The sequence below is a fragment of the Hibiscus syriacus genome, unplaced genomic scaffold (assembly GCF_006381635.1).
Source record: "Hibiscus syriacus cultivar Baekdansim isolate YM2019G1 unplaced genomic scaffold, ASM638163v2 tig00111754_pilon, whole genome shotgun sequence".
NCBI classification, from domain to species: Eukaryota; Viridiplantae; Streptophyta; class Magnoliopsida; order Malvales; family Malvaceae; genus Hibiscus; species Hibiscus syriacus.
Window position 1 is genome coordinate 577,528 of NW_024063169.1, and position 72,089 is coordinate 649,616.

General features: G+C 34.0%; 4 protein-coding genes and 3 pseudogenes across 4 annotated transcripts; 3 read left to right on the top strand and 4 right to left on the bottom strand.

Annotated features, from left to right (window-relative positions):
- Positions 1-21,722: 21,722 nt before the first annotated feature.
- On the bottom strand, positions 21,723-27,472 carry LOC120169188 (disease susceptibility protein LOV1-like). The gene is made up of 3 exons (XM_039177400.1): positions 26,264-27,472; positions 22,423-24,479; positions 21,723-21,861 (listed from the first exon to the last, which is right to left on the bottom strand). Exons 1-3 carry the CDS (start codon positions 27,297-27,299, stop codon positions 21,790-21,792), a joined length of 3,165 nt encoding a protein of 1,054 aa, XP_039033331.1. The 5' UTR covers positions 27,300-27,472; the 3' UTR covers positions 21,723-21,789.
- Positions 27,473-40,409: 12,937 nt separating this feature from the next.
- LOC120169162 lies at positions 40,410-45,955 on the top strand (annotated as a pseudogene).
- A 9,404-nt stretch (positions 45,956-55,359) lies between these two features.
- Positions 55,360-56,101, top strand: LOC120169164 (protein SPA1-RELATED 3-like; the record flags this gene model as incomplete). The annotated part of the gene is made up of 2 exons (XM_039177377.1): positions 55,360-55,830; positions 56,062-56,101. Coding segments are annotated over exons 1-2 (447 nt in total), but the record flags the coding sequence as incomplete, so codon positions are not given.
- Positions 56,083-58,995, top strand: LOC120169214 (annotated as a pseudogene).
- Positions 58,996-66,558: 7,563 nt separating this feature from the next.
- LOC120169165 (putative disease resistance protein At1g63350) lies at positions 66,559-67,906 on the bottom strand. Its single transcript, XM_039177378.1, has 3 exons — positions 67,493-67,906; positions 67,194-67,400; positions 66,559-67,089 (listed from the first exon to the last, which is right to left on the bottom strand). Exons 1-3 carry the CDS (start codon positions 67,904-67,906, stop codon positions 66,559-66,561), a joined length of 1,152 nt encoding a protein of 383 aa, XP_039033309.1.
- A 306-nt stretch (positions 67,907-68,212) lies between these two features.
- Positions 68,213-69,115, bottom strand: LOC120169187 (putative disease resistance protein At1g63350). The gene has a single exon (XM_039177399.1). The coding sequence runs from the start codon at positions 69,112-69,114 to the stop codon at positions 68,239-68,241; it is 876 nt and encodes a 291-aa protein (XP_039033330.1). The 5' UTR covers position 69,115; the 3' UTR covers positions 68,213-68,238.
- Positions 69,116-70,647: 1,532 nt separating this feature from the next.
- Positions 70,648-72,089, bottom strand: part of LOC120169166 — a 3,832-nt pseudogene continuing 2,390 nt past the window's right edge.

Below are 72,089 nucleotides of genomic sequence, written 5' to 3' on the forward strand. Positions count from 1 at the left end.
TGTGCTTCAAATTAGAATCATATTTGGTATTAAAATATTCATAAAAATATGATATGCCATATGAAAATAATAATAAAATAGTCCATGCCATCGTTAAGTGACCTAAAAAATTCTATCTATAAAGTTCAGTAAGGAAATTAAAAAAATTAAAAGTACAATAAGTGAAATATGATAGATAGTGAAGTTCAATGATGAATGGTGTAGTTTACCCAAATAAAAATCACAACATGTAAATTCAATTTGCTCTTCTAACTCATTAGAATGATATCACATTAATTATTTGTGATAACATGAAACTCTTCACAAAATTTGAATTCATTCACATGATCTTATTTATTAATATAATTTAAATTTAGTAATATTTTTAAAAAAAATAAAGATATAATGAAATTTTATTTAGTTTTAAACGCATGTATTCGGAATTATCTTTTTCAAATATTGTAAATGATATGCATTTGATTTCGAATATAAAATATGTTGATCCAATTTCTTTTAAGAAGATAATATTAAATTTTGCCACTGCCACAAAGAGAAATTATTATTAATAGGATGCAACAGGATACAATATCATATCACCATTCAACCAAATCATCACTCTAGATAAGCCAGCATCTTCTCTTGGATTACAATTCAAACAATCAAACCTAAAGCTTAAAGGAATTGAAAATAACGTACCACACCATACAACACAATCTTACAATATATTAATCTTACATCAATTATTAAACAAATGACACAACAATTTACCATATAATGCCTTCTTTCCCTGTAGAAGAAGAAGAAAATATCAAAAGGAACAAAAGTCAATTTTTAAAAAAAAAATCAATTGTGAAGAAAACATTAAAGATTTAGAATACAAAAAGATAAAGATTTGTTTTGGAAAGGAAAAACTCAAATATTGAGAAGAAAAATTGAAGTTGCAGCAGCTATGAATCATGTTTAATTAAGACAACTTGTTGGAAAACAGACGATTACCTTTTCCATGGATCAAATCCAAATACACAACCCGTCTCCTCCCTGAAATTTTTTTAAGATTTTTGATTTCAGACTTACAAAATTTAGTGATCTTAAGATTTATGTGCAATGCATTTATCTAGAATGAGAATTTGTCTAAGCCCATTGGTGTGAACTATAACTGCTTAATTGGAGTTAAAACAGAGAATAAGAAAAGAAGGTAGATCTTGCCGGAATAATTATGTGCTTCAAATTAGGATCTAAATGTGCAAAGCAAATAGCTGTGAATAAATATAAAAGGATTGAGCATTTCCTATAACAGAGATTTAGAAATTACCTCTGAGTTAGTGGTATATCGCCGTTTGTATGTCCTTGAATATAATTCAACATTTTTTATTTTGTGTAAATCTTGTCCTCCTTGCACCACTTTATCATGGAATTTCTTTGGCATTGATTCAATCTCCAGTTCTTGGAGGGTTTTACTGAACCTCAATTCATCTGGAAGCATCTCTAACGTTTCACAGTAGTCAATCGCCAATCGTTGAAGACAAGGCATGGCTCCTTTATCCACCTTCCACTGCACCAGCTTCTGAAGACCACAAAGTCTCAAAGACTCCAGTTTAGGAAAACCTTGTGCAGAGCAACACATTTCCTTTTCAATGAAAGAATGAACGAACTCAAGAAACCTTAAGTTAGTCAGCTTCTCTAGTTTTGGCATTGGATCTTCCTGAAGCTTGCAACCTTCCAAGTATATGAAAGCGAGATTTGAAGACAAGTAGTGGTGCTCTGGCAACTTACTTATCCCCGCATATATTTTCAACTTACAAATGCTACCGCAGCTTGAGAGGAGGTGTGCCAAATGTCTTGGATCTATATTCGGAGCCCTAATAGTCAAGGTGTGAAGATATTTACTTCGGATTATGGGTGGATTCTTGTCCAACTCCTCGTTAAAATCTTCAATCTTGAAAGGCCCACTAATCTCCAACTCTCTAAGCTTTGTCATGTTGCTAAGATCCTTCATATAACAATTCTCGGTGTTGAAGTTCACTAATGTGAAGAGGTTTCTCAAAGTATCCAACCTCAACTTTGTTTTGCCATCACATTTGTCAGGGAGATATAGATGTCTCAGTTCCTCCATCCTCCATATCACGTCAGGTACGTGGATACGATATATTTCAATTCGTAAATCCAAGGTTTGCAAGCATCTTAAGTTTCCCAGAGATGATGGTAATTTTGTACTTGTGAATCTGAGACTATTTAGACTCAAGAATCTTAAATGAATGAGATTCCCAATATCACCGATTAACTTGCATCCCGTAGTTCCCCACTCTCCTTCATAGTTTAGAACTCTGAGCAATTTCAAATTGATGAATATATGTACCCAAAATCCCCGAGCTTTTAGAAAACTAATATATGCAGCCCAAATATCCCAAAAACAACGCAGCGGACTGAATGGACCTTCTAAACAGGCCGAAGGTGTTGTTAACCAAAATAACTCTCCTAGATACCTTGTATTAAAGAAGGAAAGTGATCGAAGATTTGGACATCTAATGTACTTTGTCTCAAAGATCTCGTGCATAGAAACTCTGCGAACCTTTCGAATTGTGGACAACGAGAATGCATTTGACTCATCTACAATGAAGACGAAGTTCTCTTCTTTTGCCTTTGACAGGCAAAGGTCTCTTATTAGGTTATGCATCTGAATTTTTTCGACCTTTGAGGTTACAAAGTCTCTGCTTCGTACTTGAATCATGCACCTTTCCGCAAGCTCCGCTAAGTAATGCTCTGCCACATCTTCTGCGACTCCCCACTCCCCGTCTCCTTCCTCCGTTGATGAAACTATACCTTCAGCAACCCATAACTGAATTAGTCTATCCACATATATCACATAATTCTCTGGGAAATGGCTTAAATAAAGAAAACAAGATCTTAAATAGGCAGGCAAATCATCGAAACTTAATGCTAACACTTCCATAATTCCTTGGCCTTGGACTTTGCTTCTGTTCAAGTATGATTTAACATTTTCACTCACTCTATCCCATTCATTCAATGAGCTTTTTGTAGCCAAAATTCCTCCCAACACAACTATGGCTAATGGCAACCCTCCACATTGTTCAACGATTACTTTTCCCAACTCCTTTTTCTTTTCATCATCTGTATCAACAGCACATTGTTTACCCTTATCTTGTCCCAACTCCTTTATCTCACCATCAACCGTATCATCTGCACATCGTTTGCCCTTGTCATGTCTCAACTCTTTTATCTCACCACCAACCGTATCATCTGTGCGTCGTTTACCCTTGTCTTGTCCCAACTCCTTTATCTCACCATCAACCGTATCATCTGCACGTCGTTTACCCTTGTCTTGTCCCAACTCCTTTATCTCACCATCAACCGTTTTATCTACACAATACGAAGGGCTCAATGATTAATACTCAAAATCAGGAATGAAAAGATTTTCATAGGTAAAAATTTCTATAAATACATTTGGAATGAACATTGTTTTGAACACCTAGAATAATAGTGGTCCACCTATAGTTTTATTTTCTTAAAATAATAGGAGGAATTAGAAAGTAGATGATCCAGAGATATTAAGAAGTTCCTACACTATGTCCAAGTACAATTATTTAATGATAAATAAAATATATAAATTTTTTAAATGGCAGCTAAGTTGATTAGCTGCCAGGAGAATCTCTTAGAAAATAATACTTATCTTTGTCTTTATATTATATACGTTAAGCATGTAAACAGTCAAATTTGTTTTTTCGTTACAACAAAACCCAAGGCATAGTTTATTACCTCAACCAAACAATTAATTATATATTTGTTATCATTGTTAAATATCTTCAAAGCTAGAAAAATATGTTCAAATTATTGCAAATGTCAAAAAAAGAATTTTCAAGCATAGTTTATGTCTTATCATCATCCGTTTTATCTTCATAATATGAATGGCTCAATCACTACTACTAAAAGTCAGGAATATCTTTTTTATATTGATTTCCATAGATAAAAATTTCTATAAATACATTTGGAATGAACACTGTTAGTCTTTTTTTTTATTTAATTAATAGGAAGAATTAGAAAGCAGATGATCCAAAGATATTAAAAAGTGTTGGAAAAATTCGTTATAATTCTAACAAAAAGTTCCTACACCATGGCCGAGTACAATTATTTAATGAAAAGGGCTAGGAGAGCTTTAGAGAAAATGTGATACATTTTTAGATAGATATTACCTTCTATTCACATTAAATTTATTAAAAAAACAAAAGGTCATCAAGAACCCGAAAAAAATACTTATCTAATTATTATTATGATTAAGTTTGTCTTTATATTGAATAAGTTAAGCATGCAGAAACAGCCAAATTTCTATTTTTTTTATTTACAAGCCAAGGAATATTAAAATTGGAGAAGGGAAGTTTGCAAATGTTGGATAAAAAATGAGGTAGGTGAACCATTTTGACTAAGTTTTATGTCTATATTAATCAAAATTATTATCCCAATCAAAAAATTAATTATACGTATTTGTTATCATTGTTAAATATCTTTGATGCTACAAAATATGTCCAAATTATTGCAAAATATGTCCAAATCAAGCTATAATTTATATGTTTGTCTTGCTTGAACAAATAGTATCATAAACTACTTAAGAAACTAAGCATAATATATATATATCAAGGATTAATGATATAATTTTTTTATTTACGTGAGCAAGTATATTTAGTCGGTTGATCAAATTGTTTATCTTTGTTCCCTCATATTCTCTTAGTTTATGGGTTCTAGAACCACTAGGAGTATTTCCCTTCCTTCTCCCTTCTCTTTAGGTAGGGTTGGGATTAAATATAAAATTTGTCAAAAAAATTGAACTATGTATAATTATCTATGTAAAATATTTTAATTTATTATTACTACTTAGTTCTAACAGTATTACTTATATTATTTTTTTGTTACAATTACTTATATTATTTAAAAAAAATATATATAATATAAAAGATATTAAATTTATAAGGTCTTGTTTATTTAATCTACACTAATGATATGTTTGGACGTCACAATATATTTATAAGAAAGTATCATTAATTGCACTTTCAATTAATTACACTTAATTTTAATTATCAAGATATATTTAATTAATAAAATATAGTTAGACACAATTAAGTGATATTTATTAATTAAAAATGAATAAAATGTTTAGAAATTATCATTATTAAAATATATTTCCTTCAATTCTCACTCTATAAGAATAGGAGAATATAATTTGAAAGATTCAATTACAGCCAATTTGGGACTCACTAATTACAATGATTAGCTAGCATGCCACTCATGTGTAATTATACTCAAATCCAAGTATAATATAGTTTTCAAATCTAATGCATATATGATGGTAAATAACTTTGCAATGTAGACATACGTACCTGTAGAATCTGAAGGAAACGCAATTTTTTGAAACAATTCCCAACTTTCTTCATCGTTCAAAATTGGCAACTCATACAAATAAACGCTTGCATCTGTTTGGGAAACTATCTCCTTGTTTCGAGAGGTGAGCAATATCTTACTATTGCTATGGATGCCCCTTGCAACTGGAAACGCAGGTTTGAGGCGATCCCAAGCCTCGCTGCTCCAAACATCATCCAATGTTACCAAACATTTTTCATCTTTCAACAAGTTAAACAACTTGCTTGCTAATGCCACGTCGGTCAGCTTCCCGTCATTTTCACCCAATTTTCCCAAATCAGATAGAATGTCTTTCCAAACTTTTCTAGTTTGGAATTGTTGAGAGACAAATACAAAAGCTCTGTGCTCGAAACGGCTTTTAACTCGGCTGTGATGATATAGTTCCTTGGCAAGAGTGGTCTTCCCCAGACCACCCATTCCCCATATGGAAACAATCCTGCATTGAGTTCCCTCGACAAGTTCTGAAACCAATTTCTCTATGTCACCATCATTTCGCTCAACATAATTTTGATCTATAATATGAGGATAAGGCCGCCTTAACTCCTGCTTTGCAATGAAAGAACTCGACCCATCTCCATCCCTCAATCCCTTCACACCATTCACTTGTAATCGTCCGAGCAAGTCTTGTATTTTCTCAACGATTTCCTCGATCTTTGAACGTGTTTCGTGGAGCGTCCATCCATCTTTCAAGAGGCAGTCGGATCTTTTGATGCAACCGGAAAGACCAACCTTCTTTTTGGACCCAATCCTGAATGCGAAATCCTCGATAACATCCTCGGCATCATAGGCAAGCTCTCTGATTTCAGCGACCAAAAGACGAATCCTCTCGTCATCATGCTGTTTAACATCGGCCTCCAGCAATAAGCTTTGCATCCACTTGAGCTTAGTTTGCAAACGATCGACTTGCTTTTCCACGCCCCATAGGTAGACTGCTTCGTCGGTTAGCAGCTTGCCGATTGTCGTCACTGCAGATGCCACAGCTGACCAAGCCATGATAGTGAACTCTTTTCCTGTGCTCAGAAATTTCTTCAAAATGTTTATGGTAATGAAGCAATTCTCGTAAAACAATTGGAAATCAGAGCTCAAATGGTTTAGACTCTTAGCGGCAATAAGGTCAATTAATATACACAAAGTATTCACTAGTGAGGAAGGGATGCAATATTTAATGTTAAGAGACCGACTTTTTAAAATTTTAGGAAAGAATAAATTTATTTAATTCAAATATTTGGACTACCCTTTTAAAGTTAGGATTAAAATAATACATAGTGACGAGGTAATATTAGAAAATATTGATCTATACTATTATTTAAGGATATAGTTGTTGTCACTGCAGACGCCACGTATGACCAAGCCATGATAGTGAACTCTTTACCTACGCTCAGAAAAACCTTTAAAATGTTTATGGAAAGAAAACAATTTTCGTAAAACAATTGGAACTCCGAGCTCAAATGTTTCAGACTCCTGGCGGCAATAATTCAATAATATGCACATAAAATAGCATTAATCACATAGACGGACACAAGATTTTATGTTAAAGAGCGAACTTTTAAAATTTTAGGAATGAATAAAGTTATAAAATTTTAAGAAGCAAAAATATATTTTTCAATAGAAAATACGTAAGAGAATCTAAAATATATAGTACTTTTAAATTTTCAGATATAACATTTATTCCTTTAATCACCAATGTAATTTGATTCGTGCGAAAAATAGTTATTTTTAATATATTTTTAAAAAATAAAGAATAGTGCTTCGGGTGTGAAAACTAGGAAGACGAACAACCAATCTTATTTAATTGGGAAAAGGAAGACTTATTGAGATGGAATTTCATATAGTTAAATAGATGGATTTTCTTTAAATAATTGAAATTAAACTTGAGTGATTTATTTGCAAAAATCTAGAAGTGACGGTAATTCCAAATATCACTTTAAAAAATGAAAAGATTTTTTAAGTAATTATTTTTATGAGATGAATAAACAAGTAATAAAGATGGTATTTTTTTGAATTAATTACTGATATCTGATCTATTGACCAATTAATTTAGATAAGGTATTGGCAGAGACAAGGGCAACTCTCCCAACCCAGTTTGCTCCATTTTCAAATGTCAGTGTTCGAACCTCTGACATTGCTTAAGGAATCTAGAGCCTCATCCAACTACACCAATTGGTTGTTGGCAAGAAAGATGAGATTTTAATTGAGGGGAATCTAGTGCTTCATCCGACTAGATCAACTGGTTGTTGGTAATAAAGATTAATAAAAATGATGATGAGGTGATGAAGCATATTTGGATTATCCTTTTTAAAGTGAATATTAAAATCATACTTAAAAAGAAATGATAATATTGAAAAATATATGTTTAGTGTTGACACAAGTGGATGTGATTCAAGAATTTGAGTTTGTAAGGTCAAGTTCGAATCCTATCACCGTCACTCTTGGTGAATAATATGTAAATTCCTATGCAAATCTCAATTGGGATTCAAGAATTTTAGCTTGTAAGATCTCTTTTTATTCGCACTTATTTAATAAAGAATTATTATTTTTATATTACGAAGAATGATCAATACATAATGAAATGGTAATATTATAAATATGAATCTATACCGTTAATCATCAATACATAATGAAATGCTAATATTATAATGTAGCAATAATCATCAATACGAGGAGACAAACAATAGAGGCACGTCCAATAAAACGAAAGGGTTTCTTTTAATATATATTTTTAAAATAAAATATATTATTTTGGGTGTGAAAAGTAGGAAGATAAACAGCTAATCTTATTTAATTGGGAAAATGGACGACTTCAGATGATAATTTTAAATATCATTTTAGAAAATGAAACAATTTTTTTTAAAGAGTCTTTGTCTTCGGTCTTATTTAACTGAAAAATTAGACAAAGACTAAAATATTAATCATCAATACATAATGAAATAGAGGTAGGTACTGTCACAATCCGATTTTGAGATTATTTTGAATCTTACTAATTTTGAGGACTAAGTTGAATTTTCAAAGGGATTTATGATATTTTTCTTAAACTATGAGAAGTGCAACGACTGTTTAGGTTTTTAATCCATTTTGAAAACCTAAACCTAGGTATGCATAGTGAATACCATATTATAACATTTTGGTTTTTCCCCCTCTTTTGTCTTTTAGCCACAAGCCTCTCCCCCCATCTCTCCCTTTTTTCATTTTTTCCCATCACCGATGAGCAACCGCCCCGACATGGTTGTCACTGTTGCCTCCATTGTGGTCCCCTCATTGACCCGAGAAAACCCTCCCCTCACAGTGCCTTCTTCGGTCACCGTTAGTGAAGCAACAAAGAAGCCTTCGAATCTCCTCATGTTGTTGCCGTCGATCACTACCATCGTGGTGTTCATAGCCCACGTCAACGTACTCCCTACGTCGTCTCGATCTAGTCGAGCCCTGCACCGCAGCTTGAATCTTCGTCATTTATAAGTTGTGGAGGAGAAAACGTTCGGCAGAAGTTAAACTCTTTTCCGATACATTTATATCGTTCACCGTCGCGAACCAACATCGGTAATGGACCCATCACATCTTAAATTCAGTTTGACCGGTTAAATTGTAGAACTGAACTGCCTAAACCATTGAACCAAGCTGACCCGTTTGATCCGACCCAACTGTTGACCCATCGTTCGTTGACTTTGGCCATTTGATAATTGGTCATTGACTTTGACCATTGACTTTGGTTTTGACCGTTGATCCGTTGACTTTTTGCGAAGATCTCTATCTTAATATTTTTCGACGTACTGAGTTTGATTTGCATTTTGTTTTGCCAAATTTTAACCTAAACGCTTATGTTCATCATTCTATTTAATTATTTAGATTTTTTTATTATAATTTCTTATTGCAATATGACTTATATGTGATTATCTGTTTTTGAAGGTGACTCAACTTTGCCCGAGCGATCATTAGTGGACCCAAAATTGTCTCATCCTAGTGGTACGGATCGTAAGGAGCGTATAACTTAGATTGGGTTCATAGTTTGCTAAAGGTGTGTTCCTCGACTAGTGCTATTGATGTTGTGTGTGAATGTTTCATGTGTTTTATATGTTGGGTATCGATGATAAGTTATGCATGTGTATATGTTGGCATGAGTAATGATAATAGATGTATGCGCTTATTGTTTATTTGTTATTGTAACTATAATGTTTATATGTATAATTTACCGATGCATATCGATATGACTCTTATCATGTATGTTGCATTGGGTTGAGTTTGTGAAGAGGAAGAATAATCGAACAACCGAAATACAAGTTAGTGCATCCTTACGGGATGATAAATCCAATTACTAAAATACAGGCTAATGCATCCTTACCAGATGATAAATCCAATTACCGATTTGCAGGCTGGTGCATCTTTAGCAGATGGTAATCCCAATTACCTTATTATAGTCTGGTGCATCCTTATAGGATGATAATGTCCAAAGGCTGAGTAACTGTATGGTGATGTAGATGGGTCAATGGTCTGCATTGCATGCATATTGTGTTCGATGTTGTATGAACATGTTATTTATAAAGTATTGTTTACCGTATATTGACTGTATGTTGTATATTGTGTTTAGTTCTCTTACTTTTAGATTCACTTGACCGTTAAGATCGTTTTGATACTTGGAGGATCGTTTAGCGACATATCTTATCGATTACGGTATGGTTTTATCAAACTTTTATTATACTTTAAAACTATTATTAGATTATGAAATTTTTGTATACAAACTCTTGGCATACTATTTTTGAGACTTTGAATTATATGATTTAGCATGCATTATTTTATTAGATATGAAATTTATTATTATTTATTTATGAGTATTTTAATTGATGTTTATCTATTTTACAAACTATTTTAATAATGTGAATATTTCCTTAAATGAGTTATGTTTTATGAATTATCGTTACTGTGGTCTCTGAGATTCGGTCGTAACGTCTAGATCGGGTATAGAGGGTTACATTTAGTGGTATCAGAGCTAGTTCAAACTCTCGGACTGTGAAGCCTATGCGGGGAAAAATTTGAACTTGAAAAGATTTTTGCATACATTGAAAATCTTTTTGGGTAAAATGGGAAGAATTTTCAAAAGGACAGTACTTAAATTATTTTCTAATATAGATATTTTTATTTGAGACTCTGGTACCATATTTGACTCTAAAATTTGTTTGAATAGGTTGTAAAGACTCTCGATAGGCTTATATGACTGATTGTAGAGGAGATTTTCCTAACCGTGTACTTGAGGAAATTTCGTTCTGATAAACGACTTGAGGTAGAGATCACAATGAAGTAGTGAAGACCATTGGTAGAGAACTGAGGGATCAAGGAAAAGATCAAAATGAAAAGAATTCAAGTTAATCTAGCCCTTTAAAATCTGTTAGTCGATCTGGTAAAAGAGAAAGACATGCTTATTCTCAACCGATTAGCTCTAGGATTAGACCTTTAGACTCGACTGTCCTTGCTACCGGTGTCGATAGTACTACTGATGTTAGATCTTTTTCTAAGTGTGCATATTATAATAGGAAGTATGAAGGAGAATATTGAAGAAGTTAGGTTGTTTCTTCCGATGTGGCTCACCAGACCACTACTTTAGAGAGTGTCCACATCCTCATAATAAATCTTATGCCCCCGCTCAGTTACAAGCCTTATCTCAAGTGCCTTTGAAGATTCATGAGGATCAAGATGCATAAGATAAGTTAACATGTATCCTTGTTATTTTGTTATTTGAGTCTTTATTTTTCTTTTTTGGTTATGAATTGTCTCACCCTAATCTGTTAGAACTGCATCTTCATAGTTATTCATAGTAAATCTTAAATCTCATAATCGTTCAATACTCAACAGTTGACCCCTTGTTGCCAATAAAGATCTTTTCGTTAATTCATGTGTTCGTAATTGTTAATGTAACCCCCTCATACTAATGCGGATAACCCGGTCCGATCTGAGGTGTCACATTAGGGCCACTGGAGCGATCCACTGTAAAAATAGCGGAAAATTTAAAACTTTTATTAAAACATGTAACTTATAAAATGATTTATCAGTATACATAAATAAAACAGATTTTTAGACTCAAATATTAAAACAAAATACAATTACATGCCCCCTAATCACATGTACCATTTTCTAGAAGCAACGCTGGGAGAACTCCCATACTGATGACGATAGTTGCACTGGTACAATTCTTTTAACCTGCAATGTTGAGTAATAGAGTGAGCTTCAGAAAGCTCAGTAATACAAAACTGCCAGATGATCCTGAAGAACGTGCAGATACAAATAACCATATGTTTTCTTATTGTTTCCGAACATCTACAAATTTTTATGCTAATCGGAGATCATATTGATATTTCAGATGGTAACGAATAATGAGCTTTCAGTTCAGATAAAAAATATTTCGAATGGCTGAGTTCAAGAGATCGAAATAGGTTATCTAGTGTGTTCCCGTAAAACCAGTAAAAAGATACAAATCTTTTAAAACATATATATATATATATATATATACCCCAACCCTTCACAACAGAATGTGTAGGTGTCCCAGAACCATACACCCAACCCAACACAACTTGTAAGGCCCTGAGCACAAAGCCGAGGAACCTGCAAAAATACTTCCTTCAAAAATACCCCCCAATTAAAACATTTTTTCGTCATTAAACGGAGAAATTAGAAATCAAAACAGAATTCAGAACAGATATCAGAACAGAATCCAAATCATAAATCAGAACAGAATTCATGTCATGTATCAGAACATAATTCAAGTCGGAAATCAGATAAAATATTTATATGATTAGGGAACACACCAGAGTTTATAGATATTATTCAGAGGTACTGGATAATCTTATCAAGTAGAGAAACACAGATCTTCAGTATGTCGATAGAATGTTGGAATTTAGAATCACTACTGGAAGAGTTCAATAACTGACGGAATCATCAGTTATTCAGAATGAGACTTGAGCTGATAAAGAAGAAATAAAGGTTTAGGACATTTACAGACTGTGCCGATCTATCGGATTATCGAAATAACTCAAGTTGAACAACTCTCAGAACTAATTCATGTTGACCGATTCATTCGTTGCCCTTCCAGGTATTCACTCTTTATACCAACAATAATTGTCCAAAAATCATCTTTTGAGTCATCGCTGAATGGATCCTAAGGAAACTAACAAATATTCCAATGCTCTTTATTTCATTTCCACGGTTTCACAATATCATGAAATGCTGACGTACTTGATTTGTGATTCATAATCCATAAGGATGATACATCATGTAAGTTCATCCGAATTTCCAGGCTTATCCCAATCATTTACTTAATCCTCGGTCCATGAGGTTACTTAGTTCATTTAGCAGTCAAGTCCATTCCAGTTACTTCGGGATCTCCTAGAGTAATTCAAACGTTTCTGAATTTCAGATACATGTTGTACTTCCGTTCCATTCAATTTGGTCTTCGTGGTTGATTTGTCGAACAAACGTCCAATTCTTAGTACTGAATGCGATCTAGAGTTGAGTTGAGCTGAATACTTCCAAAATTTATCATCAAGCCAAACTTGAGAAGACGAACACGCGTTCCAGTAATATCTATGCCATTCAGGTATAGATATAGCTTTAGGGTTGATCTACTCACTTAAATTGTGTTCCATTACTTTTAAAGGTAATCCAACACCTATGCTTATTTGGATTCCTTAATTAATCCAAGACATTTACTTAGTTTAGGACATAAGGTTATTTTGGTAATTTTGGTGTTCAGTTTTATTCCATTCATTTCAGAGCTCGAGGATATACAATCATTCCTGAGTTTGGTGATATTCTTGGGTTATTTCCATTATAGGGGTATTCTGGTCATTCTACAGATCCGATGTATTTCAATCATTTCCTTCATCCTGTCTTATTATTTAATTCCAATTTATCATCTATTTCAGTCCCTTCGAACAATTGTGATAAATGAGCACCCCGATAAATTGTTCTTCAGGTATTTACTCGTAACTCAGATATTTTCGGTTCAAGTGCCTTTCCAGATTTTTACCAACGAAATATCAAAAATTTTCTGCACTAAGTCAGGATCTTAACAATCAAATTCGTACTTAATCAAGTTAAGTACAAATCCTTAAAGTACTTTCTCATTCAGGGTCAACTCGGACTATTTTACCTCTCAGAGGCATTTTTGTAATTTCTTAACCAGATAACTTCGGTATTATCTCTTAACGAAAATAATATAATTTAGAGATCCTATGATTAATTGCTTCCTCGAACATTCTCTGATCTTGAAATGATTCCTTAACAGACTTCTAGTATCTTGCATAAACCTTCTTGGGGTTAAAAACCGATTATCCATAATTTCCACGTAAAACTAATATTTCCTTATGCACATCAATAGTTTTATCAGATCAATATATCTTTTCAGATTTATTAATTCATTTCCAAGGACAATTCTTGTCATTTTCCAACATAAGGGTAATTTCGTAATTTTGCATAATCGAAACATTCTCATAATTTATCATCTACGTACCTTTAGATAAATTATAATCTACATATCCATGGCTGATTCCTTTATCACTTAATTCCAGAATTTGTAATTTAATTCCAACTGTCCTCCAATTTCTTATAATAGTCATCTAAGCCATATTCAGTTACTTACTTTCTACTGCATTCGTATCGAGTGTAGAACTTCATTAATTACACATATGAGCCCAAACATTTCCATTCATACATTTATCAATACCAACATGTTCTATAAAGCATAAAGAGGTAGTAATGTATTACCTCGATTTCTGTGCCATATTGATTAACCATTAAATTCCATTCGAACGCCCTCGATCTTGAAATCATCTTTAAATAATTCCTCATATACATAACAATATAAATTCCATAAAAAACATAGCTTAATTCTGGAAAACGAATCGAATCAGGTGATTAATCAGGGAAAACCAACTTACCGGTTTTGATTTTGGCAAAACGGACCCCAAAAACAGATTCAGGACGTCAAAAAACCTCAAAATAGGTATAGCCGGTCAAAGTCAAAGGTCGTTTAATGCTCGGTCAATGCCGGTCAAAGTTATGGTCAACAGTGGTCAAAACCTATCAACGGTTAACAATGGTCAACGCCGGTCAACGGTCAACAGACCATTTTACACAAATATCACCCTAATTGAAATTAATTACAAAATTAGCCACCTTCTGCAAATATTTATGAAACTAACACCCTAATTTTACACAGATAGCACCCAAACAGAAATTAATTACCAAATTAGCACCCTCTACGCACAGTGGCGGCGCGTGCGGCGCGTGAACAGTGATACGGTGTCGGAAAATTCCTGAAAAAATTCCTAATAATTATTTTAAGGCATTTTGAGACATTTACCGAGATCGTTTCACAATTTTGAACGGTGGAGAGCTCGATTCCGAAATGTCGGAAACTTTGATGGTGTCACCCCTCCGCGCACCGACGACAATGGAGAAACGGAGAACATCGGTTGACTCAAAATGATGCAAGGATCACGATGATGTGGGAGGTTTCGAAAACGGATGACTGGATCGTCGTGAATCGACGAAAAACCAACTGAAATCGAGTTATTACCGACGATACTTCCGACTGAAATTAACGACGAACGACGACGATTCATAACGAAAGGTTTGAGGGGTTTTGTTCTTCGGTCGACAACGAAAATGATGGTGGTTTCGATTCGTCAAACGGACGCCGGACGGTGAGTAGATCGGAAAGGAAATGAGGCTCAACGGGGATGGAAAACTGGGAAAATACGCAGAAACTATCGGGGGAAGGGGTTATATTTCATCTCCAAAATAAAAATGAGTAAACCCCATGTTTAGCCACTGAATTTTTTGTACTTCTTAAAACGGTCTTCTAAATTTGTGATTTTAGAATTTAATCCTCAAATTTCTTCCAAAATACCAATTAAATCCAATACTTTATAATTTCTTAATTTTAGCCCCTAAATTGGGGTATTACAGTTAATTCATGGTTATACCCTAATTGTCGTCACCTCTGCCTCAATCAACTTTCGTCCGATTGCCCCAGCTCGTGCCGTCACCGCCATTCGGTTCGTCACTGACCGATGAGCAAAACCCCAACCCCCTGTTTAAAATTGAAGTCGTTCGCCGTAAAACCGCCATGAAGTTTAGTCGAAAACCAAAAAACCCGCACAAAATTTATGTGATTCCGACCGATCCGACCACTGTCTCATCTCACCGCCCTGAGCACCAAACTCCCCATGTATTTTTGACCAAAACCCGACCGAGATTGTCGCCTTCGTCGTCATTTTTGTCGATCACCTGCGTGGGTAAGTTTGGTTTTAATTTTGCGTAATTTTTCTCAAATTTTAGTGATTTTTGAGTTAATTGGTTTGTAAATGTTGTTTTGGAGCTCCCCGAAGGATCGACCTCTAGAACTACCATCGTCGCCATCGTCACGCGCCACCACGTGCCGCCGCGTGCGCGTGGGGCCTATCCCCAGTTCTGGTTTCTTCGAGAACCGACCCAGTCGGTCTGGGAACCCGGCCCAACTCGGTCCAAACCGAGTAAACCTGACCCGAACCCAGTCAACCCGACCCAACCCGTTGACCAGTCTAACCGTTGACTTTGACCAAAAAAATTAAAATTTTTGAGAAGTCATATTTTATGTTTTTCGACGTCCTGAGTCCGAATCTGAAGTTCGTTTTACCAAATTCGCACCCGGTAAGATGTTTTTAGTGTTTTATCTTCGGATTCAAGTTGAATTATTGGATGTAAATTCGTTTGCTATGTATCAAAAGAATTATTAGACGTTAAATTCAAGTTCGAGGGCAATTGAATGGAGTTTAAATGGTCGATCGATATGACAAGAAAATCGAGGTAATACTCTATTACCTTATGTATGCTTTTCGGAACCAATTGATAAATGGTAAATACATAAATGGAAATGATTGGTCCATTAGGTGTAGTTAACTATCGTTGGACTCAGACGGAAATTGGAATAAAGATGAAACATTGTATAAGTCTCTGACAACTCGAAAATGAAATTGATAGACTGGTCGAAAATAAATCTCAATTCAATGATTTAATCAGTAAATCAATCAATCTCAGAACGCGTAAATTCTAATTAATCTCGTTAAAGGTTAAATGTTGGGAATATTTGGATAAGAAATTACCAAAAATAGCACTATGAGGTAAAATTACAAAAATTCCATTGTACTGTAAAAGGACCAAGACTTTCTCTAATGGTGAAAATAACCTACAGTGATCAAAATGAATAAATGAATCTAAATGCTAAAGGAACTAGAATACTTTCAAGCCTAATTTATCGAAAGTAATGCCACTGACAGAATTGACTGGAATGATGATGATACGCTTACAGTGTAAAAAAACTCAATGGATGGCTATGATAATGGAGATGACCTGAGAACTCATATCTTGATCCACTTGAACCTTGGAATCGTCGATTTAAATTCCAGATTTATATTGGAATGCCCATGAAGTGTAAAATGACCCAAAGAACGACTAAGTACTGGAATAACTAAATACCCTCAAGCTCTTAAATGAATAAATCAACATCGATTACCAAAATGACTATATTATATGATCAAGTTGAACTAAATGGAAGTACTTATGTATTCAAATTTGCGGAAACTACCGAATTACTCTGGAAACTCAGAAGTGACCATGATAGACTTAACTTATAAATGGCCTAAGTACCCTCAAAGACCTAGAATTAAGGGAATGACTTAGATAAGTCTGGAAATGCTGATGAACCTATATGTTGTACTGCCCATAAGGGTGTTGAACCAAGAATCAAGCACGTCGACTTTTCCTGATATCGTTACAATGTTGAAATGAAATAAAGATTCATTCAGCGATAATTTTGAACATGATCAATTCGACAAGAGTTGACTGTATTGAAAAGTGAATACCTTGAAAGTGCAATAATTTGACCAGTTGACAAGTATTAGTGCTGGGAGTTGTTCAGTTCGAGTTAACTCTATATTCCGATTGATCGACACAATTCTTAATGCCCTGAATCTTTGTTTCTCCTTTATTAGATCAAATCACTAAGAATTCTCCAAGAACCTAATGCCCAAATTGCCTCTGATTTCCTGGATAATGGAATCACTCCTGTCATATCTGAAAACACAAGTAACTCTGATGCAAATGATTATGAATATCTTTCCGATTTCATATTGCCTCCGAAAAATGTCTGAATACTACATGATCCTGATAAATCACGATCTGAATAACTGATGATTCCTTCAACTAATGAACTCTTTCGATAGTGATTCTAATTTATGATATTCTATCGGTATACTGAAGATCTGTTTTTCCATTCCCGATATGATTATCAAGTACCTCCGAATAATATATAGAACCTCTAGTGTGCTCTCTGATCATCATGTATGTTTTCTCTAATTTTAAAAGTATGATCTATTATATGGAATACAGTTTGACATCTGATTTCTGCTCTGAACTTTGATATATGTTCTGATCTCTGATTTATGTTATGATCTCTGATATCTACTCAGATTACTGATATCTATATTTTTTGTCTGAAATTATTTTTATACGGGGTACTCTGGGACTCTGGTATGACTGAAGGAATTGGCAGGTTCAATCGTTGTTGGTAATTCCTTGTATAGTTTCAGCACCGACTGGTAATTCCTTATGGACCTAAGGCGACTCTTGGGTGGGCTCCTGGGCCTAATGGGCCTAGTGGTAAGACCTTATTGCCCTAAGTTACTCCTTTAGGGATGACACCACTGCTATGTGCTTTTGGGTAAGACCTTATGGACTTGGGGGAACTACCCTCATGTGGGCACCTACGCCTCGGCTAGGGTAAGACTTTATGGGCCCAAGGTGTTCTCTTATGTTGGATCCCACGCCTTTTTGGGCCTAGGGTAAGTCCTTATAGATGCAGTTCTAGGGAACTACATATTGGTGTTCAGTTGGAGGGTCTTACTATATTTTTAAAAAAATAAGTTTTAAAATGCTACTATTTTTAAAAAGATATGTACATTTTCACTGGTTTTATGGGAACACACTATACACCCTATTCTGATCTCCTGAACCTAGTCCTCTGAACGTTTACTTTGAACTGAAAGCTTCATGCCTTTTACTACTTGAAATATTAGTGGGACCTCTGCTCCTAACAAAACTCTAATAAGGAAAATTATACTTACCTATTATATGCATGTCCTTCAGCATCATTTGGTAGTATTGTATTACTGAGCTTACTAAAGCTCACTCTGTTACTCACTATTTCAGGTTAAAAGAATTGAACCATTGCAAATATAGACATCAGTAAGGGAGTTTCACTTGCGTTGCTTGCGGAGTATGGTGCATGTAATTAGGAACATGTAGCTTGTATTTTATTTTTATATCCGAGTCTGGAATCTGTTTTATTTTTTGAATATTGTTAAATTTACTTTTGTGTTTATAAATTGTTTTTATGATTTTACATGTTTTAACAAAAATTTTAATTTTCTGGGATTTTTACGATGAGTTGCTTCGATGGCCCTAACGTGACACCTTGGATCGGATCGGGTCACCCGTATCGGTCTGTGAGTGTTACATGACATGGGTGTCAGATCCTTGTGAAGAATTTGTAAGTGTATAAAGACTAAGAGTAGAGAAACTATTGATGGTCTTGTAAATTTCGAGGACGGAATTTCTTTAAGGAGGGGAGAGTTGTCACAACCTAAATTTGAGATTATTTTAAATTTTACTAATTTTGAGGACTAAGTTGAATTTTCAAAGGAATTTATAATCTTTTTCTTAAACTATGAGAAGTGCAACGACTGTTTAGGTGTTTAATCCATTTTGAAAACCTAAACCTAGGTATATGATTATAAAATTTTAGTTTTTTTTTCCTCTTTTGTCTTTCAGTCGCAAGTCTTTCCCCAATCTCTCCCTTTTTCACCCGGAAATCATCACCGTCGAGAAACTGCCCCAACATGGTCGTCACTGTTGCCTCCATCGTAATCCCCTCATTGTCCCAAGAAAACCCATTCCTTCATCGTGCCTTCGTCGATCACCGGTTGTGAAGGGAAAGAGAAGACTTTGAATCTCCTCACGTCGTCGCCGTTGATCACTGCCGTCGTGGTATGCACCGCCCACGTCAACTTGCTCCCTACGTTGTCCTGAACCGGTCGAGCCCTACACCGCCACATGGGTCATCGTCGTTTACAAGATGTAGAGAAGGAAATGTTTGGCCGATGTCAAACTCTTTTCCGCTACATTTCCACCACTCACCGTCGCGAACCAACATCCGTAATGGACCCATCACACCTTAAATTGTGATTCTGGAAAGTTTGGTGTGATTCGGGCCACCGAGGCTGTCCCACACCCAAACGCTCCGCCACTATACGTGTGGAAGAGTTTTGATAGCAAAATCGATTTGACCGGTTAAATCGTTGAACTGAACCGTCCAAACCATTGAACCGAACCGTCCAGACCGAATTGAGTTAACCCATTTGACTTGATCCAACCGTTGATCCGACCCGACCATGGACTGAATTAGAAAGCAGATGATCCAAAGATATTAAAAAATGTTGGAAAAATTCGTTATAGTTCTATCAAAAATTTCTTACACCATGGCCGAGTACAATTATTTAATGAAAAGGGTCAGGAGAACTTTTAGAGAAAATGTGATATTTACATTTTTAGTATCTTTAAATATACATTACCTTCTATTTACGTTAGATTTATTAAAAAAATAAAAGGTTATCAAGAACCTGAAAAAAAATAATTATCTAATTATTATGATTAATTTTGTCTTTATATTGAATAAGTTAAGCATGCAGAAACAGCCAAATTTCTATTTTTTTATTTACAAGCCAAGGAATTTTAAAATTGGAGAAGGGGAATTTGCAAATGTTGGATAAAAAATGAGGTAGGTGAACCATTTTGACTAAGATTTATGTCTATATTAATCAAAATTATTATCCCAATCAAACAATTAATTATACGTATTTGTTATCATTGTTAAATATCTTTGAAGCTAGAAAATATGTCCAAATTATTGCAAAAATATGTCCAAATCAAGCTATAATTTATATGTTTGTCTTGCTTGAACACAGAGTCGCATAAACTACTTAAGAAACTAAGCATAATATATATATCAAGGATTAAAGATATATATTTTTTATTTACGTGAACAAATATTTAGTCGGTTGATCAAGTTGTTCATCTTTGTTCCCTCATATTCTCTTAGTTTATGAGTTATAGACTCACTAGGAGTTCCTTCCTTCTTCCTTCCTCCTTCCTCCTTCCTCCTTCCTCCTTCCTCCTTCCTCCTTCCTCCTTCCTCCTTCCTCCTTCCATTTAGGTAGAGTTAGGATTAACTAAACAATAAAACAAAAGATTAACAACCATTGGCCAGTTGACCGTACAATAAAACAAAAGGGTTTCTTTTAATATATTTATTTTGGGTGTGAAGAGTAGGAAGATAAACAACCAGTCTTATTTAACTGGTAAAATGGATTACTTCGAATGATAATTTTAAATATAATTTTAGAAAATGAAACAAATTTCTTTAAAAAGTCTTCATCTCCGGTCTTATTTAATTGAAAAATTAGACGAAGACTAAATATTGAATTTGTGGGATGAATTAGCATGTAATAAAGGTCAGTCTTTAATTAAGGGAAAAGAAAGATTTACAAAAACACGATGAGGTGAAAAATAGAGATGCTATTACCAACACAATTAAACCACTGCTCCAGTAAGATGTTGGCTTAGGAGGAATGATTGAGAACATAATATTCATAAAACAATTCCACTCCGAAACATCTTATTCTTAATTAGTTATATTTTCTCATTTAACAAATAAATATTTTTTAAACCTATCAAATGACTTTAATAATACAAGAGAGTGTTATTTTTTTTCTAAATTTTCCGAATTAATGGCAATAAAAAGAGAATTGACAACAGAAAAGTTCTAGGAGGCATGAGAGGAAGTCGACAAAATGTTGGCATTAAATTTTATTTATGAAGTCGATAGCCAACGAAATCGATAATAAACCTAAGGGTTGGTCTATAAATTCTTTATTAAAGAAAAAAATGGTATATGTATATCATTATCACATGCACACACCACTAATTTAAAGATGTTTAAAGCATCTTCACGATAGACACTTCAATAGGCAGCGCCATAGACATTGTGAGGTGTATTATGCTAGTTTTGAACATTTACAATCATTGGAAACAGAGAAATAACCGAAGGTCTCTTTACTATTTAACCAATTCATCACCCAACAAGGCCAACATGTTGGCTTAAACGGCAATGGATTACAATTCAAACAACCAATCCTAAAGCTCAAAGGAATTGAAAATAACACACCACAACACCCAAATCTAATCTGAAGTTGAAAGCCAATCTCATGTCAACAAGCAATAGAATCCACACCATACACCACAATCTTACAAAATAATAATCTCACACCAATTCTTAAACAAACGACAACACAATTTTCCATATAATTCCTTCTTTCCCTGTAGAAGAAGAAGAATAAGAAAATATCACAGGGGAAAAAGTCAATTTCAGAAGAAAATTTATTCAATTGTGAAGAAAACATTAAAGATTTAGAATACAAAAAGATACAGATTTGTTTTGGAAGGAAAAATTCAAATATTGAGAAGAAAAATTGAAGTTGCAGCAGCCATGAATCATGTTTAATTAAGACAACTGGTTGGAAAACGGACGATTAGCTTTTCCATGGATCAAATCCAAATACACAACCCGTCTCCTCTCTGAAAATTTTTTTAAAAAAGAAGAGGAAAGAAAACCAAACTCAGATTCTTGATTTCAGACTTACAAAATTGAGTGATCTTAATATTTATGTTCAATTCATTTATCTACAATGAGAATTTGTCTAAGCTCATTGGAATGAACTATAACTGCTTAATTGGAGTTAAAACAGAGGATAAGAACAGAAGGTAGATCTTGCCGGAATAACTATGTGCTTCAAATTAGGATCTAAATGTGCAAAGCATATAGCTGTGAATAAATATAAAAGGATTGAGCATTTCCTATAACAGAGATTTAGAAATTACCTCCGAGTTAGTGGTATATCGCCGTTTGTATGTCCTGGAATATGACGGAGAATTTTGGACTTTGTCGGAATCTTGTCCTCCTTGCACCACTTTGTCATGGAATTCCTTTGGCATTGATCTAATCTCCAGTTCTTGGAGGGTTGTAATGAACCTCAATTCATCTGGAAGCATCTCTAAAATTTTACAGTATTCAATCTCCAATCGTTGAAGACAAGGCATGGCTCCTTTATCCACCTTCCACTGCTCCAGCTTCTTAAGACCACAAAGGCTCAAAGACTCCAGCTTAGGAAAACCTTTTGCAGAGCAACACATTTGCTTTCCAATGAAAGGTTTCCTAACGAACTTAAGAAACCTTAAGTTAGGCAGCTTCTCTAGTGTTGGCATTGGATCTTCCTGAAGCATGCAACGCTCCAAGTTTATGTAAGCGAGATTTGAAGACAAGTGCTCTGGCAACTTACTTATCACCGCTCGTATTGTCAACTTACAAATGCTAACGCAGCTTGAGAGGAGGCGTGTCAAATGTCTTATATCTATTCTCTCACTAAAAATATACAAGGTGTGAAGATATTTACTTCGGATTATGGGTGGATTATTGTCCAACTCCTCCACGTTAAAATCTTCAATCTCGAAAGGCCCTTGAATCAGCAACTCTCTAAGCTTTGTCATGTTGCTAAGATCCTTCAGATAACAATTCTTGGTTTTGAAGTTCACTAATGTGAGGAGCTTTCTCAAAGTATCCAACCTCAACTTTGTTTTGTCATCACAACAGTAAGGGAGATATAGATGTCTCAGTTCCTCCATCCTCCATATCACGTCAGGTACGTGGATATCCTTTACACGAATTTGTAAATCCAAGGTTTGCAAGCATCTTAAGTTTCCCAGAGATGATGGCAATTTTGTACTTCTGAATACGATTCCTACTAGACTCAAGAATCTTAAATGAATGAGATTCCCAATATCACCGATTAACTTGCAATCCGCATATGTTTTCCGCCCTTCATAGTTTAGAACTCTGAGCAATTTCAAATTGATGAATATATGTACCCAAAATCCCCGAGCTTTTAGAAAACTAATATATGCAGCCCAAATATACCAAAAACAACTCAGCCCACTGAATGGACCACCTTCTAAACAGGCCGACGGTGTTTCTAACCGAAATAACTCATTAAGATACCTTTTATTAAAGAAGGAAAGTGATCGAAGATTTGGACATCTAATGTACTTTGTCTCAAAGAGCTCGTGCATAGAAACTCTGCGAACCTTTCGAATTGTGGACAACGAGAATGCATTTGACTCATCTACAATGAAGACGAAGTTCTCTTCTTTTGCTTTTGACAAGCAAAGGTCTCTTATTAGGTCATGCATCTGAATTGTTTCGACCTTTGAGGTTACAACGTCTCTGTCTCGTACTTGAATCATGCACCTTTCCGCAAGCTCCGTTAAGTAATTCTCTGCCACATCTTCTGCGACTCCCCACTCCCCGTCCCCTTCTTCCGTTGATGAAACTATACCTTCAGCAACCCATAATTGAATCAATCTTTCTGCCTCTATCTGATAATCCTCTGGGAAATGGCTTAAATAAAGAAAACAGGATCTTAAATGGGCAGGTAAATCATCATAGCTTAAGGCTAACACTTCCCTAGTTCCTTGGCCTTGGACTTTGCTTCTATTCAAGTATGATTTAACATTTTCACTCACCTTTTGCCATTCATCCAATGAGCTTTTATTAGCCAAAATTCCTCCCAACAAAATTATGGCTAATGGCAACCCTCCACATTGTTCAACCATTACTTTTCCCAACTCTTTTTTCTTATCATCAGCACATTGTTTACCCTCGTCTTGTCCCAACTCCTTTTTCTTATCATCAACCGTATCATCTACACGTCGTTTACCCTTGTCTTGTCCCAACTTCTTTTTCTTATCATCAACTGTATCATCAGCACATTGTCTACCCTTGTCTTGTCCCAACTCCTTTATCTCACCATCAACCGTATCATCTGCACGTCGTTTGCCCTTGTCTTGCCTGAACTCCTTTATCTCACCATCAACCGTTTTATCTGCACAATACGAAGGGCTCAATGATTACTACTCTAAATCAGGAATCAACATCTTTTTTTATATAGATTTTCATAGGTAAAAATTTCTATAAATACATTTGGAATGAACATTGTTTTGAACACCTAGAATAATAGTGGTCCACCTATAGTTTTATTTTCTTTAAATAATAGGAGAAATTAGAAAGTAGATGATCCAGAGATATTAAGAAGTTCCTACACTATGGAACAAGTGCAACTATTTAATCATAAATAAAATATATATATTTTTTAAATGGCAGCTAAGTTGATTAGTTGCCAGGAGAATCTCTTAGAAAATAATACTTATCTATGATTATCTTTTTTTATATATATTATATACGTTAAGTTTATTACCTCAATCAAACAATTAATTATATTTTGTTATCATTGTTAAATATCTTCGAAGCTAGAAAATATATTCAAATTATTGCAAATGTCAAAAAAGAATTTTCAAGCATAGTTTATATGTCTTGCTTTAACATAAAGTCGCATAAACTACTTAAGATAGAATATATATATATATACACTTCAACGATTCCTGATATAATTATCTATATAATATGTTTTAATCTATTATTACAACTTATTTCTAATAGTATTACTTATATTATTTCACAATATAATACAAAAATATTAAATCTACCTATTACTCACATTTAGGTATATGTAATCCTGACTGCTACTTAAAATTTTGCAAATTTGTTTATTTAATTAATATTAAGGATATATTTGGACGCCACATAATAATTATAAAAAAGTATAATTAATTACACTCTCATATAATTAATTATTATCCCAATCAAAAAATTAATTATACGTATTTGTTATTATTGTTAAATATCTTTGAAGCTAGAAAATATGTTCAAATTATTGCAAAATATGTCCAAATCAAGCTATAATTTATATGTTTGTCTTGATTGAACACATAGTCGCATAAACTACTTAAGAAAAAGCATAATATATATATATAAAGAATTAATGATATAATTTTTTTATTTACGTGAACAAGCATATTTAGTTGGTTGATCAAATTTCATCTTTGTTCTCTTCCTAGACCCAATAGGAGTACTTCCCTTCCTTTCCCCTTCCTTAGGTAGGGTTAAGATTAGATATAAAATTTGTCAAAAAAATTTATCTATGTATATTATCTATGTAAAATATTTTAATTTATTATTACTAATTAGTTCTAACAGTATTACTTATATTATTTTTGTGTTACAATTACTTATATTATTTTTAAAAAATATAATATAAAGATATTAAATTTATAAGGCCTTGTTTATTTAATCTGCACTAATGACATGTTTGGACGTCACAGTATAATTATAAGAAAGTATCATTAATTGCAATTTCTATTAATTACAATTAATTTTAATTTTCAAGATATATTAATTAATAAAATATAGTTACACACATTAAGTGAGATTTATTAATTAAAAATGAATAAAATGTTTAGAAATTATCATTATTAAAATATATTTCCTTCAATTCTCACTCTCTAAGAATAGGAGACTATAATTTAAAAGCTTCAATTACAGCTAATTTGGAACTCACTAATTACAATGATTAGCTAGCATGCCACTCATGTATAATTATACTCAAATCCAAGTATAATATAGTTTTCCAAATACATATTATTTAAAAAGAAATTGATTTGTTGTCAAAAATCTAATGAAACAACCTAAAAAATAAGTTTAAGGTATAGAGTAGAATATAGGTATATACATATATGATGGTAAATAACTTTGCAATGTACACATACGTACCTGTAGAATCTGAAGGAAACGCAATTTTTTGAAACAATTCCCAACTTTCTTCATCGTTCAAAATTGGCAACTCATACAAATAAACGCTTGCATCTGTTTGGGAAACTATCTCCTTGTTTCGAGAGGTGAGCAATATCTTACTATTGCTATGGATGCCCCTTGCAACTGGAAACGCAGGTTTGAGGCGATCCCAAGCCTCGCTGCTCCAAACATCATCCAGTATTACCAAACATTTTTCAAGTTTCAACAAGTCAGACAGCTTGCTTGCTAATGCCTCATTGTTCAGCTTCCTGTCATTTTCACCAAAATTTCCCAAACCAGACAGAATGTCTTCCCAAACTCTTCTAGTTTGAAATTGTTGAGAGACATATACAAAAGCTCTGTGCCTGAAATGGCTTGTAACTCGGCTGTGATGATATAGTTTCTTGGCAAGAGTGGTCTTCCCCAGACCACCAATTCCATTTATGGAAACAACCATGCATGGAGTTCCCTCCTCGACAAGTTTTGAAACCAATTTCTCTATGTCGCCATCATTTCGCTCAACATAATTTTGATCTATAATATGAGGATAAGGCCGCCTTAACTCCTGCTTTGCAATGAAAGAACTCGACCCATCTCCATCCCTCAATCCCTTCACGCCATACACTTGTAATCGTCGGACCAAGTCGAGTATTTTCTCAAAGATTTCCTCGATCTTTGAACGTGTTTCGTGGAGCGTCCATCCATCTTTCAAGAGGCAGGCGGATCTTTTGATGCAACCGGAAAGACCAGCCTTCTTTTTGGACCCAATCCTGAGAGCGAAATCCTCGATAACATCCTCGGCATCATAGGCAAGCTCTCTGATTTCTGCAACCAAAAGACGAATCCTCTCGTCGTCATGCTGTTTAACATCGGCCTCCAGCAATGAGCTTTGCATCCACTTGAGCTCAGATTGCAAACGATCGACTTGCTTTTCCACGCCCCATAGGTAGACTGCCTCGTCGGTTAGCAGCTTGCCGATTGTTTTCCCTGCAGATGCCACAGCTGACCAAGCCATGATAGTGAACTCTTTTCCTGTGCTCAGAAATTTCTTCAAAATGTTTATGGAAAGAAGCAATTCTCGTAAAACAATTGGAAATCAGAGCTCAAATGTTTTAGACTCTTAGCGGCAATAAGGTCAATTAATATGCACAAAGTATTCACTAGTGAGGAAGGGATGCAATATTTGATGTTAAGGTGTGAAAAGAAGGAAGACAAACAACCAGTCTTGTATAATTGAGAGAAAGAAAGACTTCGAGAGAGGATTTTAAATATCCCCTTAGAAAATAAACGTCTTTTTCAAAAGTCTTCATCAGCGGTCTTATTTAATTGAAAAACCAGGCGAAGACCAAGCAATTATTTTCGTGAGATGAATTAATAGGTAATAAAGGCCAGACTTTTATTTTAATTTAATTAAAAATTAATATTCGATCTATCAGTCGATTTCGTGAGTATCTTAAGTGCAACTAGCCAAAAGTTCAGTAAATATTTAAATCAAATTGATTTAAATAAAGTTTAAATCTATTTGATAAGTTTGTGAACAATTTCTATTTTTTAAAGATTAATTATATATTATCAATATTTTTCAAGAATAATTATAATATGTTAATTTGATATATTTATGGATTATTATTTTGGTTGTAATATATTTTTTAATTAATTATTAGTATTTGATCTATTGATAAATTAATCTAAATAAAGTAATATATAGTGTGAAAAGAAAGAAGACAAACAACCAGTCTTATATAATTGAGAAAAAGAAAGACTTCGAGAGAAGATTTTAAATATCACTTTAGAAAATAAAACGTCTTTTTCAAAAGTCTTCATCACCGGTCTTATTTAATCGAAAACTAGGCGAAGACCAAGCAATTATTTTTGTGAGATGAATTAATAGGTAATAAAGGCCAAACTTTTATTTTAATTTAATTAAAAATTAATATTCGATCTATCAGTCGATTTCGTTAGTATCTTAACCTTGACTAGTTAAAATTTCAATAAATATTTAATTCAAATTGATTTAAATAAAGTTTATATTTTTTTAGTAACTCTGTTAAGGACTCTTCCTTGTTTTTGAGGACAGTTAAGTCCTCGAACATTCCAAAAACCAATGATCATTGAGGAGTAACAGGGGATGCCCCTTTACAACCAGTTACATTATTTTTTACAATCCTCGTTTTATCTTTCTTTTTGGATTTTAGTTCATGAATTATAGCAGATACTCCTAAAGAGGAAGCTCGAGGTTTTCTAGGTTAACCTTCATTAGCAGGGATTATGTCTTCAGCTACGCTAAGTATATCAAATAAGTTTGATGAGGCTGAAAAAGAAGCTTTGGATTTGTCTTTGAATGGCCTACCCCTTCCTCTTTTAGGAGCTTCATGAGAGTTTTCTACTTTGTCAAACGAAGAGGAAGTAGTTAGATCAGTAACTACATATGTGTTATCGTCTTTATCAGTAGAAGGGATAGTTAAATCAGTACTTGCGAGGATTTCAGCAGAAGAAACTAAAGTATTCAATGTTACTACTATCAAAAATAATTTTTTCAGCAGTTTCCTTAGTTACAGTCGAATATTTGGGGAGATGCATCTCATTTTCTTGTAACATTTCAATACCTCCAATAGTTGGTTCAACCTTATCAACGTTAGAGTCAAAGAATATAAATCTGAAAATATTCTAAGTAGAAAATTCACCAGTTGGAAAGCTTGCTCTAACTACGATAATGCTGCCAATGGTAGAATTTGGATCTTATGGAAAACTACCCTTGATTTCTCTGTTATCCATTCCTCTGATCAGTGTATATCCATTAAGGGTAATTATTCTGGTTCCCCCTAGTCATTACTGCTATGTATGGCAGTAATGATGGTGTGGTTAGAAGATCTCTCTGGCAGCATTTTCGAGACTTGGATTCCAATATTGGCCATTATCCTTGGATCATCGGGGGTGACTTCAATGTAACTCTGCATCCTAATGAGAGTTCTGACATTGATCTTCTGGGTCCTATTATTTCTTCAGACATGAGAGACTTCCAAGAAATTCTTTCTGACCTGGAACTCATTGATCACCCTTTCTTTGGTCCCCAATTCACTTGGAGTAACAAACAACAGAACTCCTTCCTTGCCAGAAAACTAGATAGATTCATTGTCAATAGTAATTGGGTTAACTTCTTTAAATCCTCTCATGTCGAATTTATCGCTCCTGGTGTCTCAGATCACTGTATGGCTATGGTCTGGCTATCAAAAGAAATTCATAACAACAGACCAAAACCTTTCAAGTTCTTTAACTTCTGGACTCAACATCCTAGCTTCTTAAGTGTGGTCAATCAGTCTTGGCAAAATCCAACCCAAGGTAATCCGATGCAGATTCTTTTCTCTAAGTTAAAACGTCTTAAAACTAGCCTTAAGATTCTCAACCATTCATGTTATAGCAACCTTATTGCTAGAGTCAATTAAAAGAAATCTGAGCTGGAACACCAGCAAATCAGATCCTTAAATGGTGAGGATGTCATCGACAAGATTATTCAACTTCAAACAGACCTTAAGAACCTTGAGGATGCCGAATTTTTATTTTTAAAACAGAAGGCCAAGATTTTATGGCTAAAAGAGGGGGATAAATGTACAAAAAAAATTCACTCTGCTATAACCCTAAATCATAAAAGAGACACCATTAGAATTTTGATCGATGACCAAGGAAATAGAATGGAATCTTTTGATTCAATGTCACACGAGGTGACTAACTATTTCTCCAACCTGCTGGGTACCAATGATCCTGCAGTGAAAGCTCCTGATCCTAACATATTAAAAGACATCCTTCAGCTTTCTTTGCCTACTGAAAAATTCGAAGATCTTGTTAAGGAGATCTCCAATGAGGAAATCAAAGAAGCTTTCTTCAGCCAAGGAAATGACAAATCTCCTGGCCCTGATGGTTATACCCCTTTATTTTTCAAAAAGTCATGGTCTATCATTCGTAATGATGTTAATGTTGCCATGAAACAATTCTTTCAAGACTCTTTTCTCCTTCCTGCCTTCAATGCAACAATTATTGCTCTTGTGCCCAAAATTCCTAACCCTGGAAAAGTTAAGGATTTTAGGCCTATCTCTTGTTGCTTTGTTTTCTATAAAGCCATCACTAAGATTCTGGTTTGTAGATTGACCAACCTTATTCCTGAGCTAGTCACTCTCAATCAAACTGCTTTTATAAAAGGGAGAAGTATTGTAGACAATACACTCCTTGCTCAAGAATTGGTTAGAGGCTATAACAGGAAGAACATCTCTCCTAGATGCTCCCTTAAAATTGATCTTCACAAAGCCTTTGATTCCCTTCATTGGGGATTCCTTTCAGCCACTTTGAAAGCCATTGGTCTTCCTAGCATCTTTATAACTTGGATTGAATTATGTTTCACTACTGCTTGATATTTTGTTGCTTTCAATGGGAGTTTAATTGGTTACTTTAAGGGGGCTAAAGGTATAAGACAATGTGACCCCTTTCTCCTATGTTATTTGTTCTCTCCATGAATATTCTTTCTAAACTCTTAAACTTAGCAGCTGCAAAAAATATTTTTGATTACCATCCTAAATGTAAAATAATTGGTCTCACTCACCTTTCCTTTACTGATGACCTCCTTATTTTCTGCAAAGGGTCTACTGATTCTGTTATTGGGGTAACAAGTGTTTTAGACATGTTCTATGAAATGTTTGGCCTAAAACTTAATGCCTCTAAATGTGAACTTTTTGTTGCTGGTATGTCTCTCTCTATTCTTGAGGAAATCCATTTGCTCACTGATTTTAAAATTGGGTCCTTCCCTGTGAGATACCTTGGTATTCCTTTAGTTACTAGGAAAATTTCTGAGAATGACTGTTTGGTCCTCATTGATAATATTAAAGCTCGGTTAATCCATTGGTCTACTAAGTCTCTTACCTATGCAGGCAGATTGGAATTAATTAGAGTTGTTTTATTTAGCATCACCAACTACTGGTGTAGGCAATTATTCCTGCCTCACTCTGCTCTTAAAAAGGTAGAACAATTATGCTCCCGTTTTTTCTGGAAATGAGCTGATAAAACAGCAACTGGAGCTTGTGTTAGCTGGCATAATGCTTGCTGCCTTAAATCTGAGGGAGGACTCGGTATTAAAGACCTTAAGTGTAACACCCCAACCCGTATCTGACCCAAATACGAATCCGAGGTGTCACGATAACCTTTTAAAACATGTACTTGTATAAAATAGTGAGTAATTTAAAACATTTATAACATATAAATGACTAATTTACATAAAAGACATTTTCATTATTACAAAACCAATCAGAGCGTGTATATTTCACTTATTTATTTACATATAACTATTCAAAACATTTATAAAATTGTTCATAGCTTAAACAATATATTCTTTTGAAAACATGCCAACTAGAACTTTATATACTAAAATACATATTATTCACCTCTTTTCTGATCTGACCTTTAGTAAGGAGAACTGACATGTCTTTCTCCACATTGCTCTTTACTCTTCTCGAAACCTACGTGTAAATCACTTACACACTAAGTCAAATACTTAGTGAGGCAATAAACATATAAGGTAAACAGTAACTAATAATCATACATAAACAATTACTACTATCATTTCATACAACTCATACTTTTACATGTAACAAATATATATACATACATATATGTCATTATCATTCATATCTCTTATCTCATGTTCCTATGATATCTTATGTCCATATCATATATCTTATAGACTTATTATTATATCATCATTTCAATCAACGATACTCATTCACATATACCTTAACCTGAACTCATGTATATCATATAACATATACCATATATACTATCATAAAACACGTATACCCAGACAACTATAATATCATCTTCATTTTTATTAATATTATCTATTTAATAGCCCATGATACACATGTGAGAACTAAAGATATGCGAGTACATAGAGGTTGTGCACTAATGCTGTCACCATAGCTCATATAATTGCACCGAAGTACCACATATAATTGCACCGAAGTGCCACGTAGAATTGCACCGTAGTGCCATATAATAATGTCCATAAGGACCACATATCATTCCTTAAGAATCATATACATATACTAGGGATCAAGTATGTGGCTCACCAGACTTCACACATGTTGCAAAGAATACATATATGTCCCGAAGGACCGCATATCATTCTTTAAGAATCATATACATATACTAGGGATCAAGTATGTGTCTCACCAGACTTCACACATGTTCCAAAGAATACATATATATCCCGAAGGACCACATATCATTCCTTAAGAATCATATACATATGTCAAGGATCAAGTATGTGTCTCAAAAGACCTCACACCTATTCCAAAGAATACATATATGTCCCGAAGGGCCGCGTAGATGCTCGACTCTTGGCATGTCAACTATACCCCTAGCTCTCATGACACATAACATGGGCATTATCTTTTATATCCTTTTTCATATTCATGTAACCATGTCATATATTCATATAAGCTCATGGTTTCATTCACATATACATGTAATCACGTAGTTCATGTCAATTCTCATATGAGTTCATATTCATATAAACATATGATTCACCTTCACGTATCACATATACTTTCTCTTTCATATAACTCATAACATTTCTCATGTGTTCATATGATATGTAAATCATTGTCATCTTATCATGTTATCACATAAACATATAATCTTACAATACCTACAAAAACACATCAATACATATATTCACATATACCTATCATTTCATTATCCTGATTATTATTCTTATCATCACCATTAATCCCTTTTACTTACCATATTCATATCAATAACACATATACTCATGCACACATATCAATCATAACAAACACATACTTCTATGAATTCATGCTTTTCACTATTGGAAATAGACTTATCGCAAGTCTTATTTTCCATTGAACCTCATATACTAAAGAATGTGCACTCAGCTTAGCCTTGTTTGCTTTGAATCAATCTTAATCCTTAGATTGTTCCGGAACAAGCTTCACTCTATATCTACATCATAATAATACATTGATACATATCAGTATACTAATTGATATCTTCTAAATTGTCACTTATTAGGCTAAAAGAAAAGCCCATTTCATCTTTTAATGAAGGTATGCATCGATGCACTGCACAGTGTATCGATGCATTCCCTACCGATGAATCGATGCACTACTTGTGCATCGGTGCACAAAATACATTCGGTGTTTGTTTATTACTGGGATGCATCGATGCATGCCTTATACATCGATGCACTAATTGCATTCAATGTTTTTATTTTAAAAGAGTGCATCGATGCACTACATGTGCATCGATACACCTTCAAACAATTTCTAGGTTTTAACCTTGATGCATCGGTGCACTATGAATATGCATCGATGCACTCTGCCCAGAATCCTCTTTTTAAACCCGAAAATTCATTCTTTTTGGATTAAATCCTTAATATTTCAACCCCTTTCATATTCCTAACTTACATATACATACTTAAACTAATTAATATTCATTTATCTCATCTTTAACCTTAATATCCTCTCCTCTTTAGGAACTTCAAGAATCATACCCTATTTTCCACATGTTTCAAATCCAATTCTAACACTTAATACTTCTTAATTAAGCTGATGACAAGTCAAATTTAACTTCAATTTCAACTTATCAACTCCATTCCGGAAATTCACTCAAGAACTCCAAATCTTTAATCTTCCTTAACTCATTTATCTTTTGATTTTAAGATAACTTAAGCTTTCCTTAAGCTTAAGTATCACCTAAGAATCATAACCCAACTTTTAATTCAACAAATAACCAACTAATTAAGAAACTCACCTTTGAGCTGGAGCTTCACGCACAAAGAAGAAAGGAGGAGAAGAGAATTATGGAAACATTGTTTTTGGTTTCCTACACTCCCACGTGTAAATATATATATATATCCCAACTATCACATTCTTAATTCCTTAAATGATCAAATGACCATTTTACCCTTTAGTTCCTTTAATAATTACTAACAACTTTTAGGAAATACTTTCAAATAAATCACTAAACTAATCCATTCTTCTACTTTAGTCACCAAATTCTAAAACTTTACAATTTGGTCACTAACTCATAGTTTGGGATGTTACAAATCTCCCCTCCTTTTAAAAATTCGTCCTCGAATTTTCACTGCACATCCTGAGAATAACATATCTTCTAACGTTCTCATGCTGCTTTCTGAACTTAATCTTTTGTATCATCATTAATAACTTGGTTCTTATCATTTTAATTATTCGACTACCTTTTTACTTTATATCTCCTATCATGTCACTTATCAGATAGACAATAACATTAATTCTTATTACTCAAACTCATAAATCAATCAAATTCCTTGTCAATCTTCAATTGTCTTGCAAGAATAACCAAACTTTTATTTCATCCTTACTTGACTGACTCCAAAACTTCCTTAATACATATAAATCTTTCTTCATTTCTCTGACTACATCCACTTGACCAAGAAACATAACCTTAAATCTTCATCATAGCTGATTAAACATACACTTTGCATAACTAAACAATTTCTCATATCACCTGACATACCTTTCTTACTTCTAGTTAAACTTATAATCTATATCTCAACATAACCTTTATCACATCTGATTCTTTAAACTTCATCCTTTCATTTCCTTCATAAATCAAAATCTTCTTATACACCAATCATATCTTTCTTTCATGTTCACATACTCTTATCCTATCACTTAAAACTCATCTCTGATTACCAATCTTCATTATATCTTTATAACTTTACTAATCAACTTCACTTATACAGAACCTCATTCTTATCGTATCTTGCTTTTATTTCTTCCATCAAAACTTTCTTTAAAACACATAAATATTTATCTCCTTGCCTATATCATATCTATATGATCAAAATAAACAACCACATCCAGATTCATATCTCAATTGATTAACTTACTTTATCTTTCCTTCAAAGCTTATAACTCTAACATCCATGCCCTTACAGCTAATTAGTAACAACTTTTCAATCTAGGGCGTAAGCCCTGATCAAATTAATCATAAACATCATTTTAGTTGAAATCAACCCAGTGTAATTCACTTATCGAACCCATACTCTCATTCATATACAGTATTATGCCTTGTCTCCTTTATTACTTTTCATTTCAATGATTAAAATACATAACCATATCTCAATCCACACCATACATAATTAGCTTACCCTGAAATCATCTTCTAATCCTTTAACTTTAATACACTACTATCTTATAACTCTATTAGTCAACATCGGTTCTTCCAATCTAAAACGTAAACCTTCATCGAACCATTCATATACATTCTTTACAGTCGGAATTATTTCAACAGTAGTTTACCCAACTAATCAAATAAACATTCATTCTCATACACCATGTCACTTCCATTATTCAAGCTTAACATTCTAACTTCCTTTATTTATAAACTGATCATTGATGTACCCATACTTAAACTCTTCTTATCAATCCTTAGTTTTACTCAAACATTTGAATCCTCACTTCCTTCACTCTATCACTTTACTATAATCACAATATATAACTGTATCCAGATTCACTTCATTTTTGGTTATCATAACCTACCATATCTTGAAATCTTATAATTCCAATACATTCCGTCCCATAATCTTGTTAGCCAACGCTAACGCTTTCCATCTTAAAATACAAAAACAATATCTACCTCACTTGATACATTTAAAATACTTCTTATCCTTCACATTATTTAATTTCTAGCAAAACACTTAATCCATTCCTCCACTTTCATATCTTACTTCACATCTATCTTTAACTTCTCATTTAATTACCCATAACCAAACTCTATTACTTAAGTAAGTCTGACTTTCATCCAATTTGATCTTTTAACTTAAAATGCAACTGATTCCAACTAAGTCGATAACCACTTTTTTTTAAAAAAAAAAGAACCCTTTCAACACTTATAACACTCTTTTAATCTAGGCACTAGCCCTCTACATATCACTTGAAAACATCATTTTCATTCAAATTAGTTTCACAAACTTTCACTCTACTTATCAAACTATACTCTTGTCCATACACAGTACAATTTCCCTCTGCCTCAAATTCATAAACTCTGACTTCATATATATATATATATATATATCATACTCTTGTCACTGATGCACTTATTATGAACTCTCTTACAAATTCTCACTGCATCATTTGATCTTTTGACATTCTCATGGTGACAATTTTCCACCATACTCTAACTTGCCAAAGTAGTAACGAAACTACTCAATTTAATTTCTCCTCTTTGGAGAAATGAAAACCTTCTATCATATCATCTAATCATAGGTCTGTAACAACAGTACCTTCCTCAAATCCATCCTTGAACTCGGGTGCTCTTAACTTTTTCAACTAATTCAATACATTCATTCTATGAGTTAAAGAAGTATAAATTGAAAATTCATCAGAATATTCTTCAACATGGTGAAGACATTCTCTAAGTTTATACAGGCACTTCCTGAGGTTTTTCGCTCTTATCCCTGCCTGGCCAGGGCAGGTGAATGCTATTACCTTCAGTCTATTGCCTTGTGCTTCACTTTGGAAGCTCTCATGATCATATATCTAATATAACGGAACATTTTAATTCTATTAGCAAGACAATACACTCCTTACACTATCAGATCATAAATTATTCACTCTATGTTGGCATGTATACTTTTTAAAACACTTTTTACTTCGATTGATGCCTAGAATCGGCTAAACCGTGGCTCTGATACCAATAAATGTAACACCCCAACCCGCATCCGACCCGGATACGAATCCAAGGTGTCACATTGACCTTTTAAAACATGTACTTGTATAAAATAGTGAGTAATTTAAAACTTTTATAACATATAAATGACTAATTTACATAAAAGACATTTTCATTATTACAAAACCAATCAGAGCGTGTATATTTCACATATAACTATTCAAAACATTTATAAAATTGTTCATAGCTTAAACAATATATTCTTTTGAAAACATGCCAACTAGAACTTTATATACTAAAATACATATTATTCACCTCTTTTCTGATCTGACCTTTAATAAGGAGAACTGACCTGTCTTGCTCCACGTTACTCTTTACTCTTCTCGAAACCAACGTGTAAATCACTTACACGCTAAGTCAAATACTTAGTGAGGCAATAAACATATAAGGTAAACGGTAACTAATAATCATACATAAACAATTACTACTATCATTTCATACAACTCATACTTTTACATGTAACAAATATATATACATACATATATGTCATTATCATTCATATCTCTTATCTCATGTTCCTATGATATCTTATGTCCATATCATATATCTTATAGACTTATTATTATATCATCATTTCAATCAACGATACTCATTCACATATACCTTAACCTGAACTCATGTATATCATATAACATATACCATATATACTATCATAAAACACGTATACCCAGGCAACTATAATATCATCTTCATTTTTATTAATATTATCTATTTAATAGCCCATGATACACATGTGAGAACTAAAGATATACGAGTACATAGAGGTTGTGCACTAATGATGTCACTACAGGTCATATAATTGCACCGAAGTTCCACATATAATTGCACCAGAGTACCGCGTAGAATTGCACCGTAGTGCCATATAATAATGTCCATAAGGACCACATATCATTCCTTAAGAATCATATACATATACTAGGGATCAAGTATGTGTCTCACCAGACTTCACACATGTTCCAAAGAATACATATATGTCCCGAATGACCACATATCATTTCTTAAGAATCATATACATATACTAGGGATCAAGTATGAGTCTCACCAGACTTCACACATGTTCCAAAGAATACATATATGTTCTGAATGACCACATATCATTCCTTAAGAATCATATACATATGCCAATGATCAAGTATGTCTCTCAAAAGACCTCACACCTGTTCCAAAGAATACATATATGTCCAGAAGAACCGCGTAGACCCTCGACTCTTGGCATGCCAACTATACCCCTAGCTCTCATGACACATAACATGTGCATTATTTTTTATATCCTTTTTCATATTCATGTAACCATGTCATATATTCATATAAGCTCATGGTTTCATTCACATATACATGTAATCACGTAGTTCATGTCAATTCTCATATGAGTTCATATTCATATAAACATATGATTCACCTTCGTATTACATATACTTTCTCTTTCATATAGCTCATAACATTTCTCATGTGTTCATATGGTATGTAAATCATTGTCATCTTATCATGTTATCACATAAACATATAATCTTACAATACCTACAAAAACACATCAATACATATATTCACATATACCTATCATTTCATTATCCTTATTATTATTCTTATCATCACCATTAATCCTTTTTACTTACCATATTCATATCAATAACACATATACTCATGCACATATATCAATCATAACAAACACATACTTCTATGAATTCATGCTTTTCACTATTGGAAATAGACTTATCGCAAGTCTTATTTTCCATTGAACCTAATATACTAAAGAATATGCACTCACCTTAGCCTTGTTTGCTTTGAATCAATCTTAATCCTTATATTGTTCCGGAACAAGCTTCAGTCTATATCTATATCATAATAATACATTGATACATATCAGTATACTAATTGATATCTTCTAAATTGTCACTTCTTAGGCTAAAAGAAAAGCTCATTTCATCTTTTAATGAAGGTATGCATCGATGCATTGCACAATGTATCGATGCATTCCCTACCGATGAATCGATGCACTACTTGTGCATCGGTGCACAAAATATATTCGATGTTTGTTTATTACTAGGATGCATATATGCATACCTAATGCATCGGTGCACTAATTGCATTCGATGTTTTTATTTTAAAAGAGTGCATTGATGCACTACTTGTGCATCGATACACCTTCAAACAATTTCTAGGTTTTAACCTTGATGCATCGGTGCACTATGAATATGCATCGATGCACTCTGCCCAAAATCCTCTTTTTGAACCCGAAAATTCATTCTTTTTGGATTAAATCCTTAATATTTTCAACCCTTTTCATATTCCTAACTTACATATACATACTTAAACTCATTAATATTCATTTATCTCATCTTTAACCTTAATATCCTCTCCTCTTTAGGAACTTCAAGAATCATACCCTATTTTCCACATGTTTCAAATCCAATTCTAACACTTAATACTTCTTAATTAAGCTGATGACAACTCAAATTTAACTTCAAGTTCAACTTATCAACTACATTCTGGAAATTCACTCAAGAACTCCAAATCTTTAATCTTCCCTAACTCATTTATCTTTTGATTTTAAGATAACTTAAGCTTTCCTTAAGCTTAAGTATCACCTAAGAATCATAAACCAACTTTTAATTCAACAAATAACCAACTAATTAAGAAACTCACCTTTGAGCTGGAGCTTCACGCACAAAGAAGAAAGGAGGAGAAGAGAATTCTGGAAACATTGTTTTTGGTTTCCTACACTCCCACGTGTAAATATATATATATATATATATATATATATATATCCCCACTATCACATTTTTAATTCCTTAAATGATCAAATGACCATTTTACCCTTTAGTTCCTTTAATAATTACTAACAACTTTTAGGAAATACTTTCAAATAAATCATTAAACTAATCCATTCTTCTACTTTAGTCACCAAATTATGAAACTTTACAATTTGGTCACTAACCCATAGTTTGGGATGTTACATTAAGACATGGAACAGAGCTTGTATGATCTTTCTTATTAAAAAAATCCTTGCAGGTGAAGGCTCACTCTGGGTGGCCTGGATTAACAGCTATGTTCTTAAAGATAAAGACTTCTGGAATTCAGAAATTCGACCATGTACTATCTGGAGTTTAAGGAAAAAATTTCAATCTAAGGCCTGAAGCTTACCCTATTTTGTCCACTACTCCAACGTCAATAAGGACTTGTTTGGTTTCCCCTTCATATACCTAAACACAACTTGAGTTCCTGGATTGCTTTTCTTGATCGTCTTCCAACCAAGGATAGATTGCTTCGAATGAGGCTTATTAATGATTGTCAATGCATGTTTTGCGATGATCCGTTGGAAAATAGAGACCACTTATTTCTTCAATGTCCTATGGCTGATTTCTTGTGGAAGTCCATCTTCTCCCTTTCCGGCCTCAATTTTAAAGCTCGCTCTTGGAATTCTTTTATGGCATGGGCTTCTGCAACTTGGAAAGGAAAATATTTGCTTACTTCCATAATGAATATTGCTCTTAATGCTCTGATTTACATTCTTTGGGAAGAAAGAAACAAGAAGTTGTTTCAAGGACGTTCCAGAAGTGCAAATGAACTGCTTCAAGCCATTAAGTTCATAGTTCGTACCCAACTTAGAGGTAGAAACTTAAATATTGTTCATAGTGTTAATTGTAATCTTTGTAAGCATTGGGACATTGTTTGATTTTCCTTTTGTATGTTTTGTCCTAATGATCTAAGAATATTGTAAATTTGAGCAGGTTCTGCTCTTGGGTAATAAATTCAAATATATCCCAAAAAAAGTATATATCTATTTGATAAGTTTGTGAACAGTTAGTTTTTTTTAAAGATTAATTATATATTATCAAAAAATTTCAAAAATAATTATAATACGTTATTTTGATAAATTTATGGATTATTATTTTGGTTGTAATATGTTTTTTAACTAATCACTAGTATCCGAACTATTGATCAACTAATCCAAATCATGTATTGTAGAGGTGAGGACGACCCTCCTAACTCATTTACTCCATTTGCAAACACAAGGTTTTGAATCTCTAACCTTACTTAAGGAATCTAGTGCCTCATCGCATTAGACCAATTGGTTGTTGGTTTTGGGTTGTAATATTTAATTTGATATAATTGTTAGTTATTATTTTGGTGTTTAGACTTGAAATTGTTATGACATAGTAGTTTTGAAATTGCAAACGCAATGTTTTGAACCCCTAACCTTGCTTAATGAGTTACGAGTTTTTTAACGAGCACAAGTTAAATATAACTTAGTTGAGTTTAATAAATAATGAGTTGAATCAAGCATAAATAGAATGATTTTTGTTTTAAATTAAATATTATTTAATTTATGATCGATTTACTCCATAAACACCCTAATTTTTTAAATGGTTATTAATATAATAGATAAATAAATGATTATATTAGAAAACGACTCCCCGGTGGATGGAAGGACACCGTATAACTTCTGAAAACATTTAATATATTGCTTCGGGTGTGAAAGCTAGGAAGACGAATAGCCAACCTTATTTAATTGAGAAGGGGAAGACTTTTGGAGATGAAATTTTATATAATAAAACAGATGATTTTTTAAAAGAACTTTTAATTAGTTGACGATGTAAAAATATTTTATAGATGCAATTATTAGGATTTAAAAAATTTTAGGTTAATAATATTTTTTAATCATTGAGACCGTTTAATAAATTTAAAATAAATGAATGTTTTATTCAACAATCAACACTTAAAATAAATATTGTATAATTTATTTTTGGTATATTTAATCATTCAGTCATTAATTCTAAAGAACAAGACTCGAATTGTTCCCCGTTTTCTTCATTTTTTTGACGACTCTTTACTGGAATCATACTGTTGGTGAGTATTTTAAAACATGGTTTTCCTTTGAACATCCCATCTCCAACCCCATGTATTTCTTAAATTGTTCTGTAAACAAATGGTTTCTAATAAAGATTCCAATTCAGTTGAAACTGTTACAATAAAGAATGGACTGAGAGAAGATGGATGAGAGCAATCTTTCTCTTAAAAATTTTAAAGTCTTATATATTTTAGATATTTTATATATATTTTCATCATCTAAAATTTTACAAATTTTTTTTAAAAATTTTATAAATTCATATCCTAATATGAAAGTTTATATGAATCCCTCATTACAACCAAGGATCGGCTTTAATCAACGAGAGGAAAACTAAGTAATTAATTTAGGGTCAGACTTTAATTGTGAAGAAAAATCTTTTAACAACCAAGGATTGGCTCTTTTCATTCGCTTTTATTTAATAAATAACCGTGTCATTTATATTACGAGGAATGTCAATACATAATGAAATTGCAATATTATAAAATAACATTAATCATCAATAGAGGAGACAAACAAGAGAGGTAGGTGCAAACGAGTGTTGATACAAATGGTTGGGATTCAAGAATTTGAGTTTCTAAGATCAAGTTTAAATTCTATCATCGTTGTCGAAACGATTTTTTTCTCTTGAGATTTAAAAAAATCACATATTTTTTAATTTATCTCTTTTGATTAGTTTTTAATCAAAAAAGTGTAATGTGATTTTAAAAAAAATCTCTCGCTTCGAAAAATTTGGGATTCCCTTTAAATAAAATAAAATACGGTTCAAGGAGTCGCCTCCAAAATCGGATAAGAGTATTCACTAGATTAAGTGGGACAACTTATGTGGACCAAAATCGCATCGGGGTTTGGGTATTTATGATGTTAAAACTAGGAACCGAGCTTTGCTTAATAAATGGATTTGGCGGTTCAGTGAGGATAATGATAGTTTATGGAGAAAGATAGTAATAGCTAAGTACAACTACGATAAGGATTCAATTCTCCAAAAAACTGTTAATGTTAGAAATTCTTCTTGGGTGTGGCGTAACATTGTTAATCTGGTCGTTTCCAATGAGATTGAGTTTCTTTCCTAAGTGAGATGTGTAATGGGTAATGGGAATAAGATCGATTTTTGGTTGGATCACTGGACATAATTTGATTCTCTAAAATCATCTTTTCCGAGAATTTTTAGTGTAGCGGTTAATAAATCAGGGAAGATCAATGATTTTGGGCATCGAGTTCATGGAGTATGGGAATTGAGGATTGAATTGAGAAGAGATCTTTTTGAATGAGAAAAGCAAATGTGGATCGATTTCATTCATGTTTTGAATAGAGTTGTGAGCTCAGTTTCATGCCTAGACAAATTAAATTGGTTAGGTTCTGCTGATGGCAGGTACATCCCCAAATCATATTACTCAAAATTGGCTAGTGTTGGCAAGGTGAAAGATCCAGTGTGGAGATTGATTTGGTCTAAATTCGTGTAACACCCCAATTTTTGGGCTAAATTTTTAAAAATTATAAAATATTGGATTTAATTGGCATTTTGAAAGAAACAGTGGATTAAATTGTAAAATTTCAAAGTTGACAGACCGTTTTAAGAAGTGCAGGAAATTCAGTGGCTAAACTCATAGTTTAACCATTTTTATTTATGAGATGAATTATAAATCCTTCCGTGTTTTCTGCATATTTTCCAGTTTTTCTCTTCTCCCTCAACTCACCTTTGAACTCCGATCTACTCGTCCTCCGACCTTCAATCGACGAACTAAAACCGTCATCGTGTTCGTTGTCGACCGAGGAACAAAACACCTCAAACTTTTCGTCGTGAATTGTCGTCGTTCGACGTTAATTTCAGTCGGAAGTATCGTCGGTAATAACCCAGTTTCAGTTGGTTTTTTGGCGATTCACGACGATCCAATCATCCGTTTACGACACCTCCCGTACCATCGTTTTCCTTGCATCGTTCCGAGTCTACCGGTGTTCTCCGTTTCTCCATCGTCGCCGGTGCGTGGAGGGGTGAGACCGTCAAAGTTTCCGACGTTTCGGAATCGAGCTCTCCGCCATTCAAAATTGTGAACCGAGCTTTGTAAGTGCTTCAAAATCTCTTAAAATAATTTTTAAGAATTTTTCCGGGAATTTTCCGACACCGGGTTACTGTTCACGCGCCGCACGCGCCACCTCCCTATAGTGGACATCGTCTAGGTGATAATTTTGTAATTAATTTCTGTTGAAGAAAGTTCTTGACAGTAGCTTCACTGGTAGAGCTATAGCTGAGGTTGATCTCAACAAGTCCGATCCATGGGAGCTTCCTGGTGAGTGATCATTTTAACATTTTTCACCCACTACTCTTTTGTTTGTTACATTTTGGTCATGTAACGTGGCAGGAAAGGCAAAGATGGGAGAGAAAGAGTGGTATTTTTTCAGCTTGAGAGATAGGAAGTTCCCAACTGGGTTGAGAACTAACCGAGCAACGGAAGCTGGTTATTGGAAAGCCACTGGGAAAGATAGGGAGATTTACAGTTCAAAGACTTTTGCACTTGTTGGAATGAAGAAGACGTTGGTTTTTTTATAGAGGTAGAGCTCCTAAAGGTGAAAAGAGCAACTGGGTCATGCATGAATATCGCCTTGAAGGCAAATTTGCGTACCATTATCTCTCCAGGTGCTCAAAGGTCTCATTCTCTCCTCTCATCTGTCATGAATATCGGCTGTTTTGTAGTAAGTTCATGTTGGTTATGGTTTAGCTTTAAAAAACACAAAAGTATCAATGTTTTCCGTATGCTGTTGTTTCATTTAAGGAGCTGAATATGGTATGTTGGGCAATGTTAATGCCATTTGCACTGCCTTGCAGACAATACAGGAGCTTCTGTCTTGTTCTTTTGGGATTTAAATACCCGCAATTTCTGCATCCTTATTCCGTAAAGCAATTATACTATCTAGTGTAAATTATTAATTTCATGTCTCCTGCACTTATTCCAATGGGTTATGTAATTTCCATTTCTCATTTTAATGATGAAATCATAGGATTTTAGATTGATATTGCCTGGTAAAGTAATGGTTCTTAGTTTGAAATATGAACAGAGCATTGTTATTTAACTGTTCTTTTTCAGGTTTACACTGAAAAGTGCAGAGATTTGACAGTAATATGATATCTTAAATGCTGTTTTCTAATTAACAGGGTTCATGTTTATCCTTTGTTTCTTTCTTTTATTAACCTCCAGTTACTTGGATTGAAAGTAAAGTATTCATATTTTGCACAGGATGAATGGGTGATATCCAGGGTGTTTCACAAGAGTGGCTCCGCCAATGTTTCCACCAGTAGCACCGGGGGAGGAGCCAAGAAGACCCGGATGAGCGGCTCCACCGTGATTTACCAAGAACCGAGCTCTCCTTTGTCAGTTTCCCCTCCACCTCTCCTGGATCATGCTACCGCTGCCATCGTCACCACCGACCGCGATAGCTTCTTGTATGACAATTATGCTCAATCCGAGCAAGTGTCCTGTTTCTCCACCGTTGCCACTGCTACAGCTGCCTCTGCGACCACCATAATCACTACCATGACCGTCCCTTCGGCCTTTCACTCCGGTTTGGACCTAGGATTACCACCTCCACCACAAATGATCAACGCCACTTTTGATCCCATAACAAGGTATTTAAGAAATGTGGATGCTTCCGTTTTTCCAACCTTGATGTCTCTTGAGGAGAACTCCTTTCTATTTCTCTCAGCCAACAATGGCGGCACCGCCATTTCACGGTGGTTCATCTGTCGACTGGGGGGGCTGTTTAGTGTTTCCACTAATGTTAACGAAGGTTCTAGTGGTGGCGTTAACAAGATATCAATCGGTCCAACAGAGCTTGATTGCATGTGGACATACTAAACTTTGAGGAATTTCCCATTTATGGTGCTTGGAATTTTTTCGTCATTATCTCAAATCGTGTTGTCATTAGGCGCTGACATGGATAAGGACCTGCTGAGATTAATGTCAGCTTATGTTTCATTATCATGTTTGTAAGACAATTACCACTTTTATTATTAACTTAATTTTAGTTTTTACTTTGTTGCTTGCATGAAAGTGAATTATTTGGAGTTTAATTAGATTTTAAGTTCGATATTTTATGTATTCAGAAAATCTTTACTAGAATACTCAAATTAGGTGTGCAATACGAGTTGCATAATTAAACATTACGATAATAATAATAAAAGTGATGTGATGTGATCATGAATTCGAAAATATATTTGATAAAGTTGTTAGCAGTTGAGGTTAATTTTGACAAAGTTATTTTTTTGTAATTTTTTAATAAAATTATATAAAAATAAAAATGTAGGGGTTTAAAATAAGAATTTTTAAAATTAGTCTTTTTAGTGAAAATGGTGGGTTTTAAAGAATTAAATTTTGGTGTTTGAATTATAAGTATAATCTAAAATTTTAAAAGGCCATAATTTTATGTTCGAATGTTTGATTGAGGTGATGATTATAGCATAATATATGTTCAGAATTTTTGTAACCACTAACAACACATACATTATATAAACGTAACTACTCGAGCCTAAAATCTGAGATAGCTCAATGAGTAATATTATATTTTACTGATTGTAGATGTATAAATACAAATCCATTCATAAATTAAAGTTTTAAATTTGTAAACTGACCTTATATTATTTTAAAATTTATTTTTCATATTTTAATTTTGTAACATTGAGTTTTTGTCTTTTTATTTAAGAATATTGGTCCTTTATTTTAACTGTTAATTGCTAACTTAATAATTATAGAAAATAAAATATTTTTTATTCTTTTACGCTTACTGTTTTATCAAATTGATCTTTAACTATAAATGTAAATTGTTAAAAAATTATGTTGTTAATTAATAATATTTTTATTTTTAAAAATTGATAATTAAATTGGTAAAAATTATAAAAATGAGAGACTAAAAGTTATTTTATCTTTTTATAATAGAAAATCAATCATTAATATTAAAATTAAATGAATAGGATTAAAAAAAATAATACAATTAATATTATAAAATTATAATATAAAAATTAAATTTTAGATTTTAAAATAATTCAAAGTCCCCTAACTTTTTAAACCCAAAGCAAACACTACTCCCGACAGAAAGGGATATGCAAACCTAAAAGCATTAAATGGGCAGTTGAATTAGGTATGGGGTCTCATGTTAGAGTTTTTATTGTTATTTTTATATTACTCTGAAAATTTCTCACTTATTAATTTATATATTTATAAAAAATTTAACATATTTATCATAATTAATACTATACTAAATTTATCTAAAATTAATATTAAACTTGTTGAATCAAACGATTAACTCAATTCTTTTCTTTTTTATAATGATTAACTTAATTCTTAAATAAATATAATTACAATAATATTCACGTACAATAACATCTTATTTATTTTAATTTGACATGGACCGTGCAAGTTAAAATTTTTAAACTCGATTGTTAAAAATAAAAATTCAAACTCAAACCTATAAAGTAAGTATTGTTTTCTTTAGAGGTTTTGAGTTTGAGAAGATATGTCTGTATGTTGTCAATAATTAAGAAATACTTTAAACATATATCTCGTAATACTCAAATTAATCAAAATATAAAAAATTCAAAATTGACAACAAACCTTTTATTATCCTAATATTGAAGAAATTGACACTTATCAGTGACAAATCTACATTGTGCTTACCTCCCAAAATTTTTGATATAATAGTATTTAAAGTTTTTAATTTTACGAAAAAATAATTTTTAAGTTAGATGACTAGAATAGGAGCATGTCAAGAGTTAGATGAATAACATGCAATTTATCCTTTATATAACTATATTTAATTAGAAGTTGGATGATTAAACATATAATTAATCCTTAGCTCTCAAAATTTTGATAAATTGGCAGATATAAATTAAATTTTAATTTTTAAAACTAAATAGTTAATCAATTTATTTTTAAGTTAAATAAATTATTCATTCAATGTTCTATAAGTATTATAAATAAATTATTAATTTTTATACAAAAGATGATAAGGATGAATTGCACTACTTAAGATTGTAAATCTATTAGATATAACATCAAATATTGAAATCTATAATTATTATCACCATTGTTTTTAACAACAAAATAGTAAATAGTTTTATTCATCAAGGACAGTGTATCCCACATCTACTTTTGTTAGGGCACTAGACAAAGCCTTTGTTTTTCATTGAGCAATTGCAAGTCAATTGACATCTTGGACTGAGTTTAATTGAAAATAATTATAGACAGTTGTGAGATATAGATATAAATTTATCTTAAATGTCATAACATTTGCTAAAATAAATATATGTCTGATGAAATAAATTAATCATTTGGGATGAGTCTAGAGTGAACTACACACAATGATGTGTACCGATATACACCACTAATATAAAAATATGGTAAAATTTATAAGTGGTCATTAAATTTATTAAAATTATTCCATTTTTCATTGAATATTTAAAAGTTATAAAATAGACATTAAACTTCGGATTTTATTGAGAAAATAGATAAGTACCATGAAATATTGTTAAGGAGTGACATGTTATGCTAAATTAGTAGGAAATATCTTATTTGGTCCCTTAATTATAACAAGAATTTTATTTTTGATATTTTTCAATATTATTAAGTAATAATTTCCAAAAGAAATTAGAAAAATTATATATTTTTAAAATATATGAATATAATTTATTTTTAAAATTAAAAATTATAATTTTTTGAAAATTTTTCATTCATCAAATTATTTTATAACTGATTATTTATTAATCGTGATTTTATTTGTAAAACTAAAAATTTATAATTTTTGAGATCCAAAAATTGAATTATCAAACAATATAATTATTTTTTATTAAACGACATGATTCAAGCACTTGACTTTTGTTTAAGAAGTTTAAACACAATTTAAAAAATGTATTAAAAAAATAGTATCACATTAATAGGAAAAATAAATCCAAACTTAATTAAGAATAATTGAAATAGTCCTTAACTTTTAATAATGTATCAAGTAATTTATATGATATAAATTCAATATTTATAATATGACACTAAAAATAATATTTAATTTATTAAATCCATTTTATTTTCAATTCAGTGAACATAATAAAAATTATTTTAATTAAAATTAATAGTAAAATTAACTTTTTATTACAATTAAAGGGTCAAATTAGATATTTTCTACTAATTTAGCATGTTATATCACGTCTTTAATGATAGATTGTGGTGTTGTTCTATTTTTAATAAAATAAAAAGTTTAATGTCTATTGGTATCTAAAAAGATCATTTTGATATAATTTAATGTCAATTTATGAATTTTACCTTATAAAATTAGTGGTGAATATCAATGTTTGACTTTCATTCTAGAATTTTCCAACCATTTGATAGTTATTGAGTCGAATCAATCCATCAATGAATGTAATTAAGAGGAGATGAATTGTCAATAGAAAAATATGAAAGTTTTTACAAGAATTAGAAAAATGACAAAAGATATTTAGAGTGGTTCAACTTTCTTACTGAAATCTATATTCACTACTCTTAGTTTCCGCACTAAGAATTTTAACAAACTCGTTAATTTGTTTTAACAGTTTAGGACAATGTGTAACCTTACAATCCACTTACGATTTATACTCAAAATCTTAAGTGTACAACTCTTCCCAAAAAGAAATACAAATAAACATATTTTTTAGATCATAACAAGATAGTTTGTTTGCACAATCGAGGCTCTCACACGTTAAAAAAACTAGAAAAAGAATTACAATGAAACAATTAGTATTAAGTGAAAGAAAGATGAAATTGAATACAAATTGACAATTTTTAACTCTTTGATTGTTTGGAATAGTTTTCTTATTGTTCTTCGGCTGTTTCAAGACTCATTTTATATGCTCTCATTGGCTTATAACCGTTTGAAGTTGTTGGAGGAAATTTGGAGCCGTTTGAAGCATACAATTCTCGTATTTAAAGTTACATACACAAGAAATTTCGAAACTCTTGAAACTAAAATATAAATCTTTGGTCGTTGAAAACCTCAAGTTTAAAAACTTTAGTGAAAATATTGAAACTTTTTAACTCATTGTGATTGGAAGTTTCGAAATTTTTATACGAATTTTGAAACTACTTGTTTGAGTTTCGAAGCTTTCTTAAAAGTTGTGAATCTCTGGGCCAAAATTTGTTTAAAATGGTGAGTTTTGATATTTTGAGATAATTTAACTTTAAAAAATGTTATAAAATGTTTGAATGATATTTTTGCTTAAAAAAATTGTTTTGAAAATTTGGACAAATACCAAAAAAGTCACAATAGCAATGCGACGGAGCATGATAGATACACAAACGTCGAGATACTTTTGGCCTCGGTTGCTTGAGAGAGGAAGGTAACATTGAGATCAATTCGTGTTGGAGAGATCAAAGGTTGATATGAGGGAAGAGTAATAGAAACGAAGACGAACCTAGTGATAAGAGAGAAAATTAGAACGAAAACGAGAAAGGTAGAATGATTTAAGAGACATCAGTAAAATGAATAGTTAACATATGAAAACAAAATTTTAGGGTAAACAAGACAACGCTTCCTATATACAAGTAGGCTTTTGCCTCCGAATGGAAGTCAAAATCTTATCAAGAATAAAAAGAGAAGTGTAACTTTTCAAAGCATACGAAGAAATTCCCTGCCAGTCTTTCAAGGGGATGCCTTTTCATTTGGATGGCCAATATTTAACTACTTTATTCTTAATATTTAAATAATTTTATTTATTTATTTATTAAATAATTTTAATAAAAATGTATACACACCATACAAATAATATTACTTGAACAAAGATCTCCTAAAAAAATTTATTACTTTCATATCAAAATTGTTTATTAAACAATATAATATTATAGTAATTTAACTTTTTAATCAAATATATATAATAAACAATTATTTAAAATATAATATTATGATGATGCTTTATAAGATTCTCCAATCCAAAAATAACTTGTGAAATTTGATTTAACTGCCACTTTCAAAAGAACCTTTTTTATATAAAAAATAATAATCTACCACTTTAATTTTGTCCATTCGAATATATATATATATATATATATATATATATATATATATGGAAAAAGAGAAATGACATGGACATGAGAGGAGGATAGGAGGCACAAGCCCTCCATTATAAAGATTCCTTTGGGACTTTTCTCCGTTTCTTTCATGCATATGTGGACCTTACATAACCAGTATGCACTATTTCAATATGCTTCCCCCATCTATAAATACATCTCCACCGGAACATACCAAATCCATTGCAAGCTAACCTCAACAACTACTAAAAACACACCCTTAAGCTTTCCCCGTTCAGAAACTTCCCAGATTCACCATGTCTGACAAGTGCGGCAACTGCGACTGCTCCGACAGCAGCCAGTGCACGTAAGTAATCCATTTCATCCATGATGCTGTTAGGGTTGTGTTGTTTGTGACCATGTCTTAATGAGTATTCAACATGTTGTGTTGTGTGTGTTATGTTGTTTCTTCATGTTCATTTTATGTCAAAGGTACCAAAACTAAGGGTCTTTCGTGCTTTATCTATGCCTACAGGAAGAAGGGAAACACCTTCGTCATTGAGACTGAGAAGAGGTATACTTTCAGTTTTCAAGAGCTCTGAATCTCTAACATTTGCAAATCTTACACAGAAACTTACATTTTCGATATAATATGGTAATTATAATATGTTGTGTCGCTTATTTGCAGCTACATCAACACTGTTGTGATGGATGCTCCAGCCGAGAACGATGGCAACTGCAAGTGCGGGGCTAACTGCAGCTGCACCAACTGCACATGTGGCCATTAAGCTAACATAGAGAAAATGTCATGGTTTATATCATGGCAAGATCTTAAAGAAAATAATAAATTTGGGTTGAATAATTTGTGTCTTCTGTTGTAGTTCGTGCTTGTTTCATTTCTGTCTGTCTGTGTTTCCTTATTTACTGTGATCTAATGGTCATGTCCATGGCCTTATCTGCTTAATGAAGTATTATTAGTATAAATCTCTCTCTCTCTCTCTCTCTCTAATAATCTTTCTTTGATAAAACTCAATTATTAAACAGCCTTTCAAGCTTTCAAAGATAGTAGCTTTATCAATCAAGGGTTAAGAGAATCAGACCAGACATAAAGATATAAACAAGACAAGAATCTGTTCTCCATTGTTATTCATCAAAATATTAACCAGTATAAGTGGCAAACAAAAGTAGTGTCAGTTTCAAAAGATTCCACAAGGCCAAACAGCCTCACAAGATAGAAATGAATCCAAGTCCAACAGCTAAGAAACTGTATTTTTTCATTGTTTCCTAGATTTTTCAGATCATATCTTTGTAAATGTTTTTATTCTATAAACTTTGTGTCAATCTCAACCATTGAAGCCCTCTGCACGGAGGCATGAGCGATGAGCCTCTACCCATTTTGCACAAGCTTCTTCACCGTGCTCGATGATGCATTCATCTCTGAGCTTCTTTGTCTCAGGGCAAGCACAACAAATTTTCTTCTTTGGCTTTGGTTCTGCAGCTGGTGTTGCTTTTGCTGTTTCCTGATTTTGCTGCAAGCCAGGCGAAGCTAAGGCAGAACTATTTTGTGTAGGCAGGCAGTCCACCCATTTTTCCTGGCAAAGCTAAGCCAGTGAACATATCAGCAAAAACAGAATCAAATTTTCCGCCTTCAGGCGCAAGAAAAACGAAGGAATTTCATCATAAAGCCGAAGGAAATCAACATTGGACTTAAAAACAGGATTGTGAAATCAAATTTACACTGTATGATGTTCAATTAATAAATATTGTGAAAGCAAACGCACGCCTAACAAAACAATATGATGTTCCAGGAATAATTACTTTCAGCAGAAAATGATGTTGATGGTTGGTTTGCATTGCAGCATTCAACTAGACAGCATGAATCAAATCATCGGCTCTCCAAATACCACCCAACGGAAGTTCAATCCAAGTCATGTTGCACTTTGATGCCTCAACACACTTACGGTAGAGTATCGACTGCCTTGGAGATGTGCTGCCATAAAATCTAACTTTGGGATGCTTCAAAGTAGCAGAAGCGAATATGGTATTTGCTAATACACTTGTTTCCCCCACTGCTGGAACAGAGAAAGAAGTGCACCCGATAAACAACACCCGGTTATTCAAATCATTTTCATAAACCCAATCCATCTTTGAAAAATCAAGCTTAAGGAGTTCCAAAGATGAGCTATCAGACAACAGTTACAGATCTGCACCAGACAATTGATTTTAGCATAGAGCAAACTACTTTGTGAGAGTGGACAATGATCAACCAGAATAGTCCACCCTTTAAGTTCAAGATGGCTGTAAAAGAGGTTGCTTCTTGGAAAGCTAAACCTGCAGTTTCGGAAATAATAATAATAATAATAAATCGAAATTTGGGGAAGTTAAATCAATCACTCGAACAAAACTCACACATTGTGTTAGGAGCTTTGGATTAGAGGTATGAATGGTGGACCGGCATCGAAGCGAACCACCGATTAAGGCTCGTTGAGTATTGAAATTGCCCTACCCATGAAACAACTATAAATTAAGAACAAAGAATACCCAACTTTATTTGTTGGGTTGTTAGCCCATTACATCGTTTCAGTCCAAATATAACAAATTCCCAGGGTTTTTGCCCATTAGGCCAGGCGGTATATTTAATTGGCCCACTAGGCCACCCTAATTTTTATTTTGCAATCTATGACAAACGCAACAATGCAAGGCAAACTAGTCCTGTCGACGTGATGAGTTTTTCTGAAAATAGTTTTAAATGGTTTCAGGTAAGTGGATCCCATGTGGACCAATATTATAATATATTTGTATGAACTCGTCACGTCAATGAAAAGTTATTTTTAAACTAAGTAATTAATTTTAAAATTATAATAAATTTTAAAAAATAAAACTCGTCACGTCAACGTGACGAGTTTCGTTGAATTTCTTTTAAAAAATAATTTTAAAAATAATTTATTACAAAATAATAATAAAAGTTTTTTAAACTAATACAATCCCTAACAAAATTACTTATATTTTCATAAATATTGACTACGTCGAGGAGTGGTCGAATGATAATGGTGTGGGGATCGTCGATTTCATCTTGGTCGTCCGCCTTGATCGTCTTCATCTTCGTTTGCTTCTTCAACAAGAGGTGTACTGAACATCATTCCACTTTAAGATTCACCTTTGAAATACGATGATGGAATACTTAAGGTATTTGACGCCAACATTATAGTCATTGACTCGAATTGGCCACCGAAATCAGTACATTGTTGACCATATATATTATGATCTCATTTACTCGCATGTTCTATCGAAGATGCTTGAGCGTTTTGCATTACATCCCACGAACCTCCAACACAATTCGACTAACTCTCCATTGAAGCATGATATGGATGATAAAAACCATAACTGGTATGAGATGCAAAATATTCAATAGAAGCAGAAGAAGAAAATGCCCATAATGATATTTCTTGCCCTTTGCGTATTTCGCCTTCATTTCTTCCCATTGTTCCCTTTCTTTTCGTGTTGTTAAATATGATTTCTTATTTGCTTCATAATTTGGGAGGTAGGGAGAAATGTCGAAATCAAGATTAGTAGCTATAGCTCGAAATGCATAGGGGCATATAGATGTAGCTTATTTCATTATTGAATGTTACATCATGCTTCCTTGGCCAATTCTCTTGATGCTTGCCACGCATATTAATTCTATGGAGCACGTCCATATCATATATTTGTATAAGAATTGGTTGATGGGACGCAAACTGGCGCAACACTCTATCTACGACGTGCATCTCAACAATCACAAAATGAAGCAAAGGCATTACGACACACCACAACTTCGAGCCTTCAAAAAAATACCGGTGGTTGTAAGTGATAAATCTCCTCGTCACAATAAATAATCCAACAAAATTGTAAACAGTAATTAAATTATAAAAGTTACTATAAATTATAAATAAATGAAAATTCAAGTAGTTTATTAAAATAATATTTATTGCATGTTGACCGACAATATCGATCCTCATTCGTATATCAATTTTATTTACACCCGACAACTTGGTCTTGAAAATTTTATGTTGTCATCTAAATCATATAATAAATAAAAATTTAGAAATAAGGATAAAACTAAAATTAAAAATTTACTAAAAATAAAGTTAAAAAATACATTCCAGCTAGAGAAAACTCAACCGGGGCTACTGTAATTAGTGTAAAAAACAAGAATCGATACCACGCTCAAGACTGTAGCAAGACTAGGCAACCCGTTACATCGACTTTTTGACCCCTTTTTAACAATTGCAACTTTGCAAAGTTCCTGCTATAAAAATATCAAAATCGCCAAGCCCCAACTAGTGTTACAACACTCAATAAAATTGAATGAGGTGATGTTAGCTTGAGGCAGTGGTTAGATAAACCAGAAAGATCTGTTGATGTCTTTGAGTGTTTGCACATATTTAGGAAGTTGAGATTGTAAATATAGCACATTCTCAAGGGATTGTTCTCCATAATGGTCGACCTTCGTGCTTCGTCATGTCATCGTTTAATCATGTTTCCTTCATCGAATCTGCATCTTCTTCGGATTCGGGATCTGATTCTGTTGAGGATGCATTAAATAGCCAAAATATGAAGCTTAAGGGTTCATCCTCTACATTTCCCCTTGACATGCATCAGCAACGTAGGCTGATGAATGAAGATGTGCAAACTCCAACAAATGCTTTATCTGAAGCTAGTTGCATGCAGTCAGGCTCAGTATGTTCGAGGAATGCACGTTTAAAGGAGTGCGAAAATAAAATCTTGGACTGTCAAAATTCTGAACAAGTAGAAGAGAAAAAGCAACCGTTTCCCATGGAACAGATATTGCTTATGGAGACCAGTTGGTACACTAGTCCTGTAGAGGTTGCTGGATCTCCCTGTACCTGTGCTTCCGACATCTATAGGTTGGGAATTCTCCTTTTTGAGGTTAGTTTCGAGAATGCTCGATACTATCATCGTTTTTTCAACTTTTGAAATAGTTTGGTGTTGTTAACTTAACATTTGTGTTATTAGTTAATGCTTGATTAAACTCCAAGATGTCTACTTTTTTTAATTAATTACTGTTCCTTCATTGGGTTGAATATTAAAACCATTTCGTTGTATCACTTTAAACTTTTTTGTTTCTGTATCTGCAGTTATTTTGCCCCTTCAGCTAAAGAGAAGAGAAGAATGGAACTATGTATAGTTTACGGCATCGAGTTCTTCCTCCACAGTTGCTACTGAAATGGCCGAAGGAAGCTTTGTTTTGTTTGTGGTTATTGCATCCCGAGCCAAGTAGTCGTCCAAAAATGGGGTAATCTCTCGGTTTTAAATCTTATGGTCTGGTATTAAAGGCACATGTTAGAAACACACATTGTATAGGTGTAGCTGTGTAGGTGTACTTGTAACCGGTAATGCGATAAAGCCTTGCACATTTTCTCGGTTTTTCTGATGAATAATGGTGTGTTTCATAATGGTGAAAGTAAATATCATCCACTACCTGAAATCACTTTTATGTCACCATTGCTGTTCAATATATAGTCGTAGTGTGATCTATTTGCATCATTGGCGCATAAAGAAATTATTTCGGTTTGGAGTTCCAACTTTTGTTTATAATAGTTTCAATGTATTAGTATTTTTTTGCGTAACAGTGAGTTGTTACAAAGTGAGTTTCTTAATGAAACGAGTGATGATCTGGAATAACGTGAAGCGGCAATCGTGCTCCGGGAGAGAATAGATGAGCAAGAGTTACTGATGGAATTTCTTTTGATGATACAACGAAGGAAACAGGAAGTCGCCGATTGGTTGCAAGTTACTATTTCTTTTCTATGTTCCGACATTGCAGAAGTTACGAAGCAGCAAACAATCTTGAAGAAAAAGAGTAGCTCATATGCTGAACCAGGGAAAGATGACAATTCTACATCGAATCTTCCCTCGATAATTATTGTCAATACCGATGATTCTTCTAGCTTGGGGTCTAGAAAATGATTTAGACCTTACTTAAGGTTCAAAATGTTGAAGAATGTGGCGATAATCTAGAAACTCGTCAAAAGTCTGATACACACGCTGATATTCAAGAAAGTTTTCTTCTGAAAAGTTCTCGGTTGATGAAAAACTTTAAGAAATTCGAGTCAGCATATTTTTTAACAAGGTGCAGACCAGTGAAGCAATCTGGGAAGCCTTTGAGTAGACAAACATCATTGAATAGTGATGGCCGAGGAACTATTGTTATGACTGAAAGAAGTTCTGTCAACAATTTAACATCGAAAGAGATCTAAACCGAGAGCTTGAAAAGTGGATGGATAAATCCATTCCTTGAGGGTTTGTGCAAGTACCTGTCTTACAGCAAGTTAAAAGTCAAGGCAAATTTGAAACAAGGAGATCTATTAAATTCTTCCAATCTGGTATGCTCACTTGGGTTCGATCGTGATGCAGAATTTTTTTCTACAGCTGGTGTAAATAAGAAGATTAAAGTCTTTGAATGTGATGCGATCATAAATCAAAATCGTGACATCCACTATCCCGTGGTTGAAATGGCCAGTCGGTCGAAGCTAAGCAGTATATGTTGGAATAGTTATATTAAAAGCCAGATTGCATCGAGTAACTTTGAAGGAGTGGTGCAGGTTGTTAAAGCCTTCATTTAGCATTCTTTGGTCTGTCGTCTTTTTCTGTATTCTAAATCCATGTCTTGATCATTTCAGGTGTGGGATGTTACAAGAAGTCAAGTGCTCACTGAAATGATAGAGCATGAGAAACGTGTATGGTCCATCGACTTTTCATCAGCAGATCCAACAGTTTTGGCTAGCGGAAGTGACGACGGCTCTGTAAAGCTATGGAGTATCAACCAGGCAATTCTACTTTTGCATTTGATGGATGTCAGCTTTGAAAATAAACGTACTACAATAATCTAATTTCTTTATGTGTATATTTTTTTTCTCGATGTATGATAAGTTTTTCTCTTACCTGGGCTGCTACTGCAGGGAACAAGTATTTGTACCATCAAAACGAAGGCCAATGTCTGCTGTGTCCAGTTTCCTGTTGACTCTGCCGTTCTCTTGCATTTGGATCGGCAGATTACAGAATCTATTATTACGATCTTCGAACCTCTAGGGTTCCTCTCTGCACTCTAGTTGGACACAACAAAACTGTGAGTTACATCAAATTTGTCGATGCAAATACTCTTGTGTCTTCTTCCACGTATAACACGTTGAAGCTTTGGGGTTTGTCGATGTGCAATTCTATGGTTATCGATGCTCCCCTTCAATCCTTTACTGGCCACATGAATGTAAAAGTATATTAACTCATCCATCATATTGAGCTTTTAATGCTTCTTACATTACAATGTCGAATTTTGTTTCGACTTGAATGGTACGCTAAGTGCATTTGTTTTCTTATAGGTAATAGTAGGATTCACCATAGCTGCGTATGTTGCAATGAATATAAAAATTCTGAAAAATTTATTCGGTTTGCCCGAGTTTGGTTTTATCCTCATGAACAATGACTCTTCTCGGCATAACTTGTCATGGAAAATTATTCCCACTGGTTGATGTACTTCATATTGTTGGTGCATATTCTCCTTGTTGCAGAACTTCGTGGGCCTGTCGGTATCCGATGGCTACATTGCTACTGGCTCAGAAACTAATGAGGTCTAATAGCTGAAGACGTTAAAAGCTTATTTTGAATATTACATGGAGTCTGTAGAATGTTTCGCTTTATTTTTTTTGTCAGATGAGGCATTGATTCGAACTCACTGTAAACTGTATCGTATAGGTATTCATATACCATAAGGCTTTCCCGATGCTAGCATTGTCTTTCAAGTTCAACAACATGGATCCGCTTTCCGGAGATGAAACAGATGATGCCGCACAGTTTATCTCTTCAGTTTGTTGGCGTGGCCAGTCCCCTGCCTTAGTTGCTGCAAATTCTACCGGGAATATCAAAATTCTGGAGATGGTTTAGTTTGGTCTCGTCTCGGAATCATCCATGGTCGAAGCAAAGACCAACAAAATCCATGCTCCATGCCGGCACGAAACATCGAATAAAGATGAGTATCAGACATTGGAGAGTATTAAAGAGTATAGCATTTGAGAGGGAAAAAAACATTTTTGGCTGTAGATGATAACAGATGCAATATATGTAGAAAAATTCAAAAGAAAAAACAAAGGACAAATCAATCCTCTTGTATATTTTGTAATGCTTATAGTTCATAATCATTTTTAGCAAGGATTTTTTATTTTCTGATCCATTACAGTCTGCCATTTCTTGATGAAGCTATTTATAAATACTCCTATCTTAGTCACGAGGACGATGACCCGAACATGAACCGAAATTCCTTAAACCAAATCCAAAACTATTCAAATAAAAGCTCAAAACAATATAAGATTCAATAGGTCAAATTATCAGTGTTCTTATTGAAGTTCTATTAGATACAAATGTTTCAGCTGTTGTATGCCTCATTAATGGGACTTCTCCATTAGACCTATCTACATTGATCTTGACCATTGCTTGCATAACCAACCTAGTTACAAGTTGGTTAAGCCTTTGAGCTCCTGGACCTGGTCTGATAATGTTTGAGTCCCCAACTTCCGTACATGTCGGTTTGGTGGAACACCAATCGCCTGGATTGAAGCTTCTGTTTTCCCTGCCAAGCAAATCCGTATCAATCTTGTCCAAGACAGGATCATCGTGTATGAATTTCCGTGCAAATGGCGCATTACTTCTAATAATCTTATCCGTGTCGTTAATGTTAAGGAAGTGCGGGTGTTGTTTTGGGGGAGTATCCCACGAAATATAATGCATATCTTGGTTGACAACCGTCTTTGCAAACTCCGGAACATTGCATACGACCGTCTGAAAGTAGCCTTCAGGGGAGGATACAGTTTGTGTAGTACATGAGAAGTATTCTTGGTAGATTATCCCAACCCCAAACACAGAATTCTACGAATGAACGAGACAGAACCATCCATGCCAAACCTGCCATCGAGGAAGGTGTTTTAAAATGTACACGCGGTTTTCAGACAAAAAGGAGATTTTTCTTTTAAGAACAAGGATCGATCCATCTGCATGGTAAGTCGATGCAAATATGTTTCCAATATGTTTCAGCATGGGTAGCTTGATGATCCTAATCTGTAGCTAACTTAACTCAAACACACCCCATAGCTTCAAATATTCTAGATTGAAAAAAGAAGGATTACCGGTCTTCATACGAGATCCGGAACAATAATCTGATAAGCCTAAAAGATTAAACAACTAAAGATGCAAAGAATTAAGAGCAGAAATTAAATGAAATCAGGCTAAGACAGAGTAGCAAACCAGTGAATAATTTAAATGCTGTAGGCAATGCTCTTCGAGGTGTGGCCGGATATATATCAGACTTTGTTGACATATAGAGTCCAGGATCTACAATCAAAGGCATAGCTCTTTGACCCCTGCAGAAATAAGGCAAAACATTTTGGCATTGTAGACATAAGTATAGATTTTCCGAATCGGGAGGGAACGGGGTAGAGATCTTACGCTTTCCAACCAAGATTGCTTGTGTGCTCAATAAAATTAAGGTCCCGGCTTAAATTCGTAAATGTATAAATAAGATCTGTAAATCACAAACTAATCGATCAACAGTTGCTTGAGCAGAATAGAACAACTTGAAACTCGAAAGAAGATCCACTACCCCAAAATAAAGGCATGCGATAGAAACTAACCATCTTGAATCACTAAAGGATAATCTGATGCACTGAGATTGATAAACCAATCCCAATCTTTATTTCTCTTAAGAAGAATGGCACAAGCATGAAGTGTATTAGCAACCATTGTAGGCCCTCTGTAAGTAATCATATTAGCCTTAGTGATCATATAAACATTCCCAACTTTAGAGAAAATAGTATGGTTATCGATTCGAGAAGCAAGCGCCATTCTTTCCTCTGGAGGCGCCTCAAGATCCAAATGAACCACATATTCATTCCGCGGATGATACAGGGCATGAAGGGTTCTCCAAAGATTTCCAGATCTCCTTTTGATCCAGAAACCAAATAAGCAAAACGAGGTAACGTCGGATGATATAGGTTAAATTATATGGTTAGTATTTATTGAACGATCATAATGATAAAAAATTATTTTTTTAGAAAATTCGATTTTAAGTACAAGGTGTCCATGAAATATAAATAAAGTTAAGAAATTTTTTAAATATAAATTATATTGTAATCATCACATACTAATAAAAATATTATTATACGTTACATGTAGATTTAATTATGTTTTTTAATTTGATAATTTTAAGTAATGCAAGTTATTTATATTCTTATTGTATAATTTGATTTTAAATTTAAAATTTTGCAAAATATAGATATTAAAAATTGAACAAATTAGAGTATATAAATTAAATTTATAACTTACGCGTGGTCAATTTTAAAAAGTACATAGATTAAAATTGAAAAATTAAAATATATGGACTAAATTTACAATTTACGCATAACACACGTATTAAACATATATTTTGACGTAAAATATATAAGGTTAAAATAAAGTTTAAATATATCAAAGGCTTTTGTACTATTTGAAAATTTTAAATTTAGTCCCTATACTTTATTTTTGCTAAGTTGAGTCTCTATACTTTGTTGATTAATGAAGGGAGAACCAAAGCAGCCATGGCTAGATATGATAACTGCAACAGCAACAATGATAGAGAGCTTGAGAATCACTGCCATGGCTAGCTAAGTCCAGTTCGGATTTCCAGATCCGAACCTAAAGACAAGTTCTTTGCCTTTATCTCGATATCGAATATAACAACGCTGAAGGAATTGAAGTTAAGAGATTGATTCAGTAAACAAGAAAACTAACCTTGATCGGCACTAAGGCCGTAAGTGATCATATAGGCGATGTTTTCTGTATAATGCTCTGAAAAAGACAGAATCCTCCATGAGCAAGCTTGATAAAAAATGTAGAAAGAAGCATGATATGACATGATACGTTTAAATAAATACAAAAAACATGTGTGTTTGTGTATATATTTACATGGATGACATGAAAATAAAGAACACTAGACACGAAAGACGTAAAAGGATTTCCAAGTTGACTTGCTACGCAAGTCATATGAATCGATTAGAGTGTATGAAAAAAGATGTATTAAAGAACACAATTTTGGAGCACTTACCAAGCCATGGCTGCTGCGGGAAGGGGATAATTTCAAGCTTGTGAAATGAGTCAAAAGACAATCTTTCCCGGACATCAGAATATAAAAGCAATGCCAACGACGTGCTCCGGCTTTTTATGTTACGATTATACAATCATCGGGAAACAGAGGCAACACTCTCTACATTTTATTGAATAAACTCCTATAATATCTCAACAGAGACCAGGGAAATATACAAAGGATAGAGACTAGTCGTGAGCTGTGAACTGTCCAACAGAAAACCCTAACACCTCTACCAACTTATGACAGCCAAGATAACCAATGCCAAAACAACCTAATGGCATCACAGATGCATACATTCATAGACGAACACATTTATAACATTCTCCCTACTGTCTACTCCTTTCAAACCTGAAAAATAAGAAACAAGCGAACAGAAGACAAAGCAAACCCAAAAGGAAAAACAATACATGCAACTTGGATATCTCTGCTCCGAGAAAAAACTATCCTGACAAGGGTTTTGTCATCATATCAACGACCTGCTCACACGCAGGAACCTCACCAACTTGGAGGTGCCCTGATGCAACTTTCTCTCGAACAAAAAATAAATCCATCTCAACATGTTTGAACTTAGTGTAACAAAAGATTTGTAGAAACAGCCACACCACTCGAATTATCACACCACAACACGGATTTACCATTAGGAACAATGTGAAGTTCGCGCAATAAAGATTATAGCCAAATTACCTCAATTGTTGCACAGACAACACTACGATACTCCGCTTCAGCAGTGGATCTGGACACAACCTGCTGCTTCCTGGATGCCCAAGACACAAGATTACCTCCGGAAACATATACAGAACCCTGAGGTTGACCGACGTTCATCCACATCCGATCCCCAATCAGAATCTGCAAAACAGACAATAGACAATCGAGCAGAATAAGAAAATTTCAGACCGTACTCAAGTGTACCCTGTAAATAACGCATCTGACAGCAACATAATGTTCATCCAAGGACTCTTGAAGAAATTGAAAGACACGGTTAACTGCGAACAAAATATCTGGTCTTGTAATAGTCACATATCGGAAGCCCCCAACAAGGCTCCTATACTCTGTAGGATTTAACAAGGGATTGCCACTCCGAGCAGACAACTTGCAACTACCTATCATAGGAGTAGGTAACCCTTTAGCCTTCTCAAGACCACACTTACAAAAAAGCTCCTCAATGTATTTCCTCTCACAAAGGAAAAGACCATCACGAGTATAAGAAACTTGAATGCCCAAAAAATAGTTCAGCCTGCCAAGATCCTTTAATGAAAAAACAACATCAAGACTGGTTATAATCTTTTGAATTTCACAGCCATCATTACCAGTCTAAATAATATCGTCCACACAAATTAAAAGATACACCAGTCTCTCACCAGTCTTCTTTACAAATAAAGAGGCATCCGATTTTGACACAACAAATCCTTTAGAAACAAGATAGCTCCTTAATTTTTCAAACCATGCTCGCGAGGCTTGCTTTAGAATTTAGATCATAAAGAGCCTGGTTTAAGCGACACAACCATTTTCTTGTCTCCCTACTCATACCAAGGAGGTTGGGTCATATAGACTTCCTCAGCTAAATCTCCATTAAGAAAAGCGTTATTGATGTTTATTTGTCTGAGTCCTCATTTTTTGCAACTGCCACATACAAGATCGTACGGACAGTAGATGACTTGACCACAAGGCTAAAGGTTTCATGAAAATCATGTCCCGCTTGTTGAGAGTATCCTTTAGCTACAAGCCTTGCCTTGTATCGAGCAACCGATCCATTAACATTCCTTCTTAGCTTAAAAATCCATTTGCACCCAACAGCCCGTCGATGAGCAGGTAAAGTAGTCAACGACCAAGAATTGTTCTTGATCAATGCATCATATTCATCCTGAGCAGCATGCTTCCAGGATGGATCCCTCATTGCTTCTTTAATCGTACGAGGTTCCTTTTCTGATGCAACTGTCTTAGATACATAGAAGATTTTAGGCTTTCGAATACCACTCTTGCTCCTAGTCTGCATAGGATGACTATTGTTAGAAGCAACCAAAGGTTGCTCCATAGCAGCAACACATGCACCATCAGAAGATTGTTCCTCAACAACAACGGCATCTGCATCAACAGCAGGACTATCAAGACCAGAACTATTATCCTAAGCTGACCCCAAGGAACGACCTTCAATGAAATCATCAACAGAAGAAGGGGTCGAACAACAACTAGGAATAAAATCAATAGGAACCTGTACATCACACGGAGAAACCTCATCAATATTGAAACCAGCAGACCTTTCTTTTGCCAAACCAGTATCGACATCAAACACATATGTACTTAGAATAGGAGTAGGAACAGAAGAACTTCTATTAGCAGCAGGCACAGGAGTAGGATACCTATGAGTAGCAGGCACAGCAACAGACGAGTTCTTGTCACCAGAAACAACAATACTAAAAGGAAAATTATCAGCACACCTAGCAGCAAAATTTTGTATCTCCCGAAAACCCCCTGCACTAGGAAACAAAGACTTATAAAAAATGACATGACGAGAAATAAACATATGACCATTCTCAACCAAACACTTGTAGCCTTTATGTGTCACACTGTAACCTAGAAACAAACATTGTTTGGACCGATAGTCTAATTTATGCTGATTAAATGGGCGTAATAATGGGTAGCAGGCGCAACCAAACACCCAAAGCAACGAATAATCTGGATTTACACCAAAAAGCATCTCATGAGGGGACTTGTCTCTCAACACAGCTGTTGGAAGTCTGTTGATGAGATAAACAGCGGTGATGAATGCATGACTCCAGAACACAAAAGACAGCGAAGCTTGAGCAAGCAACGTAAGTCACATCTCGACTACATGACGATGCTTCCTCTCAGCCTTCCTATTTTGTTCAGACATGCGAGGAAAAGACACTTTATGTTGAATAGCATGAGCTGCTAACCATTTTTACAGAGCCATATATTCTCCCCCACCATTCGTCTGAAGAGCTTTAATTTGACAACCAAATTGAACCTTTACCCTACCATCTTATGAAAATTAACAAAAGACTGATAAATTTCAGACTTCCTTTTTAACAAAAACAACCAAGTGTGTCTACTGAAGACATCAATGAAAATCACATAATAACAAAAACCATCCGAGACTATAGGAGCAAGACCCCAAACATCAAACACAACAAGTTGAAAAGGACTAGTATACTTAGTCTCAGACAAGGGAAAATACAATTTATGAGCATTTCCCTGCAAACATGAGGAACAAACAGGCGACATTTTATTAGTAGTAACTGCAACATTACACAAATTAACTACAGTCCTAAGAACATTCAAAGAAGGATGGCCAAGACGTTGATGCCACACATCAAGAGAACCGGGATTCTGACAAGCAACATTAGCCTCGACACACGAACCTACAGGAGCATCAAAAGTAGACCAGAGACATGGAGCCTGTACAAGCCTTCAGAAGTGCGCTCCCCTCTTAGAAGTATAGCCTAAGTTTGAGAATCCTTCACAAAATACTCATGCGGATGAAATTGAGATTCAAACTCAACCGATAACCCAACAAGAATAACACGGATATGCTCTTGCTCCGTAACAACCATACCAGCAGACAACAACTTATCACAAATCATCTTAATCTTGGCCAAAAATTCATTAATACACATATCATGTTTCCTCTGAGAATGCAGAGAAAGGCGCAGTGCAGAAACCTTTGCAATCCAATGTGCACTAAACAACCGGCAAATCACCTTTCAGATCGCACTCGAAATCGACAGACGAATAAGATGAGGAAGCACCTCTGAAGATACTGTAGACAACAACCAGGACGCAAGAAGCTTATCTACCTGACGATGAGAAAAATATGCCTGATTTCTAACCAAAACTCCATCATTATTCAAAAGAAAATTCTCAAGAGAACAACAATCCTCAGCAATAAAATTCATCAAGCCATAGCCATCAGTAATCAACAAGACTTGACGTTTCCAGAGAAGAAAAGAAGAATCACAAAGTTTAACCTTGTCAAGCTTATGTAACTGATAAATAACCGAGGAGGTAGAAGACGAGCTTCCCGACGCAGCATTCGCACCAGTCACAGCTGGAGAAGAATGCGTAGTGTCACCAGGAGGAGGATCAACAGCCATTACCACGATCAAACAAAAAACAAATCAGCAAAAGCAGTCAAAGATCACACCCATTTGGATCAAGAGTTAATGATACCATGTTACGATTCCACAGTCATAGGGAAAGAGAGGCAGCACTCTCTACATTTTATTGAATAAACTCCTGTAATATCTCAATAGAGACCAGGGAAATATATACAATGGACAGAGGCTAATCATGAGCTGTGAACTGTCTAACAGAAAATCCTAACAGCTCTAGCAACTTATGACAACCAAGATAACCAATGCCAAAACAACCTAACGGCACTACAGACGCATACATTCATAGACGCATACATTCATGACATTTTAACAAAAACGTTTCCGGTTTGATCTTACCAGAACCTCAAGAAGGGCTCCAAAAGAGACTTGGAATCTGGATGATGCCATTCCACTGATTCCCACCATTCCTTTGGCTTTATATAAATACGAAGAGCAGGAGCTGCAGATGATCGGACATTATCAAGTTCGGGAGGATTAAGAGGCATCCTTTTTAATTTTGGACAATTTAGTACCCAAAATTTTTCAAGAGAATCACAAATCATCACTTCATTGACACTGCAAATACTCTTTAATTCAGGTAGATCCATCAATAGCAACTGAGTCAGTTGTGGGAGACGATGTTCCAGAGAAACCAGTCCTCCTCCTTCTGATTCAGGTTCTGATGCTATTATTTCCTCCATTTGGTTACAGTTCGTAACGCTAAGCTGTTGTAAATTTAGCGGCACGCAGTTTGGAGAGAACAACCTCTTCATATTTTCACAATTGTTTATATTAAGAATTCTAAGAGTGGAAAAGGTGGCAAGTGGGATTCGGAAAAACCTGGAAAACAGCAAGTCATCTTCACTGCAAACCAGATTGCACTTCTGATATCACGTGGAAGCATAATCTGATTGGTATAGATGCTACAACCCCATAATTCAACGTATTTTCTTGAACAAATTTTCTCCAAAAAACCTCTTTCACCTACCACTATTAAGTATTCACGAGGACCTTCTCGATCATGTAAAGCATGAACATACATATTTAAGTTGCTCACGTCGTTAAACCGCCCCTCGAAGAATTCCAACTTCTTAAATCCAGCGATCTCTTCTCCTCTTACAGACGTTTCACCAACATTCAGGTGTTGAAGGCAAGAAAGTTTTGATAATATTCCGTTGGGGATCCCATTTAGCATCTGAATATCAAACATATTAAGGTATTTGAGATTTAGCAAGTTTTCATCCCATGGGGGACTTTCTCAATATTTGTTGATTCAAGATTCAACACCTTTAGAACCCCGAGTTTTGACAACGATGGCACCTTCTTTAAATTTTGACAGTACGCAAGTAATAGTGCAGTGAGATTCTTCAAATCTGATATGGAACCAGGGAGACTCTTTATAGGATTTTCAGAAAGATCAAGAATCTTGAGTCCATGCATATGCTTAAAGAAGGCTCCTGGAATACTCTTTATACCACAATCAGACACCAGTAATGTGGTGATCATCGGACATCTTGGTGGTGGTTTTTTCAAAGGATACATTACTTGTAACTCACGATTCTTCATGAATGAAACCTGCTCTAGATCCTGCTTCCATTCTTGTACATCGAGTGGCTCTGTTAAGCTCATGCCGGCTTTTACCAAGAACCGAGGTGTTCCTCTTGTGATATGTAATGCCATGTCCCTTACAAGATCATGCATCGTTACACATCTTCCATCTTCTGTTTCAGGACAAACTTCCAACAAACAATTGTTTGAGTCTATTCATTATTGCATGACCCCTGTCAAACTCTGCTTCCCTGTTATCCATTTCATCTACAAGCCCTAAAGCAATCCAAAGTTGAACAAGATCTACCTCACTGATTTCACAATCTTCAGGATATAATGCACAGCTTAGGAAACATTGCTGGAGTTTTACATCCTTTAAACGATCGAAACTAAATTGCAACTGCTGGAAAACCTCATCTTTCAGCCCATTAACACTTTTTATGTGTACACTTGATTCATTTAGTGCATTCCTCCATTCAGAGAGGTCATGAATTCCTTTCATACAAGAAGCCACCGTGATTTATTTTAATTTCTTTAAACCCCATTTGTTGACACAAATCGAATGACCGAGTTGTCAACACTAGTTTACTCCCTGCAGACTGCTCTGGAATTCCTATGATCTCAAGGGAAATTTTCTCCCATAGGTCATCAAAGATTATCACAAACCTTCTCTTTTGAGACAGTGTTTCAAACAACACCCCTGCCCTTGTCATTACATCTTCATCACCACAAAAAGTTACTCCAATTTTATTTGCATTGTCATTTTGCAATTTAGCAATACTCATCTCCTTGGACACAGTAATCCAAATCACAGTATCAAACTTCTTCATCTCTTTTAAGAGTTGATTGTTTATAAGCTTCATTACGCTCGTTTTACCAACTCCTCCCATTCCCCAAACTCCAATCTTTTGAACTTCATCATCCATCAAGTACTGCCAAATCTCTTCCACACATGCCTTCACGGTTTCACCAAATAAAGTTGTTGTGAGTAAAACTTGTCCTATCCGTTGAGAATCTTCAACCACTAGACTTTCACGAAATTTAGCTTGTTGAATAAGTTCTTCTACTTCCCTGATCCTCTTTAACACATCTGCTCGAAATCCACGTGTAAGAGCACTGCTTTCACCAATTCTTCCATCAAGGTTTTCTACTTCACCATTGATTATTTCTACATTTTCTAGCCATATCTGGACTTCAGTCTTGAGTTTCTTTGCTGGCCGCAGCTCTGCACTCATTTTAGATTCTGCATCATCCTTCAAACCATTCAGTTCCTTTATTTTCCTTTTAAGGTCATTCACATGCTGATCAATGCTTCTGTGATTGTCCAAGAGTTGATCCATCTTAGTCAGGAAAAAATCCATGGCTGCAAGTCAAGAGTACTGCATGATATGCAATATGTTAGAAACTAAGAATGCAATATCAGATCTATAGCAAGAAAATAACTCCATTTTCTGAACCACAAATTTTCAACAAGTTAGTAAACAAGGTGGCTCTATAAAGATGTAACTCCAGAAATTTTCTACTTAATAGATTTGTATTAATTCTTCTTTATGTAATAACAAACTATCTCAAAAGTCATTTATGTTACTTCTGTACCATAATTGTTCATACAAAAGATCAGGAAGAGAGGAGTTTGGGAGAGATCAATAAGAACCCTAAATCATCTAAAAAGAAAACCTAGGATTTTAGCAAATGAAAAAACTTGCATCTTTTGCTCTTCTATGGTATCATAAGGCTAATTATATCCATCAAGCATGTAGAATGTTATTTTAAAAGTTAGAACACAAACCCAAGGAAGATCTAGAAAAAAATAGTTTCAGTTCCAAGAGACTTGTAAGAAGAATATAGATTGTAAAATATAATAAATACATGCCCTACCAAACTTGTTTGGAGATGGTGACTGTAGAGAAGAGAACAGCAAAGAAGAACAACGAAAACCAGCGAAATTCCTTGCAGTTGCAGATGACCTGATGCTACCCACAATGGGTTTTCTACGCCTTCCCTTCTCTCTCTTAAACTTGAGCAAATTTCAACCAATAGAGAAAGAGAAAAAAAACCAGTGCTGGAAGGCTGAGAATGACAGTCTCTGCTGCTATTAATCAGAATATTGCATGGACGTAGATCGAATAAACTCACGGGTGTCTGTTGATTTAGTTTAGAATTTTCAGATAGCTTCAAGTGTGTTCATGTTTCAGTTTTATTCGATATAGCTGGCTGATCAAGAATGGATCCAATTCTCAAGGCCATGAGTTTATTGGATTTATTAAACAAATGCTACAGCTTTCCATAAGATAATAGCAAAGGCGCGCCTACTTACTAAATTCCAAAAAGCTTCATTATACAATTTCTTCATCTCGAAATCAGAGTTTCATCCAACTCACGATTCCTGGTAAGATTAAAGGTGATGCTCAAGTTGGCAATATTTAATTATAAGTTTGTAGCGGTAGCTTTATTCCATTAACAGTTGAACCCTAGTTTCTTAGCTTCAGCATCATGCATGGTTCGCCACAAGGAGAAGCATCTCACAGGGAAACAAATTACAGCAAGTATGAGGTGATTCATATACATACATACATGCAATATTTGTTAAAGAATCTTTATTTTCTAAAAGTCAATTAACTTGATATTATCAAACCCAAAATTTATTTATTAAATAACCGCATATGGAATTAATTTACATTAAACCTTGATTTGGGTTTTCCTGGTGAGTATTAGTCAAGCCAAAACTTGGGTTTTCTCACCACTTTCTACTGAAAGATCAAATTTAGGCCATGGCCTAAACAAAGCAATTGATAGGAGAGCAGTGCCTTGGAAAAACAGACCACATATTATGCCTATCCACAAACCCTGAAATAAAAAACCAATATAAAGTTTAGAATATGAACTAATCAACATCAGAACATGAATTTATCAGAAAAATAAAAAATTATGGTCCCCTTATCATAAAGTTGTAGAACAAATCCTGAAAGGCATGCAATTGGAATACCAATGAAATAGTAAGTCCCCAAGTTAACCCACGCAGCTAAATGCTGCCAACCACATCCCCTTGCCACAGCTGCAACATGGTATTAAGATTCCAGTTTAATATTACTATTAAATAATTTGATTCTTCCTGATGTTTAATCGTGATTCTTTCTCTGATTGCGTAGTTCTACCTGATAAAATGCCTTGAAAAGAATCGAATGCTATGGAGATGATAAGTAAGGGTATGACTGAGGCAAATTGGTGTAGGATCAAGGAACTGTCAGTGAAGAAAGTAGCCCAAATTTTGTGACCAAAGACTAAAGCAAGGCCAATTGCAAGGGTAAGAACGGTGGAGAGCTTGAGTGTCATAACCATTGCATTTTTTGCTTTCTCTGGATTCCCACCTCCCAATTCATTAGCAACCCTTGTGCTGTCAATGCAAATTCCATTCAATTCATTGCATCTCAATACTTATACAAATTGATAGATTCAAAGAAGAAAATGGTCTGAAAACTAACCTTGCTGCTGCACCAAGCCCACATGTGAACATGAAGGCAATGGTTTCTGTATTCACACTATATATAATGTGGGAAAATTAAAGCATAAGTTATTAAGTTGAGGAACTAAAATTAATTGATCAAAAAAGGGGTAAATTTCAAATTTCATCACTCAACTGTCTTCTCATTCTTATTTGAATCACTAAAGCTTCAAAATCTTCAATTTACTCACCAAACTTTTGATTTACTCCTATTTTTATCACTTTTTCGTTAAATACTTAACGGAATTTTGACTAACATATTTCTTTTAAAAAATCATGAAATAGCCCAAAAACTTTTTTCATTTTTGTGAAAAAAACCTAGTTTAGAATTCTCTTTGATTTCTCAATAATAAAGTATCTTCTTCCAAATCCCAACGGTGGGGAGATGGACGAGTTGTATATCTTGATTTCAACGCTAATTGAATATTATAGATCAAAGTGGCAAAGTTTCATGATTTTTAAAGTGATTTAGGTAAAATCTAAATTTATAGAGTGGTAGGAGATCATGAGAAAAGTTCATCAATATCGTAAGTGGTTAGAGAAGAGGTTGGAGAATGGTAATTGAGCGTGGAAGTGACACATAGATGAAACTGTAAAACTTTCATCTTTGAAGGAATAAGATAAAAAAGAGAGAAAATAATGTAGAGACACATTGATTCTATGTCAATAAAAAGAAATTCAAATTAGCACACGTAACTTCCATGTCATCTTTCCGATCTAATACCCAAGTGACTAAAATAAGAGAAAATCAAAAGTTCAATGATTAAATTGTAAATTTTTAAACTTCAATGACCAAAATAGGAGTAAGAAGAAAGTTGAACAGTGAAATTTATA

Coding starts and splice junctions, on each gene's coding strand:
- LOC120169188 (XM_039177400.1), bottom strand. CDS start 27,299: ATGGCTTGGTCAGCTGTGGCATCTGCAGGGAAAACAATCGGCAAGCTG. Junction 24,480..26,263: donor GTTTCCTTCAGATTCTACAG/GTACGTATGTGT, acceptor CGTATTGTGCAG/ATAAAACGGTTGATGGTGAG. Junction 21,862..22,422: donor GATATACCACTAACTCGGAG/GTAATTTCTAAA, acceptor CTTCTTCTACAG/GGAAAGAAGGAATTATATGG.
- LOC120169165 (XM_039177378.1), bottom strand. CDS start 67,906: ATGCATGATCTTGTAAGGGACATGGCATTACATATCACAAGAGGAACA. Junction 67,401..67,492: donor CAAAACTCGGGGTTCTAAAG/GTGTTGAATCTT, acceptor TTTGATATTCAG/ATGCTAAATGGGATCCCCAA. Junction 67,090..67,193: donor CTCGTGAATACTTAATAGTG/GTAGGTGAAAGA, acceptor ACGTGATATCAG/AAGTGCAATCTGGTTTGCAG.
- LOC120169187 (XM_039177399.1), bottom strand. CDS start 69,114: ATGGATTTTTTCCTGACTAAGATGGATCAACTCTTGGACAATCACAGA.